This window comes from Perna viridis, chromosome 9, assembly GCF_037379345.1.
Source record: "Perna viridis isolate PV_CMFRI_1.1 ecotype Kerala chromosome 9, ASM3737934v1, whole genome shotgun sequence".
Lineage (NCBI taxonomy): Eukaryota > Metazoa > Mollusca > Bivalvia > Mytilida > Mytilidae > Perna > Perna viridis.
The window spans coordinates 41,279,376-41,340,323 of NC_142453.1; the positions used below are offsets into that span (position 1 = coordinate 41,279,376).

The 60,948-nt window shown below is 32.1% G+C and overlaps 2 protein-coding genes across 6 annotated transcripts; both read left to right on the forward strand.

The window, feature by feature from the left end:
* The first annotated feature begins 27,845 nt into the window (after positions 1–27,845).
* Positions 27,846–40,807, forward strand: LOC148608555 (fatty acid-binding protein-like). The gene is made up of 5 exons (XM_088545222.1): positions 27,846–28,233; positions 37,414–37,583; positions 38,002–38,112; positions 38,735–38,795; positions 40,422–40,807. The coding sequence occupies exons 1-4, from the start codon at positions 28,146–28,148 to the stop codon at positions 38,786–38,788; spliced, it is 423 nt and encodes a 140-aa protein (XP_088401348.1). The 5' UTR covers positions 27,846–28,145; the 3' UTR covers positions 38,789–38,795; positions 40,422–40,807.
* A 10,054-nt stretch (positions 40,808–50,861) lies between these two features.
* LOC148608556 (uncharacterized) lies at positions 50,862–59,922 on the forward strand. Of its 5 annotated transcripts, none has more exons than XM_088545696.1 (11): positions 50,913–50,949; positions 52,413–52,439; positions 53,059–53,084; positions 54,577–54,673; positions 56,624–56,662; positions 57,279–57,335; positions 57,985–58,017; positions 58,237–58,272; positions 58,959–58,994; positions 59,204–59,236; positions 59,832–59,922. In XM_088545696.1, the coding sequence occupies exons 1-11, from the start codon at positions 50,928–50,930 to the stop codon at positions 59,867–59,869; spliced, it is 444 nt and encodes a 147-aa protein (XP_088401822.1). In that variant the 5' UTR covers positions 50,913–50,927; the 3' UTR covers positions 59,870–59,922. The 5 variants fall into 5 exon arrangements, with proteins under 5 accessions (XP_088401825.1, XP_088401826.1, XP_088401824.1 ...); XM_088545697.1 differs by having other exon boundaries at positions 57,297–57,335; XM_088545698.1 differs by lacking the exon at positions 59,204–59,236 and having other exon boundaries at positions 50,896–50,949.
* The last annotated feature ends 1,026 nt before the right edge of the window (positions 59,923–60,948 follow it).

Consider the following 60,948-nt stretch of genomic DNA (forward strand, 5'->3'; position numbering starts at 1 on the left):
CAAGACATGTTTGAAATCGACACAGTTCGAATAACACTCGCAACAACCCTTAAATAAGCTCGAATACAATCGTAAACTTAGCATATTTTTCCGTAATGAATCGTACGCTTTCATCCTATTTATCCCAATTAAATAGAAAAGTGATTTTTCAAATACGTAATAAATGTAAATTACTCGCAACGAACTGGTTTAAATGGCTTCCAGTTAATAATACAACTCAAGGATCATTTCTGATAAAAGTTTGAGATATACATGATAGATTTGTTAGCTTGTTGGTTTGTTGCGGTTTAACGCCCGAGCAGCAATATTTCAGCTATACTTAGGCGATGGACATGAAGTGGATGATAAAATGAACATGAAATGGTGACGAAATCAAAAAATGGGATGGGAAACATGGATAATGGGGTCGAGAAATTTTGATTGCCACTGCAAATAGGGAGAGGTGGGTAGGGTCGGGCAATTTAGCCTCCTGTGGCGGAGCCGTATGGTTTTTACTCCGTTAGAATACTTCAGTAGGGTTTTCAACGTGCGAAGAACGTGGCATCTTCCCAAAACACGGTGCACCACTATGGTTTGCGGTCAGGTTTTTCGTATTATAGCCTGACAATCCCAGCATATAACACGCCAGGGGTACCCGATTCCACCACCTGGGACACACAACCCAGTTGCTCTGTGGGCAGAGCGCTCTAGCCCCCGGCTAGGGTTCTAAGCACTATTTAGTCGCCTTTTATGACAGGCTTAGCGCTGCTGCAGGCCTATTCTTTTGACACCCGCACCTGCACGATTTATACATAATAAGAAAAAAATGTGTATGTTAAGGGTGTATTACTGAATATCAAGGTGTTGAGCTGGCTCAATATCATGGTATTGGCTGTCAAATGCAATGTATTGTATGAAAAGATTTTTTTTTTATGAAAAACCAGTACGCCATTAATGTATTAGTGAATATATGAAAGTGTACTTATGATAAATCAGGATAAATGGTAATCCGAGTTTTCTTTCTTTTTTGCAAAAGTAATTTTCTAAGCATACATAATGTTCGGTAAAATATCTAAAATATATCAATGTATAGTTTCTGATCATATAATGCACTTACCTAATTCCCCAGGAACTAGACTTAATTCATGTTTGTTTACAACAAAGTGACATTCGTGTTTGACATCTTTGATGCATGCAATACAGTAAAACTCGTCACAATCGAAACAAAAATATGTAGCATATTTTCCACAATCCGTATAATGCACACAATTTGTATATTTGCCTGAAGAATAAGTAAGTTATACTTTAAATAAGATTTTAAGCATACATGTGTGGCAGGACAGGATATCTGCGTTGTAGTTTGTAGTTGGATTTAAATAGCCAATTAATTTATTTCCCAAAGGTAAAATTCGTTTGCCGAATCGGTTTGTCGCTGACTTGTCACTGAGTGTTCGATTAGCCTTGTTGGTTGAGGCATACGTATGAGCCAAATCACGTTCTCCCTTTACACACGAATCTCTCTAGTTAATCATTCTAATTACCAAAATCTCGATAAAGACATTAACGCTTATGTTTGGTATATTAAAAAAAAACGTCAACGAGTTCTATAACATGTTCTATTTTTGACAATTTCATTATCAAATCTTTATGGGAATTTTTACACAGGCAAAATTATTTCACATGTTTTGCATTTGAATAAACAAAACAATACTGATTCTAACTAGAAAGTTATGTGTATCTGATGTTATTCATACATTTTGTTAAATTTTGAAACATCGGTGTTCCAGCACATCTTTGAAATATCTTTTGGAGCAAACTGAACTCAAAACACAGACAATTTCATCAAGATGCAGTTAAATCAAATAGGAAGAACACATTAGCAGTTATGAGAGGGTAATCAAGGGAACCAAGTTTATAGCAGTAATCCAAATAGTGTAATCCAGGGACAATACCAGACATGGAAAACAGACATACACAACAAAGAACATAAAGTAACTAAAATCATACATACAAAGTAACAAAAGTAAATGAACCGGTAGGGTAAGCGTTCTCTGCTTATAAAAAGTTCGTTCATAAAAAGTCAACTCCGGGGTAGACAAACGAGGAAAGGAAAACCATGACCCGTTGAATAAATCAGTTTTCATGGTGGATACACCATAACGATCCACGAGTTCATGATGACGACCATAAAACTTCTGTATTGATGACTACAATCTTGTAGCAACATAACCCTATTCCAGAAGCGAAAAGGAAAGTAAAATGACGGTCATACTCTTTTGCGGAGTTGAGATACTGTGTATTGAGTCCAAATATAAATATCGTTAAGCAATTAAACGATATGTAAGAAAGACAAAGCACAATCTGCCAAATGTAAATTGTATAATGTATAATTTATTTATTTAAGAAGTTGAATTGTTTGAACTGATTGGCATTTGGCTGTTATTATCACTTATTGCTTAGCAGTGAAATTTGATTCAGCATGCAATCAATTACTTTTTAAAAATTGAATTCAATTTTTTCCTAAATTTGTCAGTCATATCATTTGTGTGTTACGCGTATACTTCGGATAAACAATATTCTGGTTTATATCTAAATACGCATAAATTTTACTAAGTGTTTAGAATAGAACGAGTAATAAATGGGAACCAAGGTTATAGCGGTAATCAAAATAATGTAATCCAGGCACAAAGACCAGACATGGAAAACAGACACACACAACAAAGAACATAAAGTAACTAAAATCATACATACAAGTAACAAAAGCAATAAGCAACTCGGACTTCACTAAAAACTGGGAGCATGGACCAGGTGCAACGGTAGGGTAAGCGTTCTCTGCTTTCCTACAAGCACCCGCCGAGTTGTTACAAAAAGTCAAGTCCGGGGTACACGAAAGAGGAAAGGAAAACTATGACACGTTAAACAAATCAGTTTTCATGGCGCAAATAAAATATATATTGTCACTATTTTGTTTAAAACCCCTTTGATCTTGTTATATGATAATTTTCAATCTCACGCCAGTCGAGTGAGAATGAAAATTATCGCCAGTTTCTATGTTCTCGCGTGACATACGAGCAACAGCGTAGGAATATTTCACGACCCAAATAACCGTCTGTTTGTTTACTGCGTATGAAATAATGACTAATTTGTGGTAATATTTTCTAGTCTACAGTGGCAAACTATTAAAATCATTAACTTACCCGATTAAAATGAATAAATCCAACAATTATTCCACAAATTTTAAACGCGACCGTCATAGTTAACCGATTTTTTTTCAAATGATGTGTATTACAGCTGCCCAACACACGTGACGCTACGTAGCAAGTCGCCGAAAAATAGCCCCGAAGGGAAATTTGTAGCGCTTATAAACCTTACATATTTAGGTCAGGAAAACTAAAAATACAATGAAATAAAAGAAAACTAATACCTTACAATTCAGCAAGACAGAGATTATTAAATATTTGTTCAACTTAAAGCCTCTCGACGGGATCAGCATGAGAAACTCTCTCTTATATCTAATCTAATATTATTGTTACTGCGAATTAACTTGAATGTAAAAATGTGGTGCAAGTCATTCAAATATGATAAGTCATTGTTGTTAGAGTGTCTCTGGGTAAAATGTAAAATGTGATGCATGTCAGCCATGTGCCAAATGGAGGTCAAGGTCAGGTGAATGTTGTTCGACTTAACCACCAAAAAGTATGAGATTAAGGATGTATAGACAAAATTTGATATTTAGGCATAACAGTTTTAAAACGATGTGCATGCAAAACCTAAAAGTTGATGGCATATGAAAAAGGATAGGGTCACTTTTTGGTTATATGTTTGGGAAGGAAATTACGTCCACAACTAAACAACAACTTTATATTTACTGGATACATTCATTACTACATAGTTTATCATACGTGAAAAAACATGTATGTATCTGTTTCTTTAGTGTGGGATATTTTTGTGAATGTAAATGTGTTCGAAAAAAAACCAAACAAAACTTTTGACTGTTTATGTCAAAAGTTTTGTGTTAACTTTGAAATACATTTTTCTGAGCCACCCATAGTCAATATGAAAACAAGCCCTTTGTATTACTTGGCATAAATATAAATAATGACATTTACCATGTGTCATCCATGTCCAGATCTGGACATTACATGGACAGCCTCTTATAGTTATCAAAAAAAAGAGACTACATTGCTATCGATGCTGCCACAAAAGAATTCCAATGTGTTTCAACTCAGGTGAGACAAATAATACTGAAGAATTAAAGTACCAAAAACACTTTTAAAATATAGTAACTATGTCTACTAAAAAATATAACGTCATAAACCAATCAGTACATCAAATCTCTCAATCTTACATCATGAAAAAAATTAGTTGACTAGATTATTGTGTTTAATACTGAAAATGGCAAGATAAGCTGTAAAACTACAAGGCAATCTATATTTACTTCTAAAGCCCGCTAAATTTTTGATGTAACGATCTATACATACTACCGATATAATGCAAATGGTTTACAGAACATCCATTGTAAGAGCTTGGGATTTTGTTTTAAACCTTGCATCGTCTTTTTTAATATAATAGATAAAAAATGAAAAGGAAAAGGAAGAAAAAATGTGTTATATTCAACTCAATAAGGCATTTATAATCGAATTAGAATTTTATAAATTGCTGTCATCAGTCTGCAGTTAATAAGACACAGGTTTGCACTAAATCATGTAACATCTTTATTATCATATCTTATTACGGACCGGCGAAGTTCCGGTCTGTAAAAATTTTTTTTTTATCTTACAACTTTGATCCCATATTACAACAAAGCCCAATCCACCGATGTATCTTAATTCGAATTTACTTTGAGTAACATTGGTAATATTTGACGCCTGCCGTCCGGCCGTTGATAAACTTTATATTCAATGATTGGATTTAACCCAAATTTTGTGTTAACAAAGGTCCATGCAAGGTCCATGCATGCTATTGTGCATATATATCATAATACATTCAGGTATTGTGACTTTAAACAGATTGGACAAGAATCATGTTCGCCATGTCCAAAGGCAAAAATATTTCAAATTATTTTTTGATAAATTTCGCATGCTTGTCACATGAAAAAAGCAAATCAGACTTCGTTGTACCAAAAGACGCTTTAGGTATAGCCAATGTACAGACAATTTTGTTGCTAAAATGCTAAAAAGGATACAACACCTCAACAAACATAGGAGATGGAAGCTTAGACCTATATATATATAACCCATTTGAAATAATAGGCAGATTCGAAACTTCGTAAAAATAAAATCCACTATTTCAGGATTTTAGTTGTATAGAGGTTGTACTGTCTGGATTCAGTATGTCGGGTAAAGTGTGCAAAGACTTTTCAATTTACAAGGTAGGGTAATTTTTTTCTGATTTATATTCCAAGATATATAACTAACTTATATATTTTAAGCAAGATATTGGCCTCAAAACTTTTATAGTTTATTTTAAGAAGTATAAAAGATGGGCCCACTTGCAATGGAGTATCATTTTTTGTTTCCTCATCCCGATTACAACAACAAATAAATAGAAAGATAAAGTTTATACATGAATAGAACTCAAAAACAAATGAACTACGCGCGTCATTAGAGCAACTTAAGCATATGGTACATAAATAGCGAAACTGTGTCATGTAGGCTAGAAACCACTATTTCTACTTCCCATAGGCTTCTATGCTAATTTCACAATATTCAATGGCTTTTCTGGACTTTACCTTAACTGTAACCTGCAGAGGACTATATATCAGCATGATTCCACATATGTCAGCTCACAATCCTCAGCATGACATGTGGGGTTAGCAGACTTGCAGTGCAGTACTGGTCACCGGAAGTGAAGGGTCTATAATTAGCATGGAAAATCCCAGTGTTTTCACAAGATAGGGGTATATTTAGAAACCATTATGGAGATTAGGCTTCACATCACAAGAAGCAAAATGCACCTATAAAATGTACAGAAATGTTTTTCCTTTCAGAAACTGTTTAAATTTTTTAAATAAGATGAGAACTTTTTTCACAGCACTATGAGGAACTGGGGTAATTTCTGCGTAGGACTATTTTTGCGTACGTTCCAAATGCTCATTGGTTGAATTGGTGGTCTGTAACCTGTAAACAGCTTGATTCCGAATACTTTGTAAGTTTAAATGCATGGATACAAAAGTAAAAAAAAAAATGCCAATGATTTATATTGGACATTAACACTACAAGATAAGAGAGAAATACAAATTCATTTTAGAGTAGCGATATTTATAAGTAGGTAATTATCATATAAAACCACATGGCCAACGCCATATTTCGTGTACCATATATTTTTGCGGGTATTGTCAACCCAGTAGTCAGACCAGTCTAACCACAACTGTGTATAAATTATCATTGACTAAAATTTGGCTAGGCGCAGAATACGAAACCTCTTCAACACTTAAGCTTCTTGATTAAAATTTGTTTCTGAACCTTAAACTTCCTATAGTCGGCGTCACATAAATAACATACTGTTAAAATTTGAATAAAATTATTTTCTTCGACTTTATTGACACCTACCGTCGTTTAAATTGTCTTAAATGACTTGCTCATTCGTTTAGCGAAACGGCTTCTCCCTAAACATTGAATCGTTAAATTCCGGTCAGATTTTAATTCTAGGTGGCAATATTTACATTGTAAAAAGTCGGCCATGTTTACAGTGAACGGGTTGCTAGGAGATGTTGTTTACGTTTAAATGGTTTGTCCAAAAACCGAAGAACCCAGAATGCAATTCGGCGTTATTTCGGATATCTCGGATTTATTTTACGCGAACAACGTATAATACCGAGAAATTGATCATTGCTATTTTTATCCATTTCATAGCATTAATATGTTTGCCCAGTTACTTTCATAATTTTATTAAACACAACTTAAAGTGTTATTTGGGAAGTTTTTAATGAAAACCTTACTGTTTCTTCAGTTGTTTATAAATATATAAAGCCTACTAAGTCAAAACGTAAGGAATCACAAGGGATTATTTTCCCGCCGAATCTTATATATCAAAAACGGACATACTGAGACGAATCTACTTTTACTGTTTTATTTTGTTGTAGCATGAAAGATCTTAAAATACTTCACAACCCTTTGAAATTCTTGTTATTACCAAAACGACTTGAGAACATCCTTTATGTATTTTATAAATCAACCCAGGTAAAATCAATCTGTTATGTGAGGCCATCTGATAGTCATACATTCATTCATTCAATGTTCATTTTGTAACTGCTATTGAATTTATATTGGTGTTTAAATGTTTTGTCGTGTATTAATCAAACAGTTAATCAATTAGGCACGTGTTCGCATGAAACACTTTAAGCTATGTTGTAATGACCTGTTTACATTTGCAAGTAACAATCATACAGTATTTTGAATCCTCCAGCTGCGAAATAATATTCCGCCCAACTTGATTTTAACACTGTTTAAAAATACTTTAAGGGATAATGGTCTAGATACGTGCCAATAACATTTATGTCGGTAATCAAAATAAGGGGATCACTCAAAATATTTTTTTAAAGAAATGAAAATTGTCTATGTCTTTGGAAATATTTTTTTGATAAAGGGAGCCTGACCGGTTGCAGGAAAATGTGCAATTGTTGTCTCAGGATACAGAAAGAAAACAGCAATTTCATACAACCAAGGATTGTTTCCTTTTATTGTAGTATTGTTTGGTCTTGACACAAGCCCTCTTGAGTTTCAAAGGTTTATTGACAGGGCATACATGGAAGGATTACATGAGTAAACATGGAAGACATGATACTTCTAGGATCAACAAAAAAAAATTGCACCTAAAACAAGATGGTCCGAAGAGGGCTTGGCTTATGCTCATACTATTGAATATTTGGTACAAAATATTCAAATATCGCCAGAATATTACATTAAACTAGTCAAAAGAACCAAATCAATAGTTTCAATTGACTGAGACATTTAACGGGCCATTCCGGGAAGCCCTAACGACATTCCTAATACTGACACATTAAAAACTCGCTCCATTCGAAAACTGACGACAACAATCAATCTGTTGGAGCATTGTTATCCGAAGAGATTGACAACAAAAATATTTTGAGGTGTCAAAGTATGTCCATAGCTTGCCATACCTACAAAGACATTTTTACCGCTCTAGACTTTTTACAATTGACCCTGGCAACAGACCAAATACACTGTTGTTCTGTAGGACTGTTGGGTCCCAAGATTGGAATATTAGCACGCTCATTTTCTGGTATGCAGACTGTCTCGAAAATTCCAACAAAGTGTACCCAATCGCTCGTTCATTCTGCTAACCATTTATTTAAGTACAAATATCCTTTTGCTTACTAATCAAATTCTGTTCTATCACTTTACAGGATATGTTTGTCTACAAAGACGAGAAACTACATTGTATCAATATGTGGTTATAAAAATTGCAAAACATGCAATAATCTAATAAGCAACCGACTCTTTCTGCATTTTTATCCTTACGAAAGAAAGACCTATAACACAAGGAGTCATCATTACTTCTGGTGCAAATCGAAGAACTTTATCTGTGGATTAAAACGGCGGTTTAACACAAGAAAAAATAAACAAACGAAAGTGCAGTTATCGTTCGAGAATTAATACAACCAAGTTTTTAAACATTTTAATCAACAGGATCAATAAAGCAGCTATATAAAATTTCGTGTCCTTGAAAAAATATACCTTCAAACAAAAACTCCTGTCTTAAGTAAACGAAATCGTAGGGAAAGAGAGGAATATTGGATACGCAAAATAGGTACTGCAATACCTTACGGGTGCAATGACAACATCAATAGTAGAGGAAACCTTTCGAGCATATAGAACAATAATGTAAATGTGATGAATTTATTTGTCAAAAATCCAAAATGGATAAAGAGTCATGGCCTTCGCCACTATATATATCATCTAAGATACATAATGTCCCCATAGATGGTCTTCTTTACATACAAAAGCCTCTTGGACTTCATCATTTTCGAACTAAACTCTATTCTTCACCTCTCACTTTAATACATTCCCTTTACCCAAAATAAAAGAAAGAATTTGACACTCCTTTTTCTAATCGTATCTCATTTTTACACATTTGTTGCAATCATTTTGATCTTGTTTTTTACGGACTATTCAAACCAGTTCAAGGTCACGATGAAGAAAATTGTTCAATCCGTCCACTATCCACTGCTGATAAAAGTAAAAATGCAATTAATTTGGCAACCATCATCACAAAAACGTCACAAACTCCAACCTATTTCAAAGATAAATTAATTATATTATTTCATATTTCTATTGCATTAAAAATATTAAAGGGAATGACAGGACCTCGAGATGAGGACTTCAAGGCTAAACCATCTGATGTCCTTGGCAAAACTCTCCATTTAAACATAGCCCTTCCAGTCACGTCATTGGGGGAATTTTTAACATCATCAAAAATGAATCTCTTGGCACGATCCTTTCTAAAGGTCCCAAGTACCGTGAACCACGTTCTATAAATTGAGTAATAACGTTTAAGTTTATATGGATATTCATTTTACAGATGTAGAAAACAATTGTCTACTAAACATGACAAATATGCTGTCGTACAAAAACTGTCCAAAACAGATAGTGGTCATAAGACTGTGTTATCCTCTTTTTGTTTATCTACTCAGCACGATAATTGTGTTATACCGCCAATTCAATGGATTCATGAAATCAAAAAACATTAAAAGAAAAAGAAAAAAGAAAAAAGAAAGAAAGAAAGAAAGAAAGAAAATGCATGCAAACAACAAAAGAGGATCTTCCATGACACTTGTAACTCCTGTAGTAGTTTTAATTCAGTGTGGATCCTGCAAAAATTCCAAAGATCTTCAATGAATCCTCAATTTTAGACTACCATACGATTGATACTGTAACATTAAGCCTATTATTTTTCAACCCTTGATACTTTTATTTCCCATAGTAAGTTTAAATTCCGACTAAAATCATAATACATTGTTATTACTCCAAAAAAGACGGTACACCTATGACATACCAAACAGCCTTTACTCATTCTGACAGTGAGATGTTTCGAAATGCCGCAATTTTGTATCGACAACATATTTGTTCGGTATGGTGGACGCGTCTTTCAACAAACGGTAGTAATATAGTATTAGTATTAGAAGTGTTATTATTCAGGGGTAGCACCCCAATCCGCATGCGCATGACTTCACATCCGGTGGTCATGGACCGGAAGTGGCCTTTGGGTGTGACCGGAAGTGGCCTTTGGGTGTGACCGGAAGTGGACTTAGATTGGGGACCAATAAAGGGTACATGGGGACCTCTTGATGTAGGAAGGGGGAGGACCTTAAAGGTTAGGAGAAGGAAACGACCTCCATAGATATGCTCATGATGTGTACTTATTAGTGTCATTATATAGTATACTATTAACAGGTTAGTATAACAATGGGGTATTATGACTAGAGTTACCTTTCTTTGTTTATATTTGTTTTTATTTCTACATTTTCATTTACGTTCATTGTTTTTTTAATTATCTATTGTAAATTATTTTTTGTATTGTCATTGTCTTTGTGTAATAATGTCAAATAGTATGAGCATTTTGAATAGATTTTAAATTTTGATTTGGATTTCTTTGTGTTTATTGGATTGTGTAATTTGAATAGATGTCTCACGGATTAGACAGGTGTTTGAAACTTCCCATTTTACTGGTGATTTCAATAGCCCATGTATTGATTTTTAAGCGCTTTTATTGTGCTTTATAACTATATTACAAGTGTAAGGACGTGTTGTGCAATGCTTACCTCTCGGACATTAATTTTTATCGTTGTTTTAATTATTTTTTGTTTAAATATGTTTAATATTTTATTGTATTGAGTTCGAAATTTTGACTAACCATTCAAGATTTACAATTGATGTTTACATTTGAAACGTTAATAGCTTTTGAATGGCGTATTGCCTTTCATTTTTATTATAATTAGATTTTTATAGTCGACCATTTCATCACCTATTACAGACACACTCAACCTTTTCATTAATTTTATCCCTGTTATGGTGCTTTATCGGGTAAATTCCTTTTTTCATACTTTCAATGTTTACATGTTGTGTGCACTTGACCCGTTATTGGGTTCTATTGGGTAAACCATTAATTTTTTTTCTCTCTATATTTTCATATTAATCATATTCACTGTTCCAGTCTTCGGGGTGTCGTATGTTTGTCTGTTCCATCAAGTGTTCTTCTTCCCCTTTAAATATCATTTCATAATCTGATGTCCTTAAGATTCCGCTTTCTTATGAGTATCTTTGCCGTTCGAGTATTATTGGCGTCAAGACTGTTTTTTCCACTCTATTTAATCTTCTTTTCCTCGGTAACCTGATTTCTGGTGGTTTTCGTTGTATATCTCATATACAAAATCCCGTTTCGTCACTTGAAATCTTCGAAATTACAAAAAAAAAACATTGAGAGCAAGAAGCCCAACATTGGTTCAAGTGGCGAAAGTGACAATTTTATTACCCCACCCTAATTACAAGTCGCAGCAGATGCCAAAATACTACTGAAAAGTGACTAATACTGCATTTATGAGTGGGAAGAAGAAAAAAAGTGCAGGAAAAAAGAGAAAAACTTCTAAAGATCACAATGAAAATGCTAACAATAATAATCCAAGGAAGATAAACACTGCTCAGTCACGAAATGTTCTGAACAATGATTCGTTGAATCAGGTGTCATCACAAAACTCAACAGGTATGAACAGTTTTTGTCAGACCCTTGTTATGCAGCAGATACCTTTCCAATACACTTTTCAGTCGAATATACATATGGTCAGATCTCCTGATTATAATGGAGCAATGACAAGCCCAATGTCGACCCCTATGCAACCTATGCTACAGTCCACCATGAGTCACGGACCTGACTCAAATGCAAAAATGGATTCTCTCATCAGTAAGATCAAACAAATGTCCACAAAAACTTTGAGGCAAACTGAGCGACAAACTGAACAAATCGAAAGCACAATGAGTAGCCTGGCCACAAATGTCGACAAAATTACAAACCGTGTGAACGAAATAGAAAAAAGTATGGAATTCATGAACAAAACCAAACTGATTGTAAAACTAGGACATCTTCGATCGCCAGCCTACAGGCCGAACACGACGACGTATCAGAAGATGTGGATAAACTTAGAACCGATTTAGATAACCTTTTTGAAAGACACCTTGACTTACAAACAAGGTCAATGTGGGAAAATTTAGTCTTTACAGAAATCCTTGTTCCTGTCGAAGGTGAAACAGAAGACACTGAAGTAGTTATCGATAATTTTATGACAAACCAAATGCAAATGGAAAGCCCTATCGAATGCCATAGAGCTCATCGTTTCGTTAAAGTTTACGGTGTCAAAGATCCACAAAACGGCCGTAGGCAACCAGACCTATAGTATGTAGATTTAAATGCTATAAAAATCGTGAAACAGTTCGAAGTGCCGCTGCCAATCTACAAGGTACCCGATTCGATGTAAATGAGCAGTACCCAAAGGAGATTAATGACCGTCGGAAAGTTCTATGGCCTTTCTACAAGGAAGCTAAAAATCAGCGGAAGAAAGCTCATTTCAAGAAAGATAAATTATTTATTGATGGTAGTGAATTTATTCCACCAGTTACGAGCGAAGCTGATATGGAAACAAATGAGAGACTTAATAGCGGTGAACAAAGAGCCCAACCTAAATTTGAATTTCAACCAACTCGAGGACGTGGCAGACCCCGCAGAGGACCCCAAAGACAGACATAATCCGGTCAAGGAGGATCAACGGTTAACAGACAGAGTAATGAAGAGACTAACTCTAGAGAAGGGATCAAGATGGCCGCCAGACCAGTCAGCTAGTTTTTGGCTCTGCAGGTTTTTGATGATATTACCTATTTAATCTGGATATTACTTTACAAATTTTGTATCAGGATGAAGGAAATTTAACATTCTTTCCAAGGATATACTTTTTGTGATGAAATTGTGAGAATTTATTTGTGTATTGACAAAAACAGTATTGATATTTCAACTTAGTGAACACTCTTCACTAACCTACATATTTACATACATAAATCTGTATCAGTTGATTATTTGACATTCTATAGCCTTAATTCATAATGAGTGACAAAATACCAGTGACAAAGGAAAAGACAAAGGAAAGGAAAAGAAAACTGTACAAACAATGCTTGCAGCAAAAAGTTTCAATAGATCCCAGGATAAACCACCACCACCTAAAATGGGAAGATTAGCAAGTGATAGATCAAGTACTTCTGATTGCGATTTATCAGTTATTCAATGTGATTTGGATAATATAAAGGATGGCCTGGGGCAAGTACTTAAAAAACAAGACCTAGATAATGCCCTTTCAAACCTAGTGAAAAAGAATGACATTGAAATAATTGTTACAAACATTGTTGAGAAATTAGTAAACAATATGAAAAAAGAGATAGATAAATCACTTAGAGAAAAGTTACAAAAACAAGCAAAAGGTATTGAAGAAATAACTAGGGAAAATGAAAACCTTAAAGAGACTGTTGCTAGTCAGCGTAGGGAGATACAAGATCTTGCAAACAAAGTAAAAGACAATGAAATTAGATCAAAAGAAGCAGTAGAGATGGGTAATTATAATGAACAATATTCCAGAAAGTTCAATGTAAAAGTCATGAATTACCCCGAGAAAAAAGATGAAAATTTAAATGAAATTTTTGTGAAAGATAAAGTGAAGGGGGCTTTGGATGTGATTATTGATCAATCAGATGTACAAGCTATACATAGAATACCTGGAAAGCAGGGGCAACCACGACCAATTATCGTAAAGTGTAGAAATTCAGATGTGAAATTCAAAATTATGAGGGAGAAAAAAAAGTTGGTTAGAGCAGGATTTAAGTTGGTTGACGATGTCACAAAACAGAACATGACACTTATTACTAGATTAAGAAACTGTGAAATGTTGGAGAGTGCATGGTATTTCAATGGGTCAGTGTATGGGAAGACAGAATCAGAGACTAGAATACGTTTTAACCTGTTCGATGACATTGAAAAGAAGATTAGAGAAAAGAAGTAATTTTGTGAATATGTTCAATTAAATGTGAATACACTTATAACATATAACTTTGTCTTTATTGTTTGTTTGTAACTATAATATTAAGAAAAAAATATCTTTGTTAAATAAATTTTGTTGCACAAAATTACAAGTAATAAAAATTCTAGTGTCATTCTCTGTGGAGATTGGAATTTTGTGCAAGATAAACATTTAGACACTTTTAATATTCTTCATGATAGACACCCTAATTGTCGTCAACAGGTTGAAGAAATTATTGAAACGTTTAATTTAGTTGACCCATGGAGATTATGTTATCCTTCAGAGCATAAATTTACTTGGCGTCAACGATCCCCAGTCAAACAGAGTAGAATAGACTATTTTTTGGTTTTAGATGATGTCTTTTCTCTATTAAAAAATGTCAATATTGTGCCAGGATATAGAACTGACCATTCAGCTATTACTTTTCGTTTCTCTGTTCCCATAGCACGTCGCGGTAAAGGATATTGGAAATTCAATTCCCAATTACTGCGTGATCCAGATTATGTAGAGATTATTCAAAAATGTATACAAGATACAGTTTTAGAATATTATGTTGCAGGTGACATTGAAAATGATCTAATTAATGTTTAATTATCCTGTAATGATCAAATATTTCTAGAACTGTTAAAGGTGAAGCTGCGGAGTATTAGTATTGAATATAGTATTAAAAAATCTAGAGCAGATCGATTATATACAGAAAATCTTGAAAGTGAGATTCAAGACCTTGAAAATCAGTTGAATATTAATCCTACTGATCATGTTCAACAGATTTTAAATGAAAAAAAATCTGAGTTAATACAGAAAAGAGATAAAATAGTTGAAGGTCTTCTTTTAAGATCCAAAGCTAATTGGCATGAAAATGTGTTCAAAATATTTATGTGGTCTTGAGAAAAAAAAATTTGTAACCAAAACTGTTTCAGAACTTATTAATGATAAAGGTAAACATTTATCAAAACAGAGTGATATTTTACATGAGCAGGAAAATTTTTATAAGAAGTTATATACAAGTAGGGATGATGTAGATCCTGAAAGTGTTGATAGTGATTTTTTTTTATCAACATGATATTAAACTTTCAGATGAACTGAAAGAAAAATGTGAAGGTAATATTACCTATCGAGAGTGTGCTGAAGCCTTGAAGAAAATGGCTAATGCTAAGAGTCCAGGATCTGATGGCTTCACCACCGAATTTTGCAATTTTTTTTGGAAAAATATTGGTGTTTTTATATTTAGATCTATTTCATATGGTTATGAACATGGTAACTTTTCAAATTTTCAGAATCAAAGTATTATTACTTGTATACCTAAAGAGGGAAAAGACAGAAGGTACATATCAAACTGGCGTCCAATTAGTCTTTTAAACGTTGATATAAAAATAGCATCAGCAGCAATAGCTGAAAGATTAAAAAATGTGCTTCCATCTATTATAAGTGACACACAAAAAGGTTTTGTTAAGGGTAGATTTATAGGGGAAAATACTAGACTTTTATATGATCTTATGCATTATCTAGAGGAAAATGACATGGAAGGCTTGCTTTTATTGATTGATTTTGAAAAAGCCTTTGATTCAATTGAGTTTGAGTTTATTATCAAAACTTTAGAAAGTTTTAATTTTGGTCCATCACTGTGTAGGTGGTTTAGTACATTTTATAAAGATGCTAAGAGTTGTGTCATAAATAATGGCAATATGTCTAGTTTCTTTAACTTAGAAAGAGGCTGTCGTCAAGGCAATCCTCTATCCCCATATCTTTTTATTTTAGGTGTAGAATTGCTTTCTTTATGTTTGAAGTCTGATGAAAATGTAAAAGGTATAGATATCAAAGGGAAAGAATCCCTTATAAGTCAATATGCAGATGATACTTTTTTTGACATTAGATGGGAAAGAGATTTCTCTAAGAGAATCTCTTAATATGTTTGCAAAATTTTATCATATATCAGGTCTTAAAATGAACACACAGAAAACTAGAGCGGTGTGGATAGGTAGTAAGCGTTTCTCTGATGAAGTCTTGTGTCCAGACAAAGCTTTATATTGGTCTTCATCTAATTTTAAGGTTTTAGGCATTGAGTTTTCTTTACACATGCAAGACATGGTTGGAATTAATTTTAAACAGAAAATTAAAGATGTCACCAAAGTTTTGAAGAGTTGGCAACACAGGAAATTAAACTGCTTGGTAAAATTACAGTTGTTAAGGCTCTTGCATTGTCTAAACTTGTACATTTGTTCACCTCATTGCCAAACTTGCCAAAACATATGATTGATGATCTTAATAAATTATTTTTTAATTTTATCTGGGATGGAAAACCAGATAGAATAAAAAAAAATACTTTAATTGGTGATTTTGACATGGGAGGCCTAAAAATGGTTCACCTAGAATCTTTTAATGCATATCTTAAAGTGACATGGGTTAAAAGATTCATTGAAAATACAATTGGTAGTTGGCAGAATGTAGCTAAAGCTGAGCTTGAACATGTTGGTGGTGACCGAGTATTTGCTTTAGAAAAAGAAAAACAAAAAGAATTGGCACAACAAGTTGTTAATCCTTTTTGGAGAGATGTTTTGCTAGGATTACATTTAGCAAAGCATGATACACTGATTGATGTTCAAAATATTTTGTCCCTGGATATTCTCAATTGTATCCCTGTGAATGAGATTTCTTATTTCTGTGGATGGGAATCTTGTGGTATTAAAAATCTAAGTGATCTCATTGACAGAAATACTACCTCGTTTACAGTTTTGAACAATTGAGAGATGTTTACGGGATTAGAAATTTCTTAAAATATTATGGTATTTTAGCAAAAATACCTCCAATTATGAAAACTCATTTAGTACAAAATATGCTCGACTTTAATTTTGTAAACTTTCAATGTTGTAATGGCTTTTTGGAAAAAATAAGAACTAGCAATTGTATTAAATATATATATATAGAGATATTGTTAAAGGTTTTTGTGAGAAGCCATCCCACAAGTACCAAGCTTGGGAAAACATTTTTGATTGTGATGATATTGACTGGTCAAGTCGTTTTAAGTTAATGAAATTGTGCAAAAATCCATATATGATGATTTTTCAGTATAAAATTATCCATAGAATCATTCCAACTAACACTTTTTTGTATAAAATTAGAATAAAAAATACAAAACTATGTACATTTTGTAAATCATGCGATGAGACTATAGAACACTTGTTTTATGATTGTAGTTTTACAAAACAAAGACTTAATAAGTTTTATCAAGATCTGATGTTAGATAAAAAGCAGATATTATTAGGTTATATAGGATAGTCTTTACTTTTAAATACTTTATTGATTATAACCAAAAACTATATCTATAAGTGTAAATTAGATGAAATATTGCCTACTATATATGGGTTGAAAAATAGAATAAAGAGGTACATGAATTTGGAAATGTATATTGCTGTTAAAACAAAAGCTTAGAAAAAGCTGAAAAGTTTTGGTCCCCTTTACATATTATTTTTGATTAGATATTTATAATTTTTCCTCATGTTATTTTACATTCTCCTTTTCATTTAGTTGTTGATATTCATAAACATTATGACTTGAACGAGAGTTATGAAGAAATGCAAACTCATTATTCTGACACTGGGACTAAAACAGATTAAACGACTATAAAAATAATACTGATCTTAACGGAGTTAAAGACCTAAAATTATATACTAGTATCTTATCAAAAACTGATGATTTACAAAGTGTTGATCAGGATTTTATAGATAATATTGTGCTTGAAATAACAGATGTTTTGCTTTATTCGGCAAAACAAACATTTGGTGTTCGGCGGAATAGAAAAATAATCCTGATAAAAATCAAAGCAAAGATTGGTTTGACAAGAATTGTTATAGAAAGAGAAAAATTTTTCGAAAAGCGCGAAGATTGTACAAACATTATGGATGTAATAGTTTTAAATCACGCCTTAAGCCTAGTGAAAAGATCTATAAGAAAACTTTAAATAATAGTATAAAGAATTATAAGTTTGAACTGAAGAAAAAGATGAAATCTTTGAAAACTAATAATCCTTGTGAATACTGGAAAGTCCTGAATAGAGATAGACCAGTGCACAGTAATGATATAGAAATCGATACTTTATTTGATTATTTTAAGGATGTAAATAAGAATTATGAAGATATATCAAATGTAATTCATCCTGGCGATAGTATTGTAAATGCTGAGCTTAACAAATCTATTACTAAGGAGGAAGTTATTAGAGCTATCAAAAATGCTAAAAATAACAAGTCTCCAACAGATGATTTTGTTATAAATGAATATTTATGTGCTACTGTTGATGTTATGTCTGATGTATATGTGAATGTATTTGAAATTATACTTGATACAGGAATAATGCCAGAAGCATGGCTAAATGGTAACATTATTCCTATTTTTGAAAACAAAGGTAGTAAAACTGAACCTAAGAATTGTAGACCTATTACACTATTTACATCAAATCTTGGAAAAATCTTTACTTGGATATTGAACCACAGGCTGTGTAACTATTTAGAAGATAGGTCTATATTACTCGAAAATCAAACAAGATTCAGGAGTGGATACAGTACATTTGATCATATATTTTCTTTGTATGCCTTATTTGATTTATTAAAGGTCAAACGAAGGAAATTACATTGTGCATTCATCGATTTTCAAAGAGCGTTTGACTCTGTTCAGAGAAATTTACTAATGAGTAAACTATTAGTTAATAATATTAATGGAACATTCTTTAAAATTATACAAAATATGTATACTAACATTAAATCCAGAATTATTTTCAATTCAAACAAATCAGACTATTTTCCCTGTGAAATTGGTGTTTGCCAAGGCGAAAACCTATCTCCTGTTCTATTTTCTGTTTTTTTAAATGATTTACAAAATTTTCTCGCTTCTAAAAATGTGGTGGGTCTTGCTTCTATCACAACGGATTTAGAATCTGAACTTAATATGTATATAAAAATATATTTGTTCTTATATGCCAATGACATGGTATGACTTGCGGATAACAGTACAGAGTTACAAAACAGATTAAATGAGTTTGAAAACTACTGTGAACAGTGATATTTACTTGTCAATGTCGACAAAACAAAAATACGTATATTTTCACGAGGTGCAATAGCAAATAACCTCCATTTTACTCTAAATGGTAAAGAAGTTGAGATTGTAAAAGATTACAAATACCTTGGTTTATATTTCGCTAAAAGTGGGTCCTTTTTAACGACCCAAAGATATCTATACGAAAAAGATTTGAAAGCGATGTTTGGTGTATTGAGAAAATGTAGATGAAGCAAGCTATCTATAGATTGTCAACTAGACATTTTTGATAAATGCGTTGTTCCTATATTACTATATGGCTCTGAGATTTGGGCATTTGAAAACATGGACATTTTAGAGCGTTTACATTTAAAATTTTGCAAAAATATTTTACATTTAAAACAGTCTACTCCAGACTGTATTGTATATGCCGAGCTGGGACGATATCCTTTAGAGGTAACGGCAAAGGCTAGATTGGTAAATTTTTGCGGGTAGCCTTATAACAGGGAAAAACAGCAAAATTTCTAGTCTGTTGTACAAGTTACTGTTTATTAACTATAATAATTATGGTATTGATAACAAGTGGCTATCACTAATCAAAAACACTTTAGACAACTGTGGCGTGTCTGGTTTATGGAATATTCAATATGCTGACAAAGATGCTTCAAAATATATTGAACAGATTCTTAAAGATCAGTTTGCTCAATTGTGTTTATCTCAGTTAAAGGAATCACCAAAATGTCTTTGTTATAGAATATACAACAAAAATGTTCAATTTGAAAAATATCTTGAGTTATTACCAAACAGTTTGTTATTTACTCTATGCAAATTTAGATGCGGTAGTCACCGTTCGCCAACCGAGACAGGAAGGTGACAAGGCGTTCCTAGGAACGAGAGACTCTGTAAACTTTGCGACTCGACTGACGAATTCCATTACATTCTATCTTGCACATATTTTTCTTCAGTTAGAAAAAAATTACTTCCTGAGTATTGTTGGAAAAATCCTAATATTGTTAAGTTTGATAATCTGTTCAACACAACAAATATTATAGTTTTAGAAAAAATAAGCAGATTTTTAAAGTTGATAATTACGTACTATATTTTCCACACATGCATATTATTGCTATACATTATTGTAGATATGTTTCTCTTCAACTATGTAATATATAGTTTATGAGAATAAAGTTCCTTCATTCACATATAGCTTCTTATTTTTTTTATAAACTATTCTCTCACTATATAAGGTTCTGGCATCGTAGATCAATATGATTCATCTTGTTGAACTTTTGTAATTTTCTTGATTTGTTAAGATAGTTGTTTCTTATACAAGGATGCACGATACTCCGCTCTGGTTTCCTCTTGTATTTGATATTTTGATGTTGTACCACTTTTCTTTTACATTCTTCATACATCCGCACGATCTTTAGTCCGAAATCCTCTCTATGCAGTTCCATTTATAGGTGTCACATCCGTCTTCTGGTTGTTTTTTTTTTCTGCCCTCCAGCTGGTCTACCAAGACGTCATTTTTGGGCCTCTTTTTCTTTTGTCAGTTCATTCTTTGGTTTGCATTGTGCACGTTCTGTCGTCCGTTGCAAGTGTATGGCATCAAGTCTTGTGACTTCTTCTAAATGAATCCCTCGACAGGGAACTGTCTTGTAAACCTTTATTACTCTGGGTGCGTCCATCTCTTTTGCGAGTCGGCCAAGAAGTGACCACATATCCTTTTTCATCTCTATTTATATTTTTCCTCATCCAAGAACACATCCTGAATATCACATTGCAAAATGTTACTTCTCAATCTCAAGTTGTCGGGAGTGCCCTGTTTCATGTCGATCAATAAATATCCGTGGGGTTTTGCGGTGACATACTTGTACGATTTTGTAAAGTAGTTTGTCGTTTTGGGAAACATTTGTTGGGCCATTGTTGTCACCTGTGATACGTCTCCGGGATTTTTAAAAAAGAATCAGGTAATGAGCATTCAGACTGATGGTTCTGTAATACTTGTTTTTGTTGAACAAATTCTGAACCAGCAAGATGACACTTATGTTTTTATGTTAAGAATATTTCGTGAAGAGATGCGAAATAGATTCAGTGACCGAGTTCATCATATTGTCTAAACAAGCCAGTGTCTCTCTTGGATCCAATGTGTCAAGGTCGGGGAGTCCTTGTACAAAGTCGACATCCTCTATTGTACACATCATAGCAACGACAGGCTATATAAAGTGTTTCATGAAAAGTAGAGGACGCATTCCCTGCAAAGTGAGAGATATAGAATAGTTTAGTTCGAGTGTGATGAAGTTCAATAAAAGCTTTTATTACTGTTGTTATTACTATTATCAATGAGTACTTCAAAACAAAATTTTTGATTTGAACACACCATTGTGTATTCATTAATGTACATACTTAAGAAGAAAAAAACATTAGTTAATTACCCTCGCTTTTACGAACGCATGTGTACATTGATTATGTCCTTTAGTTCGCCCACCTGTTCTCAGTTCTATTTTGTAAGCAAGCCTAAACTGCTGAGAGAATTTTGATAAAATTTCACTAATTCTTTTTCACACGATGCCATTTTGTGCGTCATATTTTCGTTTTCCATCTGAATTACTCTTAATGTATCCTTGTGCAAAACACGGAGATTCGTCGACGAAGAGGGATTTCCTATCTTCAACTCCTCTACAACTGCTGACAGGAATTCGATGATACTTTCTAACATGTTTCACCACAAGATCTCGTTATGCTACTTTATGTTTTCCACCTGAATGACTGTTGGGTTTACTAATATTGGTTTGGTATGGGTTGTGGTGCTGTTATCTAGTGAGACCTTCTCATGTCTTTGCAATTGAAATAACAATTCATGCAACAAATAACCTACAAGTAAAATTAGTATGAAATTTGATCATTTGATCCAAGTATGTTTAATATAATACAAATATACTCGGCGTCACATAAATAACATACTGTTAAAATTGGAATAAAAATATTTTCTACGACTTTATTGACACCTACCGTCGTTTAAATTGTCTTAAATGACTTGCTCATTCGTTTAGCCAAACGGCTTCTCCCTAAACATTGAATCGTTAAATTCCGGTCAGATTTTAATTCTAGGTGGCAATATTTACATTGTAAAAAGTCGGCCATGTTTACAGTGATCGGGTTGCTAGGAGATGTTGTTTACGTTTAAATGGTTTGTCCAAAACCCGAAGAACCCAGAATGCAATTCGGCGTTATTTCGGATATCTCGGATTTATTTTACGCCAACAACGTATAATACCGAGAAGTTGATCAAGCAGACGATTGGCACCGGAGTTCGACGGGAACTTACGCACTTCGTTGTAAACAAATCGTCCCGTAAAAACCAACATGGCGGATATTAGTATGGGATTTTCCCGTAAGGATTTGTTACGCATGATTTAAGCTAATAAGCGACTTGTTTTTGAGAAGCTGTTTGGCTAAACGAATGAGCAAGTCATTTAAGACAATTTAAACGACGGTTGGTGTCAATAAAGTCGTAGAAAATATTTTTATTCAAATTTTAACAGTATGTTATTTATGTGACGCCGAGTATAGTCAGTTAATATTTGATTCATTTTTGTTTCGCCATTGCTGTTTTTATTTATGCAGATTAATTTTTTTTTAAAAAGATGGTCCGACGCAATTTTTTGTTTAGAAAAAGAGCGCTAATAGGCTTGATCTATTAATAATAAAATTAAAAATCCATCTAGTATTGACAGAGAGTCAACTGAGTCACTTATTGTTCATTTACTTTCGTTACTTTGTATGTATGATTTTAGTTACTTCATGTTCTTTGTTGTGTATGTTTGTTTTCCATGTCTGATCTTTTGATTATCGCTATAACCTTGGTTTCCTTGATTTTTCTTTCAACACTATTATACAAGTGAATGAAGTTAACAGTTATAAATACTACACCAACAAACTTTGCGAAGATGCAAAAATCGAATTGCAGAATAGGCAAATCGAAAAATATGAACAAAAGGAGATAGAAAATAAAAGAAGTGAAGTCAAAGATGCAACAATATTATGAAAGCAGGTACCAGCATGATGTTGAATAAACGGAAAAAATGTAAATAGAAATTAGGAAAAGCTATAATTGAGTTTCAAAATCAAGCCAGAGAGGAAGCGAGACAAGATCTTCAAATGAAGACTAAAACAAAAAAGCAACCAAACAGGCAAAGTAGAAAAATCATAGATAGTAATAATTAAAACAAACAACGGCTATTCGAACTAACAAGCAAATACCAAAAAAAAAGAAATTTAAATAAAACATTAAACGTAACAAAAAAAGACTGACCAAAGTACAATATTGTATTTTTTTAGTCAAGGTAAAAGACTAACCCGGATCTGCAACCTCATTTAGTTGTCGATCGCCCAGAGAAATAAGGTGCATTAAACTAGTACAACAAATCAAAGCCAAAAAATATTTTCATTGTGTACTCCTTTTTAAAGAATGAAATTAGAAAGACATCATACCGTCTGCATTTTTCATAGTTCATTCGGCAATAAAATGACGAACACACACAATTAAAATAACACTAAATTTATTTATATTCATTTTAAGTGTCTCGATGATTTTTCCAGATTAACAAATGTTTGTACCAACATGTGGAATTGTTTCCAATTTTCATCTGTACAAAAATAATTGAAATTTGTTTAAAAAAACAACAAACAAACAACAAAACCAAACCAAACCAAACAAAGATACTGATTGATTCAACCAACTATACTCGGCGTCACATAAATAAGATACTGTTAAAATTTGAATAAAAATATTTTCTACGACTTTATTGACACCTACCGTCGCTTATGACTTGCTCATTCGTTTAGCCAAACGACTTCTCCCTAAACATTGAATCGTTAAATTTCAGTGAGATTTTAATTCTCGGTCCAAATATTTACCTTGTCAAACGTCGGCCATGTTTACAGTGATCGGGTTGCTAGGAGATGTTGTTTACGTTTAAATGGTTTGTCCAAAAGCCAAATAACCCAGAATGCATTTCGGTGCTAATTCGGATATCTCGGATTTATTCTACGCGAACATCGTACAACACCGAGAAGTTGATCAAGCAGACGATTGTCACCAAAGTTCGACGGGAACTTACGAACTTCGTTTGTAAACAAATCCTCCCGTAGAAATCAACATGGCGGATATAAGTATAGGAATTTCGAATAAGGATTTGTTACGCACGATTTCAGCCAATAAACGACTCGTTGGAACTATCACGTCATGCATATATGCGAACTATCTTCAGATTAAATAAAAGAGAGACGACTCTAGCGGTAAGTCCCGACAGTTTAAAAAATAGAGCTTCAAATCGAAAATGTGCTGTATGTGTGTATGTGACGTCGAGTATAATGTTCTTCAAACAATTCGTCTAAAAAAAAGAAAACATATGAACATTACTAATTCAACATTTTACATTAACATTGTAACATCACAATGTCAACTCGTAATACACGTTAGTGGCTCCCTAGAACATATTAAATGCAACGGATCGTCATTTTCTTTAAGTATCATATTGTAGAATGGTGTTTATCGACAAACAGAATAAAGTAACAGGATAAACCTACTTTGTTATTTTAAGATTACAAAAAACCACCCCAACGCTTATTTTAGGCAGTATATTTTCTTTCAATGTTTTCTACGTTTATGTGAAAACATACTAAGTATAAGTATCCAGATAATTAATTTATGTTGTATATTTGAACATTTTTATTGTGCTCTATGTGTTTGTTGGGTATCATCCTTTAATTTCCACATTTCAATCATCACTCCTAAGTTTTCCTACAACTTTGAAATTACTTTTTAAAGAAGCCATTCAGTTTTATCGTTTTGGTTTCAATAAACATCATTTAAATGCCTTATAAATGACGAACATGTTGAGTTATCTCTCTTACTATTTATCTAATGTTAATACATATCAAGGAATGTAGCAGCACGCATCGGATTGTATAGTGTTAAAATGCAATTCAATACAATTAATTTGTAGCTAATATGACCCAAAAAAAAGGAGCATAGTTTTCCCAGATTCTATGATCTCAGTTTCCGCTATATAGATGACGCAATGTTTTTAAAAAATCCAAGTTTCGGTATCTTTATATATCACATCTATCCCAAAAAAATTGAAATAGAACACACTAAATACACTATGAAGTAAAGTTTGACTAACACTTAGAGAGCGATAGCAAGGTAAAACATATGGCCAAACTAAATCACAAACGTGATGACTAATCAAGGGAATCCAAGATTCTAGCGGAAATCTAGGGACAAAGACCAAACAGGAAAACAAACACACACAAAAAAATCACCAAAATAATACGTACAAAGAACAAAATAAATGAACTACTCGGACTCCACTACAAACTGGAAGCATGGACCAGGTGCACTGGTAGGGTAAGCTGGCTCTGTTTTTCTAGAAACAACCGCCTCATAAAAGGTAAAGCTGGGGTAGACGAAAGAGGAAAAAGTAAATTGCATTTTGAACATGTAAACCCTGTGTAAAATCAAATATAAGTAAAAGACTCAAAATGGTTGTTGACTGGAAAAGCCATCATTAAGTCTTCAGTTTTATACCTTGGACACATTTCGAATCAGATAATTTAATTCAGTCACTAAAAACCGGATCCATTACATGTGACTGTGTTGGGTTATTAAAGAGTAATCAAGAGAACCAAGGTTATAGCGGTAATTAAAAAAAAATGTAATCCAGGGACAAAGACCAGACATTGAAAACAGACATACACAACAAAGAACATACAATAACTAAAATCATACATACAAAGTAAAAAAAGCAACTGAGCAACTCGGACTCCACTAAAAACTGGAAGCATAGACTAGGTGCACCGGTAGGGTAAGCGTCCTCTGCTTTTCTAGAAATATCCGCCGAGTTGCTCATAAAAAGTCAAGTCAGGGTAGACAAACGAGGAAAAGAAAACTATGACCCGTTGAATAAATCAGCTTTCATGGTGCAAAACATTAGGAATGTAATGTAATCGATTTTAAATAAAGCCTTTCTTTTTACTTTGTCACAAATAGCTACATTTCACAGGGGCATTGATTTAACTCCCACGTTGGCTATATAAAGAAGACTGAATTCTAAAAAAAGCACTTGAAGACGGCTTTGATTGATTTTAAATGCTGTGATGTTATGCAGCTGTTACATAAAATTTCCACCAACGCAAGTTGTGTATCAATCAAATTATATGGAATATCATAACTACCTTATAGATAGATTTTTTTTTATACGATATCATATTGTAATGTGAGAATATTTGGATTGTCTTTTTTATCGTATTTATTTATACTTGTTGTTCGTTTTTGCGCAAGGATACACACTACCTAATTTCTGGTGTGTCACTGACCAACTTTTGACTTTGCCTTTGCTTGTGTCATTGTGGAGTGACTATCACATTTGATATGTTACAGTCTTTTTTGATTGCAAAAACATTTCAATATATAATTTACAATGCTTATAATTAACAGCTTAAATATTTAAACATTAAACCAAACTAATGACAACAGTGTACATTCATCAATTTAACATCACAAGAGACACAATTAAGTATCACCACACTTGTATAAATATAATTTTAAGGCAGTTATGATGTTTTATAAAACAAACTAATGGTATTGATATATTATGACTTTTTGAGTGTATTTCATTAAGCAAATGCATTAAATGCATTGCACATGTAACTACAGCTACCCTTGTATATTAGAATATGATAATGAATTCAGTGAGGAAATACATTAAATGTGGTTGTATATTATGTTATCATACCGTCTAGTTTTCACGGGTATATAGTATTTTTGTTGTGGTTAACAGTTTGCATAAGTCAAGGAGTGTAATCTTGGGGTCCAAGATTCTAACGGAAATCCAAGAAATGTTTTCCAGGAACAAAGACCAGACATGGAAAACGGACACAAACAACAAAGAACATAAAATAACCAAAATAATGCATACAAAGTAACAAGAGTAAACAAGCGCAACTCGGAATCCACTAAAATCTAGGAGTATATGCCAGGTGCACCGGTAGGGTAAGCTTCCTCTCCTTTTCTAGCAACACCGGCCGAGTCGTTTATAAATAGTCAAGTCCAGGTTAGATGAAAGAAAAAGGAAAAACTATGACACGTTGAACAAATCAGTTTTCATTAAGTCAAGAGAGGTAAAAAAAAAATATTCAGTTCACTCAATTCTCCTTTTTAAACTATTAACAGGGTGTAAAAAATAATATTAGTATTAATATGTAAATGTATTCAGAATACAAGTATATGTCATTTTATAAAAATCTACATATCAAATATGTATCTAGTATGATTAAAGCATGTCTAAGAATACAATTGACAGAAGAAAAACAAATCAGTCAAAATCGATACCAGATGCTTTGTATAATAAAATGTAAATGGAGGAGACTGAGTCCGTTCAATCCTAACAATAGATGAATAAAATAAACACAGGTCACGACAGATTACAAATAAGATAAATATGTACATAGAAGGTAATATTTCATCAAATATGTCACTATTTCTATTTTGAAGTGGAATGTACCGCTTACCTTGATATATTCATGACTAGTGATATTTTCCTTCTTGCTTGAAATATTATATAATATTTATATTTTCTAATGTATGATCAAAATAATTATTATTTACTTCATGGAAAATAATATAATTCATACATTTAAAATATAATGAATATGAATATATCTATTTCCGTAAACCCAATTGTGTTTAATTCATAGATAAACAATACGTGCATCGAGGTTACATGTGATCCAAAGGATAAAATCAATTGATACATGTAGTAAATGTCAGAATGACGTGGGTACATTCATTACGTGTTGAGTGAAGTGTTAATTTAAGGCTGTCTGATCGATTGTATTTACAGCTGATTTCTCTTACTATATTGTCCAATTATTCACACGCTGGTGGTATTTCGAGTCAGCCATATTACTGTAATTGAAACAAGAAAAAAACATATTCTTCATCCTTGTTGATGATTTATTAATTAAGTGTATACCAGTACTAGATCTGTGTTGACGGACGGGGATGGCTCTGGAGGAAGTAAAATCTGAATTAGGAGGGAAATGGAAATTGGATCGTAGTGAAAATTTTGATGATTTCCTTAAAGAGTTAGGTAAGAAGCGATTTTCTATTTAAACTGTGAGATGAATTTAAATGGTTTATAAATTAATTAATTATAACACAAAACACGTCTGTGATGTATGTGTTACTATGGAAATAAACATAATTATAATTCAAGCGATTGACAAGGATTCAAAATGAGGAATTGAGTACTTAATTTATTGATTTATTTCCATAAACTAAATTAAGTTGGTGCTATATTTGACCAGAAAGGCATTAATATGATACTATTAATCTACATCTGAAAACTAGTGGGAGTTTTGCATCAGTTGGTATCAGTGGTTATTTTAATATTAATTGGTAATATGTTCGAGATGCTAGGTAACTCATAGATGTAGTACAATCATGTAAAGGTATAACCTAATCTATCAGGTAACATACATACCACTGAGTGTTTAAAACCGGAGGTCAAATAAACATGTAAAGAAATATTCAGACGACAGTTTACAAACTGTTTCATACAAACTGTTAAATTCTTGAGTAATGGTCAAGTAAATAACCAACCATGAAAAATCATGTATTGATATTAATATCCAATTCATACATGGTCGATCACAACATGCGTTGATTAATACAAGGTAATTTAACATGACCTACAACTACAATGCTAATATATCTTGACCATGAACTACAAAGTTACTTTAATCGATTCTGTCGTCTTTTACAATACAATTGTAGTTTGATAACAATGATTTGCCGACATTTTGAAGCGGCTAATAGTTTGACTATCAAATGATGTGACTTTTATTGGATACCAATGCAAAATTATGACTTTGGCCTTTACAGTTATACTTACAATGAAGTCAAATGGGTCACAATAATTAAAGAAAGACTTCCGAGTTTTAAATACATTAATAAACATATATAATTTCGAATGATACACATCAAGTAAATTCATCAACATAACTTTAATACCTCTAAAGGAAAAAAAGAGGACACGTATACAAGTTTAATAAAATTTAGTATTTTTGTTTGACACTATATTTTTTATAGCAAGAACTGAATCTAAATATCACAAATATGACCAACATCAATAATAGAATTAACCATTGATGTAAAAAGTCATCGAAGAAAGAAAATAAGTGATTATTGATAGAAAATGGATTAAAGAAGGGATATTATTCTTATGAGCAACTCGGCGAGTGTTTCTAGAAAAGGAGAAGACACATATCCTTCCTGTGCATCTGCTCCGTACTCCCCGTTTTTAGTGGAGTTTTTTATTTGCTTTTGATTCTTGGTGCAAATTACTTTGGTTATTTTATGTTCATTGTTGTATGCTTATGTTTGCCATGTATTAGCGTTATCCTCGTATTATATTCCTTGATTAATGTTTGAGTCCTGGTTTCCTTGATTTCCCATTCAAATGGTTTATATTTTTATATATTTTATTAGTATTCAGTAAATAAGTGCACATTAAAAAAATAACTGCTCAACACCATCTTGCATCGACGATTTTAACCGAATATTTGATTTTTTTTAACAAATATCGATCAATAGTTAAAAAGTGTTTCAATAATAACAATAGGTAAACTGTTGAACTGCATATAGGACATATTATTCGTCTGTTTAGAAAAAGGTTAATAAATTCACGGGTCATATTATTTCACCGTCTAGAAAAGGGTAATCAATTCAGGGATCCTCTATTATGTTTTAGTCAAAGGTGGGCGACATCCACAGCAACGTGTCTTATCTACCAAGACATAAAATAGCAGATATCCCTAGCAACATGGACATGTACTTTCAGTGTACAATTTAACGATTGATATTACCAGCAACAAATTACAAATAATTGGAGGTAGAATAGTCAAATATTTGAATCTGGAAGGTCACATCGATGAGCATATTTAGAGTGAATACAAGAGTACAAAAAGATCATATTATAAGGTTCCATTTCATATCATCTAAATAAACAAACAAAACTTACATTACATAATTTATAATGTTTGGTACTTTACGTAATGTATATATGTTCGCTTAACAGACATTGAATACAAGGAATCCTTAGAATCATGCAAATGATGTAAAAGGTTACACATTAATGTATATCTTAAAAGGCACAGCTATTGTTAAACCACCCATCTAAGATTGAATGGAAATACAAGTAGTCTCAATCAGAGCTGGTAGGGGTAAAACAATATTTAATAGCGTTTCAAGCCTTCCAGTTACTTAACATTTAAAAATTGATATAACAAACATAAATTGTATAAAAGCATAAATCATATTATATTTACACAAAGTTTCTTACACTATTTCTCATATATAGTTCTTCAACAAGTTTTAATTACAGGTTGCCGCTATCGTTTGATAAATCTTTATCACAAATTAGAAATGTGCCTGAAAATTTGACATACAAAATGTAATTATGGCCCTTTTCCCCTCTACATGAATCTAAGATGGACTAGTACCTTTATGATAATTTATTTTCGCCAATCGGTATTTATTGATGTCTCCCCAGGTAATAGATTTGATATTCGACATGTAAAGGTGCGGTCGACTCTTAAGAAATTCACAATTCATTTATTTTTAGGTAACCATGAATGTTTGTTTAATAAATTGCTATGTACTTTACATGACCAATTCATCATACTGTTAATGTTTTTGCTTTATTGATACATTCGTATTTGTGTTTTCTTGAACAAATAGATAAGAATGTTAACTTCAGGTCTTTTATTGCATGGTTTTTCAATATATGTATTTCTTTGAACATACGTCTCATGACATGTATATCACTTCCTTAATTATGATTTTAGTTACTTTATGTTCTTTGTTGTGTACGTCTGTTTTCCATGTCTTGTCTTTGTCCCTGGATTACATTCTTTTGATTACCGCTTTAACCTTGATTCCCTTGATTACTCTTGCATACATTAATTCAGTTATTTGTCACGTCCGTCTTTACCATTTTTATGTGAAATCTTTTTTATCCGGTTTGTCACATTGTGTATGTATTTTTGTTGTTCCAGGTGTTCACGGCTAGACCATGATTTAGGAATTTGACGTATTTGCATTATCCCACCGCTAACACTTCGGTATATTTTTGTCAAAATTGAGCCATTAATGTTTCAGAGCATCAATTCATATTGGAAGTTACTAAAGCTCAGTCACTACAACGTACATTTATATACTTCAGTCAAATTGAGCAAAATTATAAAATAAAATTTGTAACCAATCTATTCGCACAATCTTATTATATATGTAAGGAAACTACACACCATAATGATTGACCACTTACACTTCAGAAGTTATTAAAAACGTGAATACAACTTAGAATTGATTGTATGATCAATTATTATGTTTTATCTTCATGTCAGTTGCTAAAATAAATAATGTCTATCAATAAATCAACAATTGTTGTTTGATATCATTTTACCAATTCTGATCATACTCGAGCATTTATGAATGAACGTTTGATCCAAGTGTAGTTACTTCCGCGTCCTGTTGGCTGTTTTAGATATGCCTTAGAATAAGAGGTAATAATGACTTACACCTGTACAGTTTAATATTTAATTACCACAAAATTAAGTGCACGACAGAGCATGTTTTTGAAGTCCATCCTTTAAGAGATTCTTGATTAGTTATTATCCCATTAAAATTCCTATTCCTTGTGCTTAATACATTAACTATTTAATGTTAAGCTAGGTTACCAAACTAGCAGATGTAAAAATGTAGAAATGAATTAGAAAGTTGACTCAGCCTTTAATATAAATCTTATTATTTTAACACCCTCTTTTTGACCATTTTTATTTGAGAAGTTTGATGTTCGTAATCATAAACTCCTGGATCAAATCATGACATAACTATACGACAAGACGACTTCTCATTCTTTTTTTTCCAATTTTCCTTCCATCTATGGTAACGTCCCTTCAGCTCCTGCGTATGAAGTTTAAGATCACAACTCATACATTATAATATATATTGCCAAAACGTCGCGACTTTAATAATTACTGTGTTTGACATCTTACAATTAGGCTTATAGAACAGCGTTATGTGGATAAAAGATTAAAGTAATAACAACAAAATTGTCATGAACTCTTCGTTATGTCTGTCAGCATCATAATAGGTCAGTATTACAGTTTTCATTTACATTTACATATACATTTTCGTCTAGTCCGAACATGGCATTTAAAAAAAACTCTGCGGGTGTTTCTTGGGCGCGTACGTTTACCTCACTGGTGTACCTGATCCATGCTTCCACTGTTTATTGCAGTTCGGGATGTTTATTGGTTTATTTTTCTTTATACGTTTTATACGAGTTATTGGTCTGTGTATCTGTTTTCTGTGTTTTGTTTTTATCTTTCAATATAACTTTTGATTACCACTCGAATCTAATTAACTTCTCTTGATAACTCCTTGAAAATATAGTAGTTTTTTTTATTTTGTTTAACACCAGCTGAAGTCTACAAGCTTGCGGATTTTTACCCCCAATGCAACATGCAAGGTTTGCATTGGATAAGATTGAGTTTTATTTCTTTAAATTGTCAGAGTAATTTGGGAAAAGTGTAAGCTAGACTCTTATAGTTCAATAAATATATATCAATAAGTTGGAAAAAATGAATAACCGAAATATAACGAATTCCGGTGAGTTATCAGTAATTCACGATAACCAAATGATTGTCCTATTCATATAAACGATTGTACAATAGTTTATTGTAACATTTAATAATAAATCTAAGCCCGAGAATGAGGAATCCATTTATGGAAATAGCGCAATAAATCGATCAGAACCACTTCATTATTCACTGTTATCTATATATTAAACAATATTTATATAAGCACACATGTATTACATAGGATTGATTGCTGCCGTCATTGTGTCTGTAGACTAAGCTTTACTTGATATTATAATATTTGTTGTGCTTTTAAAATGTAGAAACTGCCTGACCCACACTTATAATGAATTGATAAATAGTACGAATATTTCATGTACTAAAACAAGATATTTTGAATGAGAAGGTACGAAGAACCATCTATATCTAATCTACAAATTTACATTTCCGATAATTGCCAAAGTGCCTTTTTGACATACAAATGTTGCTCTGATTAATTACAATTCTTATTGGTGATACCATGGTATAAAGAGTTCAAGATGAACTTAATACACTATTATAATGTTTATAAGATACATCTGATTCACTAACAGCAGTAACACGTGTTACTTCGGTATGATGATGGAATGTTTAACATGCTCCACAGAATAAATTGTTTAGAAACAAAATTAATATATTAGTTATTTTTATTCACACACTAAAAAAGTAGGAAAAACAAGAAACCAAAAACAAATCCCAAAAACAAACACATCAATCAAAAACATATTGCAAATATTGGTATATTATACGTTTATTTCAAGGAGCAACATCTGATCGAGAGACTTTAAAAGTTCAAAGTAAAACATATAATTATATACAAGAGGTACTAAAATCTCAAAGTATTGGAATTTCGAAACAAATCAAGCTCCAATGTGTTCTATCAAAGAGCTACAACATTGTCGCCCATTGCTTAATAGAAGGAATACATGATTGAAATTATATGTCCAATAAGCTATCTCTTCCTTCTATCATAGGTGTAAAGGATTGTTGGGAACCAAAAACATATGAAATACAATATACAGAAAAACAACAGTCCGTATTGTATAATATGGTTTATTTACATATTGTTATAAGTTTTCAACGTTATAAATGTTCTTTTCATTATCATACGATATAAGATATAAGAGTATTATGTCATACATGTATGAATTGACGTGATTGAATAGCTGATATTAGACGTTGTCATCGCCGACTCACTGCAAGGTTTTTCTTTTCAATGTACTGTCTTTGCTATAACTGGTAATGTGTGTGGCAGCATTGGAAAAGATTGGATATTTGTATTAGCAGAAATCAATTTAAGTTGTTTTCGTTTCATACTTTATTTTGGCAAGTAAACAATTTTTTAGAAGTCGAAACAATACGATATTCCATCTAATTCTGATCGACATAATTATAATAAGCTGTCGATTGTGTCATAATATAAGCAGTTTTTAGTTATTTCATTGTTTACTAAGAATGTGAGATACGTCTACCCCGGACTTGAATTTTTATCAGCAACTCGGTGGGTGTTTCTATGATAGAAGAGGATGTTTACTGTACCGGTGCACCAGGTCCTTGCTCACAGTGGAGTCATTCGTTCATTTATTTTTGTTAATGTGTATGTTTTATTTCGGTTAATTTATGTTACTTATTGTGTGTGTCTGCTTTTCATGTCTGGTCTTGGTCTCTGTATTACATTTTCTTTAAAATTCTTCTAGAATCTTGCTTCCCTTGATTACTTTTAAATAATCATAGCAATGTAATTCTTTATTTTAGTGAAAATTATGTCAGCTGCTCTAAAATTCTGGTTCTATTACGTATTCTGCTTGAATAACAAGTGAATAACGATACTATAGCAGAACTAAATGTAAATGTAAAAACACAAAATTCCAAACGGTCGAATAGTATTCACATATTGAAAGTGAATGCAGTGAATTTAATTTAACTTATTTATGATCTGATGTTGAAAAATGTTGTCTCAGTGGTTTTCCGTTGAGTTGTTAAGACTGAAACGGGGAAAACAGATTACAATTTACAACAGTGTGTATAATTGGATGATTTAATAGAGTAACAAAGACTGATTAACCGCCCCAAGTGCATACATTAGTTAATTGTGCATGAACAGAATACTTACGTTCCTTTCATCTTTAAATTTAATCAATTTTGAAAGGTTTTACAAGTATTTTGAACTTAGGTTTAGTGCTTTTATAACAGGTATAATATAATACCCTGCAGCAAAAATGTGAATATAATTTTTAAAGAATGTTTTCATATAACCTAGGGAAAACACAAGCTGATTTATGTTTCTTTTAATTTTCTACTATGGGTTAGTTTACAGAGTAAATGGCTTAATTTGAAAAAAAAAACGAACCAGACTTTTATAAGACAAACTCAGATAACGGTGCATTTTTGCATAAATAAATATATATGTTTTCTTCTTGTTTTTGTTTGTTTTGTTTTGCTGTGAAAAAAAATTCTGCCACATCTAATAAAGAAGACATGCTATATAGCGACATAGTGACTAGTACTAACATATGATATTGTTAATACTAGCACTAGAAAATATTATGCTAAGTGACTAGTACTAAAATACCATATGCTGAGTGACTAGTACTACAATATGATATACCTAGTGAACTGTACGGAAATATGATATGTTTAGTGACTAATACTAGAAATGGATACACTAAGTAACAAGTTATGGAATATGATACGCTTAGTGACTAGCATTAGAATATGATACGCTAAGTGATTAATACTATAATATGATATGATGCTGAACGACTAGTAGTAGAATGTGATACGCTTAGAGCTTAGTACTAGAATATTACATGATGCTGAATGACTAGTACTAGAATGTGATATTCTTAGAGCCTAGTACTGAATAGGACATGATGCTGAATGACTAGTACTAGAATGTGATACGCTTAGAGCCTAGTACTAGAATAGGAAATGATGCTGAATGACTAGTACTAGAATGTGATACGCTTAGAGCCCAGTACTAGAATAAAACATAAGGCTGAATAACTAGTACTAGAATGTGATACGCTTAGAGCCTAGTACTAGAATAGGACATGATGCTGAATGACTAGTACTAGAATGTGATACGCTTAGAGCCTAGTACTAGAATAGGACATGATGCTGAATGACTAGTACTAGAATGTGATACGCTTAGAGCCTAGTACTAGAATAGGACATGATGCTGAATGACTAGTACTAGAATGTGATACTCTTAGAGCCTAGTACTAGAATAGGACATGATGCTGAATGACTAGTACTAGAATGTGATACGCTTAGAGCCTAGTACTAGAATAGTACATGATGCTGAATGACTAGTACTAGAATGTGATACGCTTAGAGCCTAGTACTAGAATAGGACATGATGCTGAATGACTAGTACTAGAATGTGATACGCTTAGAGCCTAGTACTAGAATAGGACATGATGCTGAATGACTAGTACTAGAATGTAATACGTTTAGAGCCTAGTACTAGAATAGGACATGATACTGAATGACTAGTACTAGAATGTGATACGTTTAGAGCCTAGTACTAGAATAGGACATGATGCTGAATGACTAGCACTAGAATGTGATACGCTTAGAGCCTAGTACTAGAACAGGACATGATGCTGAATGACTAGTACTAGAATGTGATACGCTTAGAGCCTAGTACTAGAATAGGACATGCCTAATGACTTGGACTAGAATATGATATGCTTATCTACTAATATTAGAAGACGGTACGTTAAGTGACTAGTGCTAGAATATGCCATGTTTAGTGACTAGTACTATAATATGAAAAGCTTATTTACTTGCACAAGAAAATGTTAAACTTAGTGACTAATACTAGAATATGTTACCCTAAGTGACTAATACTAGAATATGATAAGTTTAGTGACTAATATTAGGACAAGGTCCGCTAAGTGACTAGTACTAGAATATCATATTTTAATGAGTAGTGCTAGAATATGGCATTCTGAATGAGTAGTGCTAGAATATGACATTCTGAATGACTAGTGCTAGAATATGAGACGCTTAATAAATAGAAATATAATATAAATGATGAGATTAGTACTAGAATATGATGCGCTATTGACAAGTTCTAGTATATGACACCCATTAAACATAAAATACGAATTGGAATTTCAAAAGTAAATTGTATACAAAATCTACCCAAATACTTAATTACCGACTAAAAAAAATATTTTTAAAAGATAATGAAATGAAGTGTTATCATTGTAAGAAAAAAAATGTGAATATGAACCTCGGAAATGCATGAAAAAACTAAAGGAAAAAAAAATTAGATCAGAGATACTCTGTAAGAACAACCATAGTCACATTATGTTCCAAATGATTCGGAATATACTTGTACTGAATATATTACGCTTTAAAGTTTAAGTTTATTTTTAAAAGAAATTGATTAGAATATCTTTAACCTTAAAGATATAGGTACATGTACATTCAAATGAAAAGTTTGTATTCGTGTGATAGGCGTATTGCTATGCTATGAGAGTACTATACAAAAAAGTTTATTTGTTTCATATTTAGAATCTTAGTTTACAACCCGACGAACAAAAAGCTAGATAATTCTAATTTTAACTATGTTACAGGTCTTAACATAGTCTTTCGAAAGCTGGCCTCGGCTGCTACACCAACAGTAGAATTTGTCGTTGAAGATGGAATAATAAAAATGATATCAAAAGTTAGCTTCTTTAATCAGGTCCTTACTTTTGACTTGGAAAATGATCACGTACAGTCGTTTGAAGGATCAGAAATGAAGGTAAACATAATCGGTTTTTAATGAAGGTTTTTGGTTATTTAACGACTGTATAAAATATATTATAACAATTATGCATAACTACACTGACGCTGCTTTGGTGCATATATTGCTGTTATCTGTACATAAAACGGTCTAGACTGCTTACATAATAAAAGCCATTCCTCTTTCAAACTGTTTTATGTTTCTCATTATTGAACACTGTGATTGAAAAGCTTGTTGTGTAATTGATAATTTTATGATATAGAAACATACAGGAAAGTTCGTATTAGCCATTGTCCATAACAAATTTAAACATTACGACATTTCCATTTTATCCCGGTATACCACTAAGAACTTTAAAAGAAAACTGTAGTATCTTAATCTGACAAATACAAAATGATGAATGATAAAACCCGGAATGACCTGAAGTATTTTACAGTGTAAAACACGATGGGAGGACGGAAAACTGATTACTGATGCCACACCAATGAATGAAAAACAGAAACCACAAAGTTTTCAACGTCAGAAAGTCGATGGCGAGTTAGTTCAGGTATGCACATTATTTCTAATATGACCTGCTTCAAAGCTCTATAGACCACAACCATGGTAAAAAGTGATTAACATATGACATACATTAGGCCGCGTCTATTAAAAAAATATGAAGAAACTAGTCCTATTAGAATCGAAAAAAATCACGGAATCTCCATTTTATCATTGTTTTGATACCGGGCTGGTCGTTTATTTCTTTATTTACAATGCGATAAAAATGGCCAGCCCGTGGTAAAACAATAATAAAATGGAGTTTCCAAGAATTATTTCTTAAATACAAAACGAAAGAACTGAAACAGTTAGAGACCTCTCCATGATACATAAGGTAACATTACATATATAATGAACCACTCATGAAATTTTCTCCCGAAATTAATGATACTAAATAAGTTGAACGTTGTTTCAAATAAAGGAAACTATTTTATACCACGTTACATATACAAAGACGAAATGGAAATTAAGGAAATATTTATTAAATTCAAACTAAATTAACTTGAGTAAGAAAACGGAGAAAAAAGGAAAAAACCTGAAATATTTCAACAAAATATAAATTGTACAAAAAAGGAGTATGTGCAGTGAATGTCTTCATTTAAAATATTGTTTTTATCCTTGTTTTACTTTAGACAATGACCGTCAATGGTGTCAAGTGTATTCGTTACTTCAAACCATGTGATTGATAGAAAGGTGAGTTAATAAAAACTAGGATTGTTTAATAGAGGCGGAATTTGTTCGATGAATAATTACGTTTGAAAATTATTTACTACTTTTCTGTTAATAGGTCACACGAGGATCGGAATGGTACATGTATTTACGGTAAATTAACGGACGAAAAGACGAATCATTAACTTTTTAATCAAACCTTTCATAGCAATTGTACATCCATGATATAATCTTTATGGTGAGGTCAATAACAAATTGATACTTCAAATACTTTGCTTTACGTCTTAAAGAATAATCAAGGGAACCAAGTTTATAGCGGTAATCAAATGAAGGTAATCCAGGGATAAAGACCAGACATGGAAAACAGACATACACAACAAAGAACATAAAGTAACTTAAATAATATATACAAAGTAACAAAAGCAAATGTGCAACTCGGAGTTCACTAACAACTGGGAGCATGGACCAGATTCCCCGGTAGGGTAAGCGTCCTCTGTTTTTCTAGAAACACCCGCCGAGTTGCTCATAAAAAGTTAAGTCCGGGGTAGACAAACGAGGAAAGGAAAACTATGACCCGTTTAATAAATCAGTTTTCATTGTGCAGATGGATACACCATAACGATCCACGAGTTCATGATGACGACCATAAAATTTCTGTAGTGATGACTTCAATCTTGTAGCAATATAACCCTGTTCAAGAAGCCTATTTGTTAGAGTTCTAGTATGCCTCCATTATTATCAATAAAATCTCATCACATTCACCAATCGCCAATAGGCTCTTTATCTACACCCCCTACCAACAAGTTCATATTATCTTTAATGAATGTATTGTAGTAATGAGTTTTGCTTTCTTAATAGTTTACTTTTCTATCTTTCCTATAGTTCTCTGAAAACAAAATTTTTCAATTGCATAAAATAAGTGCACACGTGTCAATCGATATTTCCTCAAGCACATGTTCAATAAATATTTGATCTAACTTATTAATATGAAATCAAAGGTATTCATCGTACCATTGATTTGAAAAAAATAGAATCAAAGATTGCTGAGATAGGACATTTGTAAATGATTGAACAAAAAGTGCTTAAGGAGGTAGACCTAAGGTAAGGGACATAACTCTTGATATTTTTGTATCATATTCAATTTCACCAAAGGCCTTTAAACTTACATTCGAAACAGAATTTAATCAATCCAAGTTACTCTAATGCTTACACGAGATTGATATAAAGAGCCTGAATACAAACGTTTCAATGATTTGTAAGAGATATGTTCTTTACCCTAGTTCTACCTTCTTAAATGGGACAACATGCAAAGTCTGAAAGAAGACGATACATAGGAAAATTCAACGTACCAAGTAACAACCGATATATGCAGTAACAATTAGATTATGCCTACTTACTTTTTTACAGATATATTATGGATTTTCGGTTAACGTATGATATACTATACCATTGTTTTCTGTTCCTTTAATACAACATCTTGTATTAAAGTCATAATGTACTTTTTAAGAATTTATAAATGTTTTTACTTTTTATGTATGAAAATGTGTTTTGCATATAGACAGTTTTTAAGGTGCTGATATCTGTCTTATATATAGTCATTATGATTGATGCTGCCAAACTAAATTTGATTGATTGATTTATTTGTTTCAGATCATTATACTTCTTAATCCACTTCTGGAGAACTGACACTGCTTCACCTAATGTTGTAACTATTGTTAGGTAGATTATCTACATTGCTGTATAATGGAGGCCTTACATCAGATTTATTTATATACCTGATAAAAACAACTTTTACCTGAAATATACTTATTATGTTTATATATGTATACGTCTATAATTCTAAACAACTAACAACTTCCGAAGCATTTAATCGAATTGTATATTTGTTACTAAACATTGTGAAGAGGATGAGCGAAGTTTAAATCCTGGAAATACAATGTACGAGCAAGATGAAGACCAGAAAAAAACAATAAAGGATTTCGAAAGAACACGAAGTTTAAAACAATCCTTGGTAGTCAATAAAACATGTTTCAGAAGCTTTTTCTCTTATTTACGATGAGGTGGCTTAATGTTGATTTGATTATGAAATGGGTACTTGTAGACAAATGGGAATTAAATTTAACTTTAAAGTATAGTTTACCAATACCAGGCCGACTTACGAAAAATGTTAAACACGTAGTGGAGTCTAAGTGTATATGACCCAAACAAATATCATACCAAATGCAAAAACAAAACCGTCATATAGATTTTGGTAACTCCCAGGAACATGTTACATCCACAAGAATTGACAGATCCATATTAATCGAATACTTACCGGAACTTAAATAATATATAGAAACACTTTTTTTTATTTAGAACAAACAAAACCTCCTCTGCTTGTGCATATTGTTCATCTCTTAAACACAATCAAAATCGTTTTTCTCGAAAAGCAAATTTACAATAAAAAAGATATATAGTGTGTGCTTGTGAAAACACTTCGTATGAATTCCGATGAGCTGTTAATTTTAATTGTCATTTTATTTTGTAAGAATTATCATTGCTAATATAATGTGTATGTTGAAAAGGTTTTTGCTTGCGTTTTGTATACATGTATGTTCTCAATTCCAAGTAAAAGCTAGCGGTTTATCAGATCTCATTACCTTCGGGGCCTGACTAGATACGTGTATAACATACTTTCCTATTGATTCAACCAGCAAATCATATAATATACACTTAAATTGGGCTTACTAAAAATCAAACAATCAGAAATATGAAATGAAAATCAGACTGATGTGTATCGATTAACTATCGCAGGATATCATTGAGTACCCATTAATTGCTTTATGTTTTAATCATATAAGGATTGTTATACAGCCAAAAGGTTAAACAAGGTCTAATCATCAAGTCTAGAAATTTGCTAATATTTAATCATGTAATTTTGAAACCACGTTAGACCGCTAACTTTTGTCTACATCACTGTACATGATAGTATTTTTCTGATCAACCATATTTGTTATTTTTCCCTTTAGACTTATGAGTCTTATTTAAGCATAGTATTACAATGAATAAGTGTTAAATAACATATTACTTGAAATGTACAACTTATATAAAAATATTTTCAATGAATATTCTTAACCAATCAGGACCACCTCATTCTCCAACAAAAATGGATGTCAATTGAAGAAGAAGAAGGTTAGAAGAGCATTGACAAACAACATTGTTTTTCTGTATACTGCTCTTCTTCGATGTAAATTTTTCAGTCTTCCTATCCCAAATTATCCGATTTCCCTTCCCCCTTACCCCTATTAGACTTTTTTCTCACTGAAGAGACACGCATATTCCTACATTTTTCATGTCAGATATCCATATCTCTCCCATGGTTGAGATAAAACATACAACGTTTGTGACGTCAGATTAAAAACATCCTGTAAATATAAGAGAATTTCGGTAAACAGAGCAGTAATCAGTAATTATCGCAAAATCACTTCTTAAAGTGCGAAAAAAATCAAACGCCGTTAGAAAAAATAAAGACAAGGATATCTCAGACACCCTCGGGAAAGATATCAATTTTCTCTAACTCCGCAAAGGCCTTATTCCTCATTTATAGTCAACACCACTTCACTCATTATTAATATTTATTTCATACATTTTAATCACATATTTCATTGACATAACACCGATTTAGAATTTGTTATCTAACCATTGTTAATTGTTTCTTATCTACACCCAGGGCAGTAACATTTCATGGGGGCAATATCTGCCCTTTAGTGATCTTAACTAAGTAATAACGTAACGTCCCTGCAACTGATCAAAACGTGCCCCTGTTTATCGGCGACGACAAAGAACAAAGAGGAAACTAAATATTGCCTATATACAATCATCTGCCATCATAATGGAGAGCTACGTAGCTAGTAACATCGAGAAAATGCAACAAAAACGTAAGAAATCAACAGAAACAATTTATTTGCTTTTTTTTATGACCTTTCTATTTTTAATAAGACAAAAATGTAAATAATGCATTACTGTTATGAAAGTATGTTATAAACAGATCAATACACGATCTTTTTTATATTGTTCTTGTTATCAGTCCTCGATTAATATTAGGGTTCAATATCAAAATCTGGGGCTGATAGCAAGGGCAATATTGAAAAGGCAAAGTATTAATCCATAATTGAATATATAATAAAAACAATTGTTCATCATCTAAATGTGACTAATTTATTCCGTTAGATAATCTCCTTGGCCCCATGGCAAATTCCTCATGGCCCTATACCTCATATATTTGTGTGCCTTATTGCCCCAACTAATATTTTTCTGGAAGTTTACACCAAACAGGTATGGTATCAAAGTGTTCTTTTCACCACTTTAGTAAAAGGCTTATTATGATTAGAATCACTTAATGCATCAGTTCAAAAATTCTACTGTCGTCATTTTGACCTGACACAGCGTTATTTATAACACGATTTTCAATAGTGTATAGTAGGTTGTCTTCAAAGAAACAACAACTGATCACTATTTATATTGATTAGTGTTATTCGTTGTTCTGTTTCTTGTGTGCACGAGCTAAATGTATAATCAATGTATAAATTGATTATACAATTTCACGTCCCAGGCAGGCGAAAGAGGAAAGAAAAATAGGACCATTGCTTTTATCATGATATCATCTATTCGACTCGAACTTCAACAAATAAAGCAAAATAAACTTCCGGAATCTGTTAGATACGCTGCAAATATGCGTTATCATTTTTAGATTCTGATTTCAAAAAGACATGCCAAACCTATGCTTATATAATACACGTATGGTGTATATACACTTGCGTCATTTTCCAGTGTCCTCTTGATTTGTCTGTACTTATCTGACGCATCTTGAAACATTTACATGTAGTTGTTATTCTTTATTGACTGTTAAGCCACAATTGTGCACATCTTGTTAATCAATATATATATATACCAATTCATGTCTATTAAAGTTGTTTTTCACACTTTCAAGAGCATTGTTATAATTATAAAAGTACCATTTGTGTTTTAAGTTTTTATATCTTTAATTTTATCCGGGACAAAAAAAAAATGAAATTTAGTGAACCACATTTAAAACGACAATCAAAAGAATATAATCCAAAGATTACGACTTGAAAACGAAAAAGAAACTTACACTACAAAGAACTTGAATTACAATACAAAGAAAAACTTAAATGAGCTGTTATGAATTCACCAAAATCTTGAAGCCATAACTAGTTTATGATGACACTGTCAAGCTTTATATTGTTTACTTTAATCTTGTAGCAACATAAACATAAACTTCATCGGACTAGAAGCCTAATTGTAAGTAGTCTATCATGGAAGAAAAAAAGATTAAATATTCATTTTGATTTCCAAATTGAGTGTTTGTAAGTGATTCCATTTCATCTATTTGTCGTCTTCTTGGCTTTATTGATGATCAGTCGCGTGATCTATTCATTAGAATCTCATTATTGACTATAGCTAGATTTTTACCGGATTTTTCTCGTTTGCAATTTTTAGAGGTGCCGCTAATGGTACTTGGATAAGCTTACCATTTATGAACAATGACCACCTGCTGCCCTTTTGTTAGAATTCATACTTCTAGTTCTTTAATATTTTAATTTGATGTCTTGTGTTCCTTATTTTCAGTTTGTATTTATGTATATTTTTGGTTTGATTCATTCTATATTTAGATAGTGTTGTCTCGTCCTTTCTCATTTAAGTCATTGACCATTCAAATTGATTCTGATCTTAATTGTCAAGGATTTAATGGCTTTTGTATTTAAAATATATTTTTTACAATATTAATACCATTCCAATGGTGTAATTGGAACCACTATTCATCATCATTTTTCTAATGGAATAGTCAAGTAAAAAAGGTACTGTTGAAATTCAATATGAGTTTGATTGTGCACTATATGTAGTTCATGGGGAGATAATACAAATTCAAAAGACAGATTTGTTTTAGTGATAGTGGCAAAAGAAATATATTGTATTTGATCTTTGTGACTTTATTGAATTCTTTGAATTTTTTTTATTAGATAGAGCAATCTGTTTAGGTATGCATGTACAATTGACATCCTTTCTACAAATTTCTACGAGTTTTGTTGTGTGAGTCGATGTTACTCGACATTTAGCATTTTATTTGCACAATTATCATAAATGGAAATGCGCAATTGCTTAATAATTCATGATCACATGATGATGAAAGGAAAACTATGACACGTTGAACAAATAATTTTTCATGGTACAGATGGGTATACCGTTACGATCCACGAGTTCATGTTGACGACCGAAAAAATTCTGTAGTGATAACGTGAAGATTTTCGTATTGAGATCCAAAGTATAGTATTATATTGAATATCGACAAAAACGTCGGAGAATGAAAACAAATGAAGTACATGGCTAACGCTCGTAAACAGAGAAGGGAGACGAACCATAAACAATTTGCATGAAAAGAATGAAATATAATTCATATTGAAACATTAGACCAGACAAAAAGGACAGCATGCGTGCAAAAATAGTATTTATAGTATGAACTTCACAAAATGCAGTGTTGACATCAGTTCGATAATTAGTTTTTTTTTAGATTATAAATTAAAACAATGAAATTACAAGGAAATATTACCCTCAATTACACCAATTCTATTAATCTTTCTAGAAAAATAGTCGTCAAAACATTAACATTATTATTAAACAGTTGCCTTTCAGTTTCAATTATATTCAAAAAATGTAAATGATTCATTACCGTGCCAAATGATAGCAGCTGACATTTCCTCTTCAATTCATTAAAGCATATTCGTGATAGCATGAGTATCTCGTATAACGGTTTTGTTAGTCTAATTAATCTCAACATTCAGAGAAGTTTGTGAGGTAATAAGTACAAGACTCTTTCTGAAACTAATTAACTTACTAATATATACATAGAGCGTTTTGAATAATATCGTATTAGTGTAAGGAAATTAGAGTATCTGCATTTCTAAACATGAAGACAAAGAAGTAGAATAGACGATGTTGTGTTTCATGCTGTTTTACTCAATAAATTAAGCAATTTGATTTGGTTATGAATCTTGAAATATAGAATTTCATGGCAATAAAATAGGACCACAGTCTGCATTAGGTAGTTTATGTCTGCATACGAAGGAAAATGGCATGTACAAAGAATCACCATATTGTATTTACAACTGCCGTCTTTAGGTGATCAACAGTGAGTCATATAGTGATCCGAGTGGAATTAGTTAAAATAACACTCTATTAAATCGAACAGGACATGTAAACGACCCTACTTGACCCCTTGACACACAGGAAAAAACTTCCCTGATTAACATTAAAAACGATTTAGCAAGTGTATTTGTCATGTAATGTTTACAAAACCCAAACCTGAAAAAAATGGAAATTCAGAAAATCGAAACGCGTTTCCCTTGCAAATCTTTAAAATAAAATGCAAGATAGCACACATTACATTGATCAAAAATTTGAAACTACATATGGAATATGACATGTTAAAATATGTATTGAATATCATATCCTTATTAACTATGATACCCGAACGCCGTTTGATTCATTAGTGCTGAAATTCACTAGCAACATATGTTCAAGTTTGTTTTTGTTGGCTCCTGTTGCAATAAATATGATTAATTGTCTAGAAACAAACCGTCCCATCTGGTCTTTTTCCTCTCTCACAAAATTGCATCCTGGATACCTGAAGGGAAGTCTGATAAAAGATATCAACATAAGGATAATGGATATGGTGAATATGTCGAAGGAACAACAACCAACTTTTTATAGATGAATAGCAAATAATTTGTAAAATGTTTAGCTTTATCCTTTATCTATAAAAATATGCACAATTAATTAATCAACTGAAGTTAAATATTCCCCTTTTAATTCGAAATATAATTGACTTTTTTCTACTTCATACTTTAGTTTGATGGTGAAAGGGGGGTAACAAGAAAACTGTATAGTTCAATGAAAACGGAAGAAATAAATAAGATTCTTTCGAAAAAAAAATATTATGATATTTGTATACATTGAAGTCAATTGTATAAGTGGTAGATAAATAAATAAGCAATCATAATTTAGTTTGTAATGTTTAAAACTGATATTTGTTCTATTATAATTTGAAGGACTTATCCTATGTACAAAATATATTTTGTCCACAATTTTGAAGCCGGTCCCCGTGCCTTTTCCTCTAACTGTACTAATACACCCGTAGATACCCGTTTTATATAAATATTGTTGATTTATCTTAGTATAACTAGAAAGATATATTTTCATACTAATTAATAGAATCATTAACAAAGTAAATCTAAAGCAAAACAAACAGTAAATGGAAGAATAAACACCTATCGGCCATTTTCCATTTCACGCTTAAAATATTCTTTTGTATCTTGAAGTTTTTGCAAATATAAACTTTACGTGGTATATTCATATATGAAATATATGCAGCGCTGAATATAAATTATATAAAATTTGTCATAGATCTCACAACAGAAAAGTTTTTGAATATTAAAGAAGTATTTTTGTCCAAGTTTCTCCAAGTTACATTACTGAAGAAAATTCTAATAAGGCATTGTTTCTATTTCACACTACACGTACATTTATCTAAACTACTATAAGCCTAGTTGTTATTGTATAATTAAATAACAAGTACTTCCAAGAAATAATGTGCGTCATATAAATCATTCAGTTAACCGTTTGAAACAAATGATTCAAAATGAAATAACATAAATAAGCACTCAGATCTAAATAAAGCAAATGTTATTGTGCTGTAATGATCTGTGTACAACTGTACAATATCACTGTTAATTATTTAGTGTTGTGTACAGCTGTATGTTTTATCTATACATTGAAACAGCTAGATTTGTATTTAAATTTAATTAATTCAAAGAATTTCTAACTTTCTGCCAGAAATCATCTTCACCATGATAAGTATGTCGAAACTGTCAGAAGATTGTGAAGCGCGTTTGGCATTTCATATGAAGGGATTTTTTTCCATCATAATGATTAGTACACAATCATCGTGTTTTAGAAATAGTTCGTGTGCTAATTGCAGTTCAAATAAGCACTACTTACTTTTTATCATCGCTCTTGACAAAATAAGTACGACTTTCTTATTCCGTGCTATATTTTCAGCAATATTATCAACTATGACTTTTCCTACTTCAAAGTCTTGATGATGAATGCAGAGTTTTTGCTCATCACTTTTCACATCACTCATCATCCATTTTGATGAAGCTTTTCAACACCCATGTGGCGTCTTTTTCACAATAATCTACAAATCCTGAATACGCAAAATTTTGATTACGTTCTAGTTGCTCGTACCCTTTAGGTTTCGCCCTATAAAAATAAATTGTGTGGCGAATATGCCAACGAGCTTTATATAGTAGGCTGGCAAAAAGGATGAAACAAATTCTTATTATACACAGAATTGCGGAAATGACAATGAGTGTGTTGATATTTGCACATTGGTTTTCTGAAGGAAAATAATCCTTTAAAAGTGTTCCTTCAAGTTCACATATGTATTGATCTGAGTAATTCTTAAATATATTTGGATTTTTGAAAATCCATTCACGAAACCACAAATTTGTACAGCAGCATGAAATAGGATTGTTTGCAAGATCTACCTTCTTCAGATTTGATCTTAATGACAGGGGAAAGTATTCTTCCTTAAAAGCCAATATATGGTTAAAACTCAAATTCATGCGTCGTATTGTTGTATGTCCGAACACGTCTTTACCATTCCATCGCCGCATATCATTATATGAAAAGTCAATTGAATGCAATTTAGGTAACTTGAACAAAATATCACTGGAAAGTGTTAGAGGATTGCTTTGTCTAATTATTAAATATTTTAAATTCTGTAGTGACGAAAGCATTCGTTGTCAGGATTTTCTCTCCAAGGAAAATCTATTTCCACTTATATCCAGCTTCCATAGTTTTGGTAAATGGTTAAAAGAGTAATCAAGGTAACCAAGGTTATAGCGGTAATCAAAAGAATGTAATCCAGGGACAAAGACCAGACATGGAAAACAGACATACACAACAAAGAACATACAGTAGCTAAAATTATACATACAAAGTAACAAAAGTAAATGAGCAACTCGGACTCCACTAAAAACTGGGAGCAAGGACCAGGTGCACCGATAGGGTAAGCGTCCTCTGCTTTTCTAGAAACACCCGCCGAGTTGCTCATAAAAAGTCAAGTCCGGGGTAGACAAACGAGGAAAGGAAAACTATGACCCGTTGAATAATTCAGTTTTCATGGTGCTGATGGATACACCATAACGATCCACGAGTTTATGAAAACATCATCTAGGAAAAATAAACCCCATAGTCACTTGATTAGGCGAAACTAAAGTTGTTTCTAGAAAAGTCTAGAACCTCGAGTGTGTTACTGTGGAATGCATGAGGTTAAAAGGCAAATATACGCCCTCCAGAATCATTGATAGTTAGATTCCGCAATGCAACTAGTTGGCTAAATGAATCGTTATTTATTTTTTTTTACTTAGCGTCAACGTATTTAATTTGTTTAAACATGTAAAAAAATTTGATATGTAAGTAAATTATTCGATTTCAAATTAAGATAGGTACGATTTGAAAAAAAAAAAAAAGAACCAGTCACACTTTCTCCAAAAAAGTCTACTTGAAGTTGAAAGGAGTTATAACTTAAATGGAAGTGGTTTAGGTTTACAGAGTAATGCGATTCTATTTTTTCCAGCCAGTTATATGAAAAGTCAAGATGTTTCAGCCACGGCAATGTAACATTCAATAGATAGTAAAATTCAGTGTATGTATATTTTTACAGTTCAAACTTAAGGTTTTGATTTGGAATTTCGATAGTGTACAGTACAAAGCATGCGGTTCTTCATTCCAAAGTAAATCATTTAATTTTGACCTTGATAATTTGTTAGATCCCAATCCCAAAACAGCATTGATGACGTTTGATGCAGAAATACCTCTGTTGCCTGATAGATCCAGTTCTTTGATGTAACTCAGTTTACTCAAAGCATCAGATGTTATTGTTGATATATTGTCGTATCGCAGCTTTAACCCTTCTAACTTAAGCGCTGTATGATTTGACACAATATTCCTATTTATAATTGGAAGGTTTGCTCCACTTATTGTTAGAAAACGGGTTATTTTAGGAAACGTTGGTATGTTAACTATGTTATGGATTTTCACGCAGAAAGCTGTGACATTGAAACATCTGCGAAACTGAGGACAACTTTCGGATGCTGATTGATGTAGTAGTTTGGAAATAATATTTGTAATTGAAAAGTATAGTTTCCATAAACGGACCATTGTGTCGATCCTAAAAACATGTATATCAGTTAATATTTATTGGTGAAATTATAACAAATATTATATTTCACAGTGGTCTTAGATGTAAAGAATTGACATTTAAAGGTTTTTCTACCTGACGAGTTCGTTGCTTATATCCTTTTTCCGCAATAAGAAAACAATTGTAATTGGAACTATTTTAAAAAATGAAACTATTAATTTTGCTTACCTAATTAAATTAACAGCATGTTAACTGGAAACTAAAGCAAACATTGAATGATTGGCGTCAACGTCTAATGATCAAGGACATTCTATACGGAAGATTTCCAAATTTTACCATTGGCCATTTCCTTTTGACGGTATCAATAGGATTTAATGAAAATAGATGTCTTGTAAAATATTTTAGAATAATCATTTTTTTCAGAAATTATTATAAAAATTCTTCATTGTACTAGGTTCTATACTTTTTATATTATGATATGTATAGTTTTTTAGTACTGTTATATAAAGTACTGATCATCTTATTGATTCCATTTAAAAAATGAATATTGTGTCTACCCGTCTACATTTATTAGGATGTTTTTGATGGGTCGATATGAAAATGGGTCACATTGTTTCATAGTGATCTTGTTTCCCTTGCGTACGCTTTAATACATTTTAACATTAACAAGTAAGTTGTACGATCCGAGCCGAACGAACCACTTTTCCGCTTTTTAATCTCTAACTTCAAAAATATCTCTAGTGTTCAATGTTAATGATTTTAATTTATAGTCAAGTATTTTTTGTATTGCGCATTTAGAATTGATAATAAAGTTCAAATGATTATTACGTCACTGGCCAATGCATACATATATTGTCTGTACCGGTCTCATTATGAATTAGTCGTTATCAGAAATGAACGGATTTCTTCTGATCTGTAAGTAGTTCCGTTGTTTCATAGATTTGTTTCTTGAAAAAGTCGTTTCTGTGCCTTTTCTTCACTAAGTTTCCCTTACAGATAGACAGTTAATAAAATATGTATGATGCAGATAAAACATATAGAAATTTGTCACAAACAAGAGGGTGAAAATTTATGGTTGAAATATTTACTTTTATCCATTTTTACTATGCCGTTTCAAAAAAAAAATCAAATATATGAACAGGAATCAAACAGTTATTTAGGGTCATAGTATATTTACATAATTAGTGAAACTATTTTATTTGCTATTTCGACTTTATTGAGTAAAAGTTGATAGTTTGTTGAAGTTTTCCATTAGTTAATTTGAGTTTACCATAGCTATCTTCTGTTAACCTTTTGACATTTCTATAGTCAAGTTCAAATTACTGAAACGCAGCAAGGAATGAATTAAAATATCTAGGTGATCGCTCCTTCCAAAAATGTACTTTAAGTATTTTAAGCTTGCGTTTATGTCAAAAAAGTGTCGGAGGTCAAAATTTGTTTTATTTTGAAGCATTTTGTCGTCGTTTTTAGTCCTTGTTAATAAAAAAACAGCACTAAAATATTTATGATAAATGTGCTTCAGGTGATAGCGATCAAAGAACGGTAATGTTGCCTTCAATGACTGAAAGGCTGAAAAAAAGCATCCTTTCATGGGAAACATGTTTCTGTTTTTATGGAAAAAGCCTAACACCATTGTTTTGTATGTAAGCCCATTACTTTGAACACTAGATAAAAAAGAATCAAAGATAATTAGCGTAATCTTACATTAAAACACAGTACGTTCAACAAGGATGCTATATCGAGTTACAGCTGATGATTACTATGCTAAATTTTCACCTTGACACCGTATTTGTCACTTTTGTGAGACACATTTTCAACAATTTATAGGCATTCCGGTTGTTACAAATTGTGCCCCTCTCCTAACTGGTTTGTTTCCTTATTCATATGGATCAGGGTTTTGTCAAATCTTGTGAAAAAAAAACATGACATCTGAGAAGCAAGATTCATCGGATATTAAATAATTGATTATCATATCTTTTGTCTGTGCTTTTTGTTTAAGTTTTGTTGTTTTCACCTTGAAATTGAAAGTTGGTGTCTACTTTTGTTTTAACTTGCGTGCATTTATTTCCTTTTGTTTAAGTTTAAACATTCAATGTTTTTAATGTTTATATTTTCTGTACTAAGTTTACTACTTTGTTTGGACTTGTGGTAATTTTTTGCTACATGTTTCTTTTGTAATTTATCGGAAATAATTCACTATTTTAATTGGAATGGGAGGTTAAGCATTAGCTGGAATCGATGTTGTCAATTATTCATTATTTGTAATTCATCACGTAAACATGTTTTAAAACGTAGTCTAAATAATTTCATCAATGCACGGCTATATACATACGAATGAACTGAATGTTCAAAGTATATTTTCAATCATTTTTTTACAGTTGGATGTTTATTAGCAGTAATTTCTGGTAAGTTTGCTCCGAAGTATGCTTTAGGCTTGTGCATTGCCTATGGAAATGGAATTTCTATGCGGATGGCAGTAATAATTTAAAGATAATCTGTGACATAAACAAATTTACACCAAAGTGACGCAACTGACAGTATTGTAAAGTATCCAAAAATGATTACCCTTTCTATTTAAGAAAATCTATACTTGCTTACGTTTCATGAATGCATCCGAGGCTATATTTTGTCCATGGCAGGTTATGTTCCAGATCAGCCAGTGGAACAGCGGATAATGAGCGGATAAAGTACATTTCCCAAAATTTTCCATGGATATTGAAGGAAGCAGAAAAATAATTCTGACTCATTTTCTATTTTTGACCCCGATAACTGTCAAATTATCAAGTTCGTTCTACGGAACTTCACTGTTAACTGTTCCTCCTTATTACCGAATCCTATCCGGTATCCAATTTTTCTAACAACTATCACTGGGGAACATCTCAAGAATGTTATTTTCACGAAATCTCTTAGCTGTAGTGCTCAGTTTATGGTCGCCATGATGTAACAGCATGCATTTTTGGTAGAGTCATCATTTTTTTTATAGAAAATGTGATTTTTTTTTAAATTGTTCTCAATCTTTTTTAGATAACAGGTTTGGTTATCATGTGCATGTATGTAATAATAATAATAATAATAATAATAATAATAATGAAAATTAAAACTTTATTTTGTAAGAGTTACACAATTTGTTTACAAGCTAATCGTCCCTGCGGTCCTCACACACAAAGATATAACAACTTATTAAACAGAAACAGAAATTGATTTTGACAACAGCAAAGTACAATAAAAGAAAAACATAAACTAAATATAGAATATAAAAATGAAAAAAATATACCTGAAATAGTTTATACCAGAAGCTACAACTAAAATAATAGTAATATGCAATTTGTACTGATAAACATTTTCATATTTTACCCCACATTAGACAGTAATTTATTATCAATAACTATACCAAGGAGGACATTAGTCACTATGTGTGCTTTTAATTTGCTAATTTGAGACAAACCAACTCCTTAGCAGATTAGGTTAAGTATGCAATCAAAGTAAAGATGACATTAGGACCTATACTTCAGACATGGAAAACATACATATATCAAGGTCAAAGTTTTTACGACGCCCTCTTACATCTTACCAGGCATGACGAAACCTTCAGACATTGAGATTCATTACTGATAACGCAGTAGTATTTCAGGTACACACTCTATTTTAAAAACTACAGAAACTTAAACAAGGTAAAAGTCGTATTTGAATGTTTCTGCAATAAATATTTTTTTTATCATGACAAAACAAAATTAATTCCCATATTTTTTTTTCTGGAGAATGAATGTTATGCCATTTTTAATTTCAATGCAAAAGATAAAAAGGCAATTCTTCCTACTTATGGAACAGTTCGTGATCAAACAAACTGAAGAATTAACCGAGATAAACTGACTCTTCTCAGTACATTAACAACAGTGATTACATGTAGTCTGTAGTATTTTGGTAGTATTCCAATGCTATGGAAACCAATCATATGGGCTTTAGTACGGAAATGTAATTTACGCTTTTGTTGGTGTCAGCATGACGATAAATACAGTTGATTAAGAAACATATTACATCAAATTCAGAGTAAAGGATGAAAAATGCAATGAACCAATCACAATGCCACCAGAAGATTTTTCTGCATTTCAGTCATGCTAGTCATTTGGTTTAACAATAATTAAATATATGGGAAAAAGTTGAATAAAACGACAGCATTCTTGAGATCGGAAAATTTGTAAAGTGTAACCGTTTACCAGAATAAATATGATAATAACTAAAGGCAAAGCAAACAAAACCGACCAGGAATTAACACAAAAGCGCAAACAAACAAATAAATAAATAAATAAAACAAAATTATGTAAAGACTAAACCACATTTAAATAAGATAACAATGAATGACTATAATATGAAAAATACAATCAGGCTTAATCAACAAATTGCAGTAGCCATTGTGTATACAAAATTAAGATTCGTCCTAAGATAAGATCTAGGACGCGCATATACATGAGTTTAGATGAACCAGAAGGTTCTGTTAAATTCGATGTTTTTGACGTCACTTATCAAAATAGTTTTATCTATAAGGTAAAAGTCGACAGAGGAATGAGTTTCCAATCAGTAAAAGTCGAATGTCGGTTTAAGTGCAAGAAAGTAATACCAGTTTCTGTTCTTAGAGGAATAGGTAAACTGTTATGTTACCAAAACCAGTTAAAATTAATGATTTAATCATACGTCGACCTTGCATTAACGGAGAGTAGCTTGTTTCTTACATAACTGAAACATTGATCCGCCTTTGACGTAGAACAAATGTTGTTCCGGCAGACAAAGCCCAAAACAACATTGTTCTTGTCTGCAAAACGTATTATATCCAATGTTTATTATCAGGGTAGACGTAGAAATTAATAGCATTATGAGACCTAAACTGCCACTACACTCTCAAAAGAACAGATAGTAGATACCCATAAATCTGTGCTATCCTCTTTTTGTCTCTCTAACAAAAATGATGATTGTGATTTACCGTCTATGCACTAGATTACTAAACTCCAAAATAATCCATACAAACAACGTTACATACCTGAATCTGCAAACGTACCATCAAGCCTCTTATAAAACTTCTAACTTCTACTCTGTACTTCTATCAAAGGGGTCTCCAGTCTTGCCAAACTATGGTTACTCCCGTAGTGGTATTAATTCAATGTGGATCCTGAAAAATTCGGAAGATCGTTTGGAGACCTTCAATTCAAGATTATTATTTGCATATAATAGCATTGAAACCTATGATTTTTCAAGATACTCATACATTTATTCCTCATACTCGGTTAAAATCCCGACTCAAGAATATTATAGATCGTTGTTTCACCAAAAAAGATGTAATTAAATAGCTCTTGGTAGAGATTCCTCATACTTTGTAAAAACAATTCCAAACCATCTTCCAAATGTACAGAAAAAGATGTTTTCAAAATACTTGAATTTTTGATCGATTACATATTTGTCCAGTGTCGTGGACGCATTTTTTTTACAGAAGGTCGGCATTCCATTGGGAACAAATTGTGCTCCTCTACTTGCTGACCTTTTCGTACACTCTTATGAGGCTTACTTTATAGCTGATCTGATCCGAAAGAAAGAAGGTCTTTTAGCAAGATCCTTTAATCCCAGTCACCACAATATAGATGACGTACTATCGTGTACAATCCTAGTTTTCGCGGACTTGATAAATCGCATCTACCCCAAAGAACTTAAGATAGATGATACTGCAGACACCGTAACGTCAGCCTTATATCTTGACCTAGAAGGAAGCTATTGACCAAACTTACCACAAACGTGATGACTTTTCATTCAGAATTGTCATTTTTCCTTAAATCTGTGGCAACATCCCTTCAGCACATGCGTAATAAGTTTTCATATCACAACTCATACGTTATGCCAGAGCTTGCCGTAACTACGCATACTTTTTTTTAACACCCTACACTTCTTACAGTAAAGCTTCTGGAACAGGGCCATGTTCCTACAAGATTGAAGTCATCACTACAGATTTTTTGTTGTCGCCATCATGAATTCGTGAATCATTTCGATGTATCTATCTGCACTTAACTTATTTGTTCATCGTGTCAAAGTTTTCCTTTCTTCTTCCGTCTACTCCGGACTTGTCTCTTTATGAGCAACTCGACGGGTGTTTCTAGAAAAGTAGAGGACGCTTACCCTATCAGTGCACCTGGTCCGTGTTCCCAGTCCGTGTTGCTCATTTGCTTTTGTTACTTTGTGTGTATGATTTCATGTTCTTTGTTGTGTATGTCTGTTTTCCGTTTCTGGTTTTTGTCCCTGGATTATATTCTGTTGATTACCTTGGATCCCTTGGTTCTAGCTGGCATGCATGCATAGTGATTGTTTATATGCATGTCTTGCATAGTGTATATAATTTTGTCGAATTAACCAATATTTATTGCCATGGTCGTCGGGTTGTGTCGATACATGTAACTCATTGGGTGATATTTCGCGCCAGATAAGTGAAATTCAGGTCATCAACGTGAAATGTTAATGTAATTTGCTCCAGATATGTTTACACGAGAAAATGTAGTATGTATGGTAGTAACAGATCCAATATGATCAATTCACTTGCCTTTTTTTTTGACAGCTTCCACGCAAAAATGTTATTGTCCATCGGGATCTGATTGTAAGTTATGGATTTCTGTTTAGATTTTAAAAAGCATTATGAACGGTAGAAATTACTTATATGAATAAGAATCTACTAAGGGTACAAAGCAATAGTCAAGAAATAAAAAGCAACTATAATGTTTGAACGAACGAAACAGAAAATATCAATGGAAAACAGAAATGGTGAAGCGCAATCTAAATAGTAAATACAGAGATTACCGAAAGGTCTTCAAAAAGTGAAAACACGCTTTAAATAAGCAATTTTTGTTAGTACAGGTAAATATTAACAGCATAATGCCATATTAGCTTACAAACATCGGCAATATGTCTTATTTGGCGATAATAAGGCTTCTAAAAAGTAATACTTTGTAAATTAAAGATCGTTGATTTCAGTATTAAAAAGCGGAACATATTGCCCCAATTAGTTACTGACCACGAACCATGAAAATGTGTCAAAATTACAATGGCAGCAAATGTATGTTATCTTTTTTTTACTAAACATGTTTTATGATCAAACTCAATTAACTTTATTATTGTATTGAACTTTAGATTTATATCACTTGTTGAATCGAATTAAAACACCACACCTACAGAGGACTTTTAATGTTCGTACGTTAGGATTTTTACAATTTTAGCAAACGATTTACTTATAGATCCAGCGGCAGTACCATGTGCTTGCAAAACATACAAACGTATGTATATAAATTTACATTTTTTGCTTCATAAAGTAATGCTGATTTTATTAATAAAAATTGAACTACACACATTATTGAAAAAACATTTTCAGAAAAGCCATGGGAAGAATGTGAATAAAATTAAAACGCTGCTGTCTTTCAAGTGGAATTTTAGTATGGTTATATTATTATGTCCATATTGCTTTAATTAATGTCACTGTTTCTTTTAAGATGTTCGAAAATTATGTTGCTAAATGATTAATGTCATCATTACAGAAGTTTTATGGTCGTCATCATAAACTCGTTGATCGCTACAGTGTATCCATCTGTGCCATAAAAAGTGATTTGTTTAACGTGCCATAGTTTTCCTTTCTTCTTACGTCTACCCCGAACATGACTTTTTATGAGCAACTCGGTATGTGTTTCTAGAAAAGTAGAGGACGCTTACACTACCGATGCACCTGGTCCACTCTCCCAGTTTTTGGTGGAGTCCGAGTTGCTCATTTCCTTTTGTTACTTTGTGTGTATGATTTTTGTTACTTTATGTTCTTTGTTGTGAATATCTGTTTTCCATGACTGGATTTTGTCCCTATATTACATTATTTTGATTACCGCTGTAAACTTGGTTCCCTTGATTACTTTTTCTAATTTTATGCTTCTCTTTCAGGTGAAGCGTTATGTCCAAATCCTAGTGGACCTTGTAAGTAAAACAAGTATTTTAATTAAACTATTTCCATTATTTAATCAAGTATGATAGACAACAAACTTTAATACTAATATGTCTTCTTATTCTTATATATACATTTTTATTTTGTTTTATATAAACAATTACAACCAATATTTAGGGATCAAAGCAACAGTAATTGCTTTATACCAGTGTTTTCTTATGTTTTATAATGGTTTATAAATTTGCTTTTAGATCCCGTAGCCGTGCCCTGCTCAAGTATTAAAGCTCGTAAGTAAATGTTCAATGCTTTTGAACTTTTTATGACAATCTTTTTCACTCGACAGAATTATGCCTTTTTGTGCTGAAGTTTCTTCAAATACAGCAAATACGTGTTTTACATGTGTTTCCAATGATTGTATTATACTCACAAAATAATAAATAGTATACTGTCAGACAAGTTTATGATTACAAAACCGCCTAAGAAGACTAAAATCAGTAATGATAGACATATTTTGCATGTTAAGAGTAATAAAAAGTTACTCTGTTATACTGGTACGCCACGTGTTATGTAATTCAATTGCTAAGCTAGCGTTCTTTGGTTGTTTTGTTTTGTCATTCAAATCGTACATCTGCAAGTTTTATACACATGATGAGTATATGGGGATCGATTCATGCAACGATCATACGATAATTTACGTATGATAGTGATATGACTATCATGTGATTTTTATACTTTGTTACTGCTTGAAACATGTGATAATCATGTGTTTGTGAAAAACGAATGATTATGATATGATATTCAGTATTTGTAAACTCAAATATATGACGCTCGTTTGATATGATCAGCTTATTTTGCAAACTCTATGATTCTCATGAGTGGCACTTTTAGGCAATGTAGTTGGCAAAATATATACTATGAAATATAAATGCTGAACATGATGTTTTCAAGTTAATGTCAAGTCAATTTCTTACAGCGAGTTTATCAAACTGCAGATACATTATGGGATCATGTAAGTATTGTTTTATGATATTTTTATTTTAGGAATTTAGGTTATTTTTTGTACTATTTCGCGCTTTTGTTTTTATTGATAATATATTTCAATCATGTAAGGCCACGAAACAGCAATGGTATAGTTTAATATTTTGCAATTAAGATTCAGCCTCAATCTGTCTTTCTTTGGAAAATAACTAACGACCCTGTTTTCTCTTGTGATTGTAGATTACTGTGGGTTTAAGAAGAGAGATTTCGCAAGCACGTATGTGTATCAATACTAAATTGGAGTCCGACCGGTTTGATTATAAAGTAGTTGTTTTTTCTTCGCCTTTGAATGAGTTTTTTATCATTCGTGCCAATCTGAGTGTACTTACAAAACATATAAACAGTTTGCAAAAATGTGTCATTGTAATTGTAGTAATGTAGGGAAATGTTTTAGAAATGCGTCAATGAATATTTAAATTTCACATCTAAGAGATAACTTCACTAGACATGGATTTATCTGGCTGTAACACAAACAAAAACCCGTTGTATTATATTTTCTTTGCGCCTTTTTTTTGTATAGTTCACGCTGTTGTAAATTTTTAACATTTATCGAATTTGAAGAAAGGCTTTTCTTAAATAGAAATAATAATCATTTTATTGGATTTACATACTGTCATTTGCGTCTGTATGTGGCATTTGAAAACGTCACAGGTTATTTGCCAAAACACTTACGCCATACATGGAGGAAGGTAACATTTCTGAAATCTGTAAATTGCTAAACATTATGTTACTGGAGGCACTTGTTAAATATAATGTAGTACACGGTGCTCGCTAATGTTCATAAAATAATTTTAATTTCTTATTGCAGGTTTCTTTGGACTACTTGACACTATTACATCAAAGTAATTGTTTGGTTTTTTTTCTAAATAAATACTTGCAAGTGCAAAGATTTTCTTTTAGCGCATTTTGTCTCATATTTCTTGCATTGCAATGGTCAATTAACTGTGCGGTAAGAATGCCTAACCAAACTCAACTGATTGGATTCACATAGTCACTTTAATGATTGAATAAAAGCAAAGCCATTTATACACACGATAATTTACAATGTTTTATTTCATAAGCCTATAAAAATATAAAGTTATACCAGTATACTTAGACAAGAATGAGTATACATGATGATGTTGAATTCCCTTTTTCAATATTTTATTTCCGGTCAATCGATTCTTTCCAGTAACACATAATTAACTTTTGCATGCTTGATTCTGTATTAAGCTATTCCTAAAAATTCACATATTACTGAATCCATCTGATGTCTATATCTATATGTGTGTGCTTATAAACAAACAACATTTAAGAGTTTGTTGTAGTTAAATTAGTATCATAATCTGACATTCAAATTGCATTTTAATATGTTTGGAAATCAATACAATTAAGAGGGTATCCATGTTTATACCAGACAGTAGGTTGTACATGACAATTTTTTGTTGTATTTATTTTTGTTTTTGCTTTTTTTTTTCTTTATTTCATATCACAAATTCATTCTTTCTCAAAGTTAAATGTTTGGTGTAGATTAACTGCAACGGTTAAAGAGACAATTATTACATAGAAAGCATTAGAATTCATTGAAAAGGGAGATAACTCTTTTTATTTTTGTGCATAATTGTGTTGTTTTGTTAGCAACTTTAAAATCTTTTTCCGAACCATTCATTTTCGCTTGAACAATGATTATGTTTGCCATTACTGAAGACAGATTTACAAATCATAACTGATTCCAGTCGCTGCGTACCCATGCTGATAGCTGAGGATACTTAGACCCTCGAGATTAAGAACTCCAGTGAAAATGTATTTCACAATACAATCTTGAGGGCCTAAGTATCCTTATTTGTATTTTGTATACTTTGGTTGCAGTTCCAAAGTGCAATTAATTCTACAAGGAATTGCTTGCCTGAAAACAACTTGCGCTCTTTAGTCTCGTGTTTGGCATT

Coding starts and splice junctions, on each gene's coding strand:
- LOC148608556 (XM_088545696.1), top strand. CDS start 50,928: ATGAACGGATTTCTTCTGATCT. Junction 56,663..57,278: donor TTGTCCATCGGGATCTGATT/GTAAGTTATGGA, acceptor TTACAATTTTAG/CAAACGATTTACTTATAGAT. Junction 57,336..57,984: donor TGCTTGCAAAACATACAAAC/GTATGTATATAA, acceptor CTTCTCTTTCAG/GTGAAGCGTTATGTCCAAAT.
- LOC148608555 (XM_088545222.1), top strand. CDS start 28,146: ATGGCTCTGGAGGAAGTAAAATCTGAATTAGGAGGGAAATGGAAATTG. Junction 28,234..37,413: donor TGATTTCCTTAAAGAGTTAG/GTAAGAAGCGAT, acceptor ACTATGTTACAG/GTCTTAACATAGTCTTTCGA. Junction 37,584..38,001: donor TTGAAGGATCAGAAATGAAG/GTAAACATAATC, acceptor AGTATTTTACAG/TGTAAAACACGATGGGAGGA.